This window comes from Ranitomeya imitator, chromosome 1, assembly GCF_032444005.1.
Source record: "Ranitomeya imitator isolate aRanImi1 chromosome 1, aRanImi1.pri, whole genome shotgun sequence".
Taxonomy (NCBI): domain Eukaryota; kingdom Metazoa; phylum Chordata; class Amphibia; order Anura; family Dendrobatidae; genus Ranitomeya; species Ranitomeya imitator.
The window spans coordinates 102,478,718-102,550,806 of NC_091282.1; positions in this window are offsets into that span (position 1 = coordinate 102,478,718).

The following is a 72,089-nucleotide window of genomic DNA, read 5'->3' on the forward strand; positions in this document are numbered from 1 at the left end:
AAGGCAAACGGGATCATGGGGTGCATTAAAAGAGGTCTGGATACACATGATGAGAGCATTATACTGCCTCTGTACAAATCCCTAGTTAGAGGGCACATGGAGTACTGTGTACGGTTTTGGGCACCTGTGCTCAGGAAGGATATAATGGAACTAGAGTGAGTACAAAGAAGGGCATCAAAATTAATAAAGGGGATGAGAGAAGTACAACACCCAGAGAGATTAGAAAAAATTACGATTATTTAGTCTAGAAAAAAGACGACTGAGGGGCGATCTATTAAACATGCATAAGTATATAAGGGGACAATGCAAATATCTCTTCGAGGATCTGCTTATACCAAGTAAGGTAACGGTCACAAGGGGGCATTCTCTGCATCTGAAAGAGAGAAGGATTTTCCACCAACATAGAAGAGAATTCTTTACTGTTAGGGCAGTGAGAATCTGGAATTCCTTGCATGAGGAGTTGGTGATGGCAAACTCAGTCGAGGGGTTCAAGAGAGGACTGGATGTCTTCCTGGAACGTAACAATATTGCATCTTACAGTTATTAGGCTCTTTAGAAGAACGTAGATCTGGGGATCTATTCTGACAGCATATAGGCTTAACTGGACGGACAAATGTCTTTTTTCTGCCTTGCTAACTATGTTACTATGTTACTGTGAGTGGCTGGAATTCAAATGGATGGTATGCTATATAACAACAATAGAGGAAACAGGAACACATGGGCTACTTGCACAGTGAACAAGTCTGTATGATCATGTTCACACACCACCAAGAAACCTGAAGACACAAAAGAGAATAGTAAAACCAAAAACACTCAGTTTGAAAAAATGTTGCAGTAATCCGCAAGTGCTAGTAAAAGATGTAAAAAACAGGGTATTTGGTTGATACGTTTTTTGCAAAAAATGTATACTAAGCTGCTCTACCAATCTTCACAGTATACCCTTATCAGAGCAGTCCTAACTAATGTATGCAATCCCTATCTGATGTATTTAAAAACCTGATCATCTGTATATAACCTGTGTGAACAGGGTTCAGAGAGGAAAAATCCATGTGTGCATACAGGGTAGAACAGCTTTTGTGCAGATAGCCCAAGAGGAGTGGTGGAACTCCCCAGTCTTGTAGACACAAGAGAACAATTATGGAAACAGGAACACATGGGCTACTTGCACAGTGAACAAGTCTGTATGATCATGTTCACACACCACCAAGAAACCTGAAGACACAAAAGAGAATAGTAAAACCAAAAACACTCAGTTTGAAAAAATGTTGCAGTAATCCGCAACAACATCTAACAACAATAGAGGCAGCTCGTCACACGACTCCAGGAACATACAAAGCCTCAATCCTCCTATTAGAAGAGGAATGTCTATTAAGTTGTTTATACGTGTTATTAGTTTTTTATATGTAGTTGGTGACAGACTACATGGCTTGCCCTCTTACTGTACTCCCAGACGGCTCTTCCCCGTTCAAGTTCCGGGTCTCTAAGCTGGATACATGGCCAGAGCTAAGCCAGTATGCATTGGAGGTGCTGGCTTGCCCTGTGGCTAGTGTCTTATCGGAACGTGTCTTTAGTGCCGCAGGTGGTGTACTAACAGACCGTCGCATGCGACTATCCTCCGATAACGTTGACCGGCTTACTTTCCTGAAAATGAACCAGGCCTGGATCTCGCAGGAATTTGCCACTCCTCTGCCTGATTAAGTAATTGGGTGTCATACAGGTCTCCTGATGTGTTCATCTTTCTACCACCTGAACTGCTATTCCTGGGCTCCAACACCGCCAGTTGCGGCTCAGAAGTGCAGGCTGCACAGTCAAAACATACGCCCCAGTGTTATTGGGTTTCAGTAATGTCAGCTGATCTCCAGCTGTGTAGCCGGCAATGTGTCCTGCGACCGCCATGCTGGCACAACAACCTAAATGTAAGGGAACCTGTCCCCCCCCCCACGGCGTTTGTTGATGAAAGAGCCATCTTGTGCAGCAGTAATGTTGTACAAGGAAAAGGTAGCACTTTTAGTTTAGCTCCTTGCACACGCAGAACTTAACACTTATAAAATGTATTCACTGATACCGTTATACCGTCCCGGAGCTGGGACTTTCCTTCATAATGTGACGCAGCACAGCCGTCATTCCTAACCCCTTGGTGCCATGCGCTGCCTCCTCAGCGTTGCTTTAAGCTGTCACAGAGCCAGCGCTGTTCTGTTATCCCTTGGCCATGCCCAATTTGCGCTGCCTGTCTTCTGACATAATTTGGTGTCAGGCTGGCTGCGCCTGTGCGCCCGCGCTGCCCGAGAACCCGCCTCGCAGTGTCTTCTGATTGAATCATACTGCGAGCCTGGGATCCATGGGCATGCGCAGTGCATATCTTCACCTCGGGCTCTCGCTCATCTCCCTCCGCCATCTTTAGACCGTCAGCTGATCCCTAATAGCATGCCACGGCCATGGCGCCGCACAGTCTGAAGAAGAGGGAAGGAGGGGAGTGAGAGGCGAGGATATGCACTGTGCATGCCCATGGATCCAAGGCCCGCAGTGGGATTACATTAGACGACACTCCGAGGTGAGATCTGGAGCAGCGTGGACGCACAGGCACTGACAGCCTGACACCAAATTATGTCAGAAGACAGGTAGCGCAAATTGGGCATGGCCAAGGGATAACAGACCAGCGCAGGCTCCGTGACAGCTTAAAACAACGCTGAGGAGGCAGCGCACGGCACCAAGGGGACAGGAATGACAGCTGTGCTGCGTCCCATTACGAAGGAAATTCCCACCTCCGGGACGGTTTTACGGTATAAGGGGACACATTTTTAGTGTTTACTTCTGTGTTTGCAAGGAGCATAATTAAAAGAGCAACCTTTTCCTTTTGCATCCTTAGTGCTGCACAAGATGGCTCTTTCAGCTACAAACGTCTTGGGGGGGGGGTTAAAGGTTCCCTTTCAACTTGCGCCAATCAGGCTTCGGCCTACACTCTGTTCCTCTGCTCCTCCTGCTGTCCCTGGGCTCTAACACCGCCAGTTGGTGCCTGGAAGTGCTGTCTGCACAGTCAACAGTCGCTCCTCTGTTATTGGGGTTCAGTAACGTCAGCTGATCCCCAGCTGTGTGTGCAGCAATACCTCCAATCTGCTCCTCCTGCTGTCCCTGGGCTCTAACACCGCCAGTTGGTGCCTGGAAGTGCTGTCTGCACAGTCAACAGTCGCTCCTCTGTTATTGGGGTTCAGTAACGTCAGCTGATCCCCAGCTGTGTGTGCAGCAATACCTCCAATCTGCTCCTCCTGCTGTCCCTGGGCTCTAACACCACTAGTTGGTGCCTGGAAGTGCTGTCTGCACAGTCAACAGTCGCTCCTATGTTATTGGGGTTCAGTAACGTCAGCGGATTCCCAGCTGTGTATCTGGCAACGTGTCATGCGACCGCCACGCTGGCACAACAAAAATGTAAGGGAACCTGTCCCCCCCCCCCCCAGGCATTTGTTACTGAAAGAGCCACCTTGTGCAGCACTAATACTGCACAAGGAAAAGGTCGCTCTTGAAATTATGCTCCTTGGAAACGCTGAACTACACACTCATGTAATGTGTCCCCTCACACCGTCCAACCGTCCCGGAGGTGGGACTTTCCTTTGTAATGTGATGCAGCACAGCCGTCATTGCTACCCCCTTGGCTCAGTGAGCTGCCTCCTTCGCGTTGTTTGATTCAGTCATGGACCCTGCGCTGTTATGTTATCCCATGGCCATGCACAGTTTGCGCTGCCCGTCCTCTGACATCATTTGTTGTCATCCTGGCTGTGCCTGTGCATCCACGCTGCCCGAAATGCCACCTTGCAGTGTCGTCTAATGTGATCCCACAGTGGGCCTGGTATCCATGGCCATGCGCAGTGCATATACTAGCCTCTCACTCCCCTTCTTCACGCTTCTTCAGACTAGGCGGCGTCAGCTGATCCCTAATAGCATGCCACGGCCATGACGCCGCACAGTCTGAAGAAGCAGGAAGGAGGTGAGTGAGAGGCGATGATATGCACTGCGCATGCCCATGGATCCCTGGCCAGCAGTGGGATTACATTAGATGACACTGCGAGGTTGGATCTCGGGCAGCTTTGACGCACAGGCACTGCCAGCCTGACACCTAAATGATGTCAGAAGACGGGCACCGCTAACTGTGTATGGCCAAGGGATAACATTACAGCGCGGGCTCCGTGACAGAACCAAACAACGTTGAGGAGGTGGCGCACGGCACCAAGGGGGTTGGAATGGTGGCTGTGCTGTGTCACATTACAAAGGAAAGTCCCACTTCCGGGACGGTTTGACGGTGTGAGGGGACACATTATATGAGTGTGTACTTCAGCGTTTGCAAGGAGCATAATTTTAGGAGCCACCATTTTCCATGTGCAGTATTACTGCTGTACAAGATGGCTCTTTCAGCAACAAATTCCTGGGGTGGGGGGTTAAAGGTTCCCTTTCAACTTGCTCCACTGCAGGCTTCGGCCTACACTCTGCTCCTCTTTGATTCCCTGGGTTTCAACACTGTCAGTTGCCACCTGGAAGTGTTGTCTACACAGAAAAAACACTAGCTGATGTGTCAGTGGGGTTCGGCACCGCCAGCTGTTCCCCTGCTGTATAGTCGGCAACGTGTCCAGCACAAGCCACGCTGGCACAACAGACCAAAAGCTGCCACCAGTGCAGGCTTCGGCCTACACTATGCTCCTCTCCTCCTCCTGCTGACCCTGGGCTCTAACACCGCCAGTTGGGGCCCGGAAGTGCTAGCTGCACAGAGAAAAACACCAGCCAATGTGTTAGTGGGGTTCAGCACCGCCAGCTGTTCCCCTGCTGTGTAGCCGGCAACGTGACCTGCAAACGCCACGCAGGCACCTGAACTGAAATTAAAGGGACCCTGCCCCCCCCAGGTGGTTCTATGTATAACAGCCACCTTGTACAGCAGTACTGCTGCATTTGTACAAGGTGGCTGACTTTTTCTCCTTGCCCACGTGGAACTCAACACATACAAAATGTGTCTCATTACAGACCATTACAGTGTCCCTGAGGTGTGACTTTCCTTTTTAATGATACGCAGCACCCCCCTTGGTAGCGCTGCCCGTCTTCTGACATCATTAGTTGGCTGCCTGTGCCTGTGCGTCCGCCCTGCCCGACACAACGCCCCTCGTTGTCTCACATATTTTGACTGCGAGGGAGTGATTGATGGGCATGTGCAGTGCATATGTTCGCCTGTCTTAACTCATCTCCTTCCGCCTTCTTCAGACTGTGCGGCCTCATGGCTGTGGCAGGCGATAAGGCATCAGCTGAGGCCGCCCAGTCTGAAGCAGGTGTAAGGACATGTGTGAGCGGCAAACATATTTACTGCACAAGGCCACAAATCCCAGCTCTGCAGTGTGACTTTTTGTTAAAGACACTGCGGGTCTGGGATTCATGGCCATTGGTAACCGCAGCGGCCAACATGAAATGAGGTGAGAAGACAGGCAGCGCTCAGAGCGCATGGCCAAGGGATCACAATAGCGCAGACTCCTGTACAGCAAATAACAATGCTCAGGAGGCTGCGCCCAGCACCAAGGCGTTATTTATGTGCACCTGTGCTGCGTCTCCTTAAAAACACAAGTCACGCCTCCAATACAGTTCTACTGTACAATGGGCAAAATTGTGTACGTCTTTCATTCTGCGTGTGCAATGAGCAAAATTTAAAGAGCAACCTTTCACTTGTGGAGCATTACTGCTGCACAAGGTGTGGCTCTTCAACATTGTAACACCTAAGGGTGGGTAAAAGGTTACCTTTGAAATTGGTTCAATTAAGCTTCGGCCTACACTCTGCTTCTCCTGCAGACCCTGGGCTCTAACTACGCCAGTTGGGGCCCGGAAGTGCTGGCTGCACAGAGAAAAACAACCGCCATTGTGTCAGTGGGGTTCAGCACCGCCAGCTGTTCTCCTGCTGTGTAGCTGGCATCGTGTCCAGCACAAGCCACGCTGGCACAACAGACCAAAAGCTGCCACCAGTGCAGGCTGCGGCCTACACTCTGCTCCTCTCCTCCTCCTGCTGACCCTGGGCTCTAACATCGCCGATTTTTGCCCGGACGTGCTAGCTGCACAGAGAAAAACACCAGCCAATATGTTAGTGGGGTTCAGCACCGCCAGCTGTTCCCCCACTGTGTAGCCGGCATCGTGTCCTGCAAACGCAACGCAGACACAAAGCTGCCTCCAGTGCAGGCTTCGGCCTACACTCTGCTCCCCCTGCTTACCCTTTGCTCCAACACCGCTAGTTGGGGCTCTAGGAAGACAATCTTGAATAGGCAACGCATTCGGGTTCCAGCACCGCCAGCTGGTTCTCGGGCAGTGTTTTTGTCACGGGTACTCCCTCGTGCCCAGCCTGGTCCCAGCACCGTCAGCTGTTTCCGGATAGTGTCAAGCTCACTGAGATGCCTATGCTTGCCCCGTCGTGTTGCGGTCGGGTTAGCCAACTCCAGGGTGCCTCCAGTTTAGGAGCTTCCTATGTGGGCTGCGTGAATTGGCAGTCAAGGCTGGTTCTGTAGTGCCAGTAGGCCAAGCTCCCCCTGTAGGACTGTTGGGGTTCGGTAACTGCGGCTGCCTCGCGGCCTAGCTGTTCTCTCCTCTCCTGTGGACCTTCTGGTCCACCACCTGGTTCCAGCACCGTCAGCTGGTCCCGGGCAGAGCCTTTGGCTTAGGTGCCTCCTCCTGGGTATCCGAGTTCCGCCAATGCCAGGCGGTCCTTGGTAGTGCTTTTAAGCGCGGGCACCTACAGCTTAGTAACCGGGTTCCAGCACCGTCAGCTGGTCCTCGGTGCCATTGGCTCTTGCACACTGGGGCAACGCATCTGGGTTCCAGCACCGCCAGCTGGTTCCCGGCAGTATTTTTGTCACGGGTACTCCCTCGTGCCCAGCCTGGTTCCTGCACCGTCAGCTGTTTCCGGGTAGTGTCAAGCTCACTGAGACGCCTATGCTTGCCCCGTCGTGTTGCGGTCGGGTTAGCCAACTCCAGGGTGCCTCCAGTTTAGGAGCTTCCTATGTGGGCTGCGTGAATTGGCAGTCAAGGCTGGTTCTGTAGTGCCAGTAGGCCAAGCTCCCCCTGTAGGACTGTTGGGGTTCGGTAACTGCGGCTGCCTCGCGGCCTAGCTGTTCTCTCCTCTCCTGTGGACCTTCTGGTCCACCACCTGGTTCCAGCACCGTCAGCTGGTTCTGGGCAGAGCCTTTGGCTTAGGTGCCTCCTCCTGGGTATCCGAGTTCCGCCAACGCCAGGCGGTCCTTGGTAGTGCTTTTAAGCGCGGGCACCTACAGCTTAGTAACCGGGTTCCAGCACCGTCAGCTGGTCCTCGGTGCCATTGGCTCTTGCACACTGGGGCAACGCATCTGGGTTCCAGCACCGCCAGCTGGTTCCCGGCAGTGTTTTTGTCATGGGTAATCACTCGTGCCCAGCCTGGTTCCAGCACCGTCAGCTGTTTCCGGGTAGTGTCAAGCTCACTGAGACGCCTATGCTTGCCCCGTCGTGTTGCGGTCGGGTTAGCCAACTCCAGGGTGCCTCCAGTTTAGGAGCTTCCTATGTGGGCTGCGTGAATTGGCAGTCAAGGCTGGTTCTGTAGTGCCAGTAGGCCAAGCTCCCCCTGTAGGACTGTTGGGGTTCGGTAACTGCGGCTGCCTCGCGGCCTAGCTGTTCTCTCCTCTCCTGTGGACCTTCTGGTCCACCACCTGGTTCCAGCACCGTCAGCTGGTTCTGGGCAGAGCCTTTGGCTTAGGTGCCTCCTCCTGGGTATCCGAGTTCCGCCAACGCCAGGCGGTCCTTGGTAGTGCTTTTAAGCGCGGGCACCTACAGCTTAGTAACCGGGTTCCAGCACCGTCAGCTGGTCCTCGGTGCCATTGGCTCTTGCACACTGGGGCAACGCATCTGGGTTCCAGCACCGCTAGCTGGTTCCCGGCAGTGTTTTTGTCACGGGTAATCACTCGTGCCCAGCCTGGTTCCAGCACCGTCAGCTGTTTCCGGGTAGTGTCAAGCTCACTGAGACGCCTATGCTTGCCCCGTCGTGTTGCGGTCGGGTTAGCCAACTCCAGGGTGCCTCCAGTTTAGGAGCTACCTATGTGGGCTGCGTGAATTGGCAGTCAAGGCTGGTTCTGTAGTGCCAGTAGGCCAAGCTCCCCCTGTAGGACTGTTGGGGTTCGGTAACTGCGGCTGCCTCGCGGCCTAGCTGTTCTCTCCTCTCCTGTGGACCTTCTGGTCCACATACTGATTCCAGCACTGTCAGCTGGTTCTCGGCAGTGTCTTTTGCTCTTGTACCTTCTGCTCCCCATCCTGGTTCCAGTACCGTCAGCTGGTTCCGGGCAGAGCCTTTGGCTTAGGTGCCTCCTTCTGGGTATCCAAGTTCCACCAACGTCAGGTGGTCCTTTGTAGTGCTTTCAGGCACGGGTACCTCCTGCTTAGTAACCGGGTTCCAGTAACGTCAGCTGGTCCTCGGTAGTTCCATTGGCTCTTGGACCTTCAGCTACCCATCCGGGTTCCAGTACCGTCAGCTGGTTCTCGGCAGTGTCTTTTGCTCTTGTACCTTCTGCTCCCCATCCTGGTTCCAGTAACGTCAGCTGGTTCCGGGCAGAGCCTTTGGCTTAGGTGCCTCCTTCTGGGTATCCGAGTTCCGCCAACGTCAGGCGGTCCTTGGTAGTGCTTTTTAGCACGGGTACCTCCTGCTTAGTAACCGGGTTCCAGTAACGTCAGCTGGTCCTCAGTAGTTCCATAGGCTCTTGAACCTTCGGGTAGCCATCCGAGTTCCAGTTCCATCAGCTGGTTCTTGGCATTTTCTCAGCCTTCTTTTACCTTCTGCTACATTTCCAAGTTGAAGACCCTAAAGTCGACGACCCGGAAGACCACCCCTAAGATGACGACGACACCAGAGACGACAACCAGTGAGATGACGACGACCCTGGAGATGACGACCCTGAAGACCACCCCGATGACAATGACGACGGCGGAGACGAAGACGGCGGCGGAGAAGACGACGATACTGGAGACGACGACCCTGGAGACGACGACATGGAAGACCGAGAAGCAGAAGAACAAGAGGCTGCAGAACAAAGAGCAGAAGAACATTAAGCATAACACTTAATATCAGAGCAGAAGATATTATCTAAATTATATGCAGAAGAAGACTAAGCAGTGTATGGGGGTGAGTCCGTTCCTCCTCGTGGTGCCCCTGGATAAAGCCTGATGCTGCAGGCCAAACTGAACGCGGACAAATGTAACTTTTGTGACAGGCAAAACGGAAGGTGTAATCTTCAAACTTTTATAGATAACAACTACGGGAATGCCTGTCACAAATGAGAATATGATGAAGAAGTAGAATAGGAAGAATAATAACAGTTGAATAAAATGAATATGTAGAATAGGAAGAATAATAATAGTTGAATAAAATGAATATGAAGAATGCAATAAAAAAAAAATAGGTAGAAGATGAAGAAGAAGATGAATAAGGTGAAGAAGAAGTTGATGTCAAAGATGCTGATGATGACGAAGATGAAAGTGTGGGAAAAGTAAAAAAAAAGAAGGGGAAGGGCGTGGAATAGTGAAACATCAATATCTGACAAAATAAAAAAAAATTTACATAGTCAATATCTTTGTCACTCCGAACGTCTTTAAAAAAAAAAAAAAATAAGGCTATTCTATTTGACTGGGCTAAACCTCTATGACTTTAATGTCTCCGCCACCTCCCCAAATACATCCTGCATTATTCTTAGTTGTTTTCCTTCATGTAGAATGAACCTACAAGGAAAGATAGGGTTTATTTTAATTCCGATATTTTGGTCCCATTGACTTGCATTGGGATCGGGTATCGGTATCGGCGATATCCGATATTTTTTGAATATCGGCCGATCCAATCCGATACCGATACTTTCCGATATCGGAAGGTATCGCTCAACACTAGTCACAAGTTCAGAAGAACTAGAGAACTTTTTAGCAACCATTCCATTACCACAATTATCAAATTTAGAGAGAGAGATACTAGACAAAGTAACTGAACATGAGGAATTGGAGGCCATTCAAGGGTCCCAAAATGAGAAGGCCCCAGGCTCAGATGGGTTACAAGGGGAATTCTTCAAAACATATCAAGAAATATTGCTTCCAAATTTACTGGAAGTTTTCAAGAACATATTAGAGTTGATACCCTCCTGGAATCTATGAAAGAGGCGGTGGTGGTTTTGATATTGAAACCTGGAAAGGATCCATCCCTGCCTGATTCTTCTAGACCCATCTCCCTCCTCCAAACAGATGTCAAACTGCTGGCTAAGATTCTTGCAAACAGATTATCCAAGGTGATTACAAGTGTAATACATGATGATCAAACTGGATTTATATCAAACAAGTCCACTTCAAATAATGTAAAGCGGTTATATATGGGGATGCAGCTTAGTTCAAAATCGACGGGAACAAGGGCGATCCTTTCCTTAGACGCCGCCAAGGCATTTGACAGCGTCGAATGGAACTTTTTGTGGGCTGTGTTTAAGGGCATGGGATTCAATTATAAATTTATTTAAATGATCCAGTTATTATTCAGTTCTCCCAGGGCAAAACTCCGGGTTAACAGTCATATATCGGGATCGTTTCATCTGGGATAGGGAACACGGCAGGGTTGTCCCCTGTCACCCCTTCTTTTTGCAATAGCCATAGAACCACTTGCCTGTTTGATACAAAGTAATCCTGCAATCTCTGGCTTTCGGTGTGGGTCAATAGAGATGAAAATCTCTCTATACGCTGATGATATGCTACTTTTTTGGGGGGACCTAGGCACTTCTATAGGACCAGTAATGGACATAATTAAAACAGAAGGAAAATGGGCGGGCCTTTTAATTACAGTAACTGGAGCAAATCCGTACTTATGCCTGTTGATCCTCTTCCGGAGGAAAACTCATTGGAGAAGGAACACATTCAAATAGTAAACTCTTTTAAATATTTGGGGGTAATAGTCTCTGCTAACTCTCAGGACTTTCATTCACATAATTTAGCCCCCCTGCTGTTAAAATTTAGGTCTAAGGTAGATACATGGTGTCACCTCCCGATGTCTCCAGTGGGAAAAAGTAATCTTTTGAAAATGATCCCAATGCCACAACTCCTTTATTTTGTTCATAATACTTCTTTCATAAAATACGTAGGCTGTTTCGGGAGCTCATCTGGAAAAAACAGAAACCCAGAATTAAACTTAAAACCCTGCAAAGGGGAAAGCTAATGGGGGCCTAGCAGTTCTAAACGCTTGGTTACACTTCATAGCCTCCCAGCTACAGCAGTTTCAGAGCTGGTGTACTACTGACCACTGTGGAACTTCGGGTCAGCTAATAAAGGAGGGCAATAAATGGGAGATCCCACTTTTAGCTCTTGATGATGGTTTTCTCAGGGAAAATGAGTCAACGGTTCACACTCTAAATTTGATCTATAAAATCTGTTATAGGGGCAAGGACATTCTTCGTATCAAGGGATTCACAATCTATTCCCCTCTGTGGCACAATTCTAAACTAAGTGAAATAGCTAAACTAGAGAGCTTTGGTGAGTGGGAAAGCAGAGGGATTTTGCTATTGACCCAAATAATATGTGATGAAGCAATCCAAAGTTGTGATCAGATTCGCTCTGGGTTTGCCATTCCACATAGGGCCTTCTATCAGTATTTGCAGCTTCGTCATGCCTTTCAGACACAAATTAAGGCTACTAAGGTAGATATCACTAAACATTATACCTTAGATTTAATCGGTACAGCATCTAATACGAAGAGCCTTATTTCCTCCATTTACAGGATATTACTACCCTTGTATCTAGATAATCATCCCATGTTGATCAGATCAAAGTGGGAAGAGGATGTCAGCTGACCCCATATCTAAAGAACAATGAATTGAAATACTAGAAACAACACCTATACTATCTCTGAGTCCCAAAGTATGTCGCAAATTTTCCTTATCCACAGAGTATATAAGACACCTAATATATTGTTTGAAATTGGGGCCGACTGATGACTCATGTCCGAGATTATTATTATTATTATTTATTTATATAGCACCATTAATTCCATGGTGCTGTACATGAGAAAAAGGGTTATGTACAGGGTTATAGATAACATTTACAGTAAACAAATTTACAATGACAGACTGGTGCAGAGGGGAGAGGACCCTGTCCTTGCGGACTTACATTCTACAGGATGTGGAACGAATGGGGCCCATCTGATGCATATGCTATGGGAATGTGTTGATATAGGCTACTACTGGGTGGGAGTAACCTCTCGGATTAAACTAGCTCATTTCAACTTCCACATAGATCCAGACGGGGGCAGGAGTAGGGCGCAGCTATATGGAGGCCACCCATGACTGCATTTGGCCGGGAGGTTTTGAATAATGCTATGGGGTTGTGATAGGAGGATTGTAGCGGGGGAGGAGCTATAAGGAGGGGAGATTCGGGAGGAAAAGTGCGGAAAAACCGCCATTCCATTCCATATACTAGAGTGAAGCAGACATACCTGATGGAGTCAGCAGAAACATTGATGGCCTGGCTGCAGGAGGTGGCTCGGTCCATGAGGGGAGGTTGGCTTTTAGCCCAGCTGTCCTCGATATTCGGAGTGGCAGAGCGATCAGGAGTGAGCGTAAGGGGCATGTGGACCAGGCCCCCGGAAAGACTTTCCCCCGAAGTTGCGGCGTGTGGCAGGCGCAGGCTCCGGAGCCCCACCAGGGACCTTGCGGGTGGTGAGTCCAGCGGCGCTGCCCCCACCCACCGCTCACGCTCCGGCAGGAATCCACCCACCCAACCTGCATGCGCCTGTCGACAAGCCTAGGACACCGCTGCTGCTGCAGTGAGCGTCGGACCGGAAGTGCGGCCTGAGCAAGCCAGGCAGCGCTCAGCCAGCGCTCCCTTGGAATCCAGCCGGTCCCCGGCACTCAGGGGGCGGTCAGCAGCAGCACGAGGAGGAACTCAGATGGTACTGGCAGCGGCGGCAGTGAGGAGTCCGGATCCACCACCTGTGGAAGGTACCCCCAGCGCGGCTCCCTCCAGGGTGCCTGCTGGGCTCAGCACCAGGCGCCGATAAGCAGAAGGCAGGCAGCAGCTGAGAGCCCCCCTGCTGCCTGTATCCAGTGTGCAGCGAAGTGAGGAGAGAGAGGCAGGCAGCAGTGTCGAGCTGCCTGCCAGTCGGTGAGGGAGGGTCTACAACCGGGCTGGCCCGTCCGGGTCTGCACATCAAGACCGGTCAAGGTCACCTGCGAGGTCTCCAGCGTGAAGAGCTGCACATACCTGGAACCCATCTGGTGATGAGGTGGCCGGGGCTACTGGCCGTGGACGGAGTAGTGTGTCGGTTGTTGTGAATTCTGTGGCTGAATTCACTCCTGTGGTCACAAGTGGTACTGCAGCTTCTGAGCTCCTCCCTCAGGTGTTCTGGTGAGCTCGTTAACTGCTTCATTACTTAACTCCGCCTGATGCTGCTATCCTTGCTCCTTGTCAATGTTTCAGTGTTGGATCTGAGCTTCTCCTGATTGTTCCTGTGACCTGCTGCTCTGTATAGCTAAGTGCTTTTTGTTTTTTTTGTTGCTTTTTTTCTGTCCAGCTTGTCTTTTGTTTTGCTGGAAGCTCTGAGACGCAAAGGGTGTACCGCCGTGCCGTTAGTTCGGCACGGTGGTTTTTTTTGCCCCCTTTGCGTGGTTTTGCTTTAGGGTTTTTTGTAGACTGCAAAGTTGGCTTTACTGTCCTCGCTCTGTCCTAGAATATCGGGCCCCACTTTGCTGAATCTATTTCATCCCTACGTTTTGTCTTTTCATCTTACTCACAGTCATTATATGTGGGGGGCTGCCTTTTCCTTTGGGGAATTTCTCTGGGGCAAGTCAGGCCTATTTTTCTATCTTCAGGCTAGCTAGTTTCTTAGGCTGTGCCGAGTTGCCTAGGTAGTTGTTAGGCGCAATCCACAGCCGCTTTTAGTTGTGTTTAGGATAGGATCAGGTGTGCAGTCTACAGAGTTTCCACGTCTCAGAGCTCGTTCTTGTATTTTTGGGTATTTGTCAGATCACTGTGTGCGCTCTGATCGCTAAGCACACTGTGTTTCTGGATTGCCTTCATAACACCTGTCATTAGCAAACATAACAGTACAAGGAGCCTAACTAATGATTCTCAATAGAGGGAAAGAAAAAGTTCTGACATCATTTTTTTTTTTTTTTCTCAGCTCTGTGTTCATTTTTTTTTTTTCCCCTAGACATTTGGGTGATTCTGGACACAGGTGTGGACATGGATATTCAGGGTCTGTGCTCTTCAATGGATAATCTCGTTATAAATGTACAAAAAATTCAAGATACTATTGATCAGAAATCTATGTTAGAACCAAGAATTCCTATTCCTGATTTGTTTTTTGGAGATAGAACTAAGTTTCTAAGTTTCAAAAATAATTGTAAGCTATTTCTGGCCTTGAAACCTCATTCTTCTGGTAATCCTATTCAACAGGTTTTGATTATTATTTCTTTTTTGCGCGGCGACCCTCAAGACTGGGCATTTTCTCTTGCGCCAGGAGACCCTGCATTGAGTAGTGTCGATGCGTTTTTCCTGGCGCTCGGATTGCTGTACGATGAGCCTAATTCAGTGGATCAGGCTGAGAAAAATTTGCTGGCTTTGTGCCAGGGTCAGGATGATATAGAAGTATATTGTCAGAAATTTAGGAAATGGTCAGTACTCACTCAGTGGAATGAATCTGCGCTGGCAGCTTTGTTCAGAAAGGGTCTCTCTGAGGCTCTTAAGGATGTCATGGTGGGATTTCCTATGCCTGCTGGTTTGAATGAGTCTTTGTCTTTGGCCATTCAGATCGGTCGACGCTTGCGCGAGCGTAAATCTGTGCACCATTTGGCGGTACTGCCTGAGGTTAAACCTGAGCCTATGCAGTGCGATAGGACTATGACTAGAGTTGAACGGCAGGAATACAGACGTCTGAATGGTCTGTGTTTCTACTGTGGTGATTCCACTCATGCTATTTCTGATTGTCCTAAGCGCACTAAGCGGTCCGCTAGGTCTGCCGTCATTGGTACTGTACAGTCCAAATTCCTTCTGTCCATTACCTTGATATGCTCTTTGTCGTCGTTTTCTGTCATGGCGTTTGTGGATTCGGGCGCTGCCCTGAATCTGATGGATTTGGATTATGCTAAACGTTGTGGGTTTTTCTTGGAGCCTTTGCGGTGTCTTATTCCATTGAGAGGAATTGATGCTACACCTTTGGCCAAGAATAAACCTCAATACTGGGCCCAGCTGACCATGTGCATGGCTCCTGCACATCAGGAAGTTATTCGCTTTCTGGTGTTGCATAATCTGCATGATGTGGTCGTGTTGGGGTTGCCATGGCTACAAACCCATAATCCAGTATTGGATTGGAATTCCATGTCGGTATCCAGCTGGGGTTGTCAGGGGGAACATGGTGATGTTCCATTTTTGTCGATTTCGTCATCCACCCCTTCTGAGGTCCCAGAGTTCTTGTCTGATTATCAGGATGTATTTGAAGAGCCCAAGTCCGATGCTCTACCTCCGCATAGGGATTGTGATTGTGCTATCAATTTGATTCCTGGTGGTAAATTCCCTAAAGGTCGATTATTTAATTTATCCGTGCCCGAACACGCCGCTATGCGCAGTTATGTGAAGGAATCCCTGGGGAAGGGGACATATTCGCCCATCGTCATCACCACTGGGAGCAGGGTTCTTCTTTGTAGCCAAGAAGGATGGTTCACTGAGACCGTGTATTGATTACCGCCTTCTTAATAAGATCACTGTTAAATTTCAGTATCCCTTGCCATTGTTATCTGACTTGTTTGCTCGGATTAAGGGGGCTAGTTGGTTCACTAAGATAGATCTTCGTGGTGCGTATAATCTGGTGAGAATCAGGCAAGGAGATGAATGGAAAACTGCATTCAATACGCCCGAGGGTCATTTTGAGTATCTAGTGATGCCATTCGGACTTGCCAATGCTCCATCTGTGTTTCAGTCTTTTATGCATGACATCTTCCGTGAGTATCTGGATAAATTCCTGATTGTTTACTTGGATGACATTTTGATCTTCTCAGATGATTGGGAGTCTCATGTGAAGCAGGTCAGAATGGTTTTTCAGGTCCTGCGTGCTAACTCTTTGTTTGTGAAGGGATCAAAGTGTCTCTTCGGTGTGCAGAAAGTTTCATTTTTGGGGTTCATCTTTACCCCTTCTACTATCGAGATGGATCCAGTTAAGGTCCAAGCCATCCAGGATTGGATTCAGCCGACATCTCTGAAAAGTCTGCAAAAGTTCCTGGGCTTTGCTAATTTTTATCGTCGCTTCATCTGTAATTTTTCTAGCATTGCCAAACCATTGACCGATTTGACCAAGAAGGGTGCTGATTTGGTTAATTGGTCTTCTGCTGCTGTGGAAGCTTTTCAGGAGTTGAAGCGTCGTTTTTGTTCTGCCCCTGTGTTGTGTCAGCCAGATGTTTCTCTTCCGTTCCAGGTCGAGGTTGATGCTTCTGAGATTGGAGCAGGGGCGGTTTTGTCACAGAGAGGTTCTGATTGCTCAGTGATGAAACCATGTGCTTTCTTTTCCAGGAAGTTTTCGCCCGCTGAGCGTAATTATGATGTGGGCAATCGAGAGTTGCTGGCCATGAAGTGGGCATTCGAGGAGTGGCGTCATTGGCTTGAAGGAGCTAAGCATCGCGTGGTGGTATTGACTGATCATAAGAACTTGACTTATCTCGAGTCTGCCAAGCGCTTGAATCCTAGACAGGCCCGTTGGTCATTATTTTTTGCCCGCTTCGACTTTGTGATTTCGTACCTTCCGGGCTCTAAAAATGTGAAGGCGGATGCTCTGTCTAGGAGTTTTGTGCCCGACTCTCCGGGTTTATCTGAGCCAGCGGGTATCCTCAAGGAAGGAGTCATTGTGTCTGCCATCTCCCCTGATTTGCGGCGGGTGCTGCAAAAATTTCAGGCGAATAAACCTGATCGTTGTCCAGCAGAGAAACTGTTCGTCCCTGATAGGTGGACTAATAAACTTATCTCTGAACTTCATTGTTCGGTGTTGGCTGGTCATCCTGGAATCTTTGGTACCAGAGAGTTAGTGGCTAGATCCTTCTGGTGGCCATCTCTGTCACGGGATGTACGTACTTTTGTGCAGTCCTGTGGGATTTGTGCTAGGGCTAAGCCCTGCTGTTCTCGTGCCAGTGGGTTGCTTTTGCCCTTGCCGGTCCCAAAGAGGCCTTGGACACATATTTCGATGGATTTCATTTCTGACCTTCCCGTTTCTCAAAAGATGTCAGTCATTTGGGTGGTCTGTGATCGCTTTTCTAAAATGGTCCATCTGGTGCCCTTGGCTAAATTGCCTTCCTCCTCTGATTTGGTACCTTTGTTCTTTCAGCATGTGGTTCGGTTGCATGGCATTCCTGAGAATATTGTTTCTGACAGAGGTTCCCAGTTTGTTTCAAGGTTTTGGCGAGCCTTTTGTGGTAGGATGGGCATTGACCTATCCTTTTCCTCGGCTTTCCATCTTCAGACTAATGGCCAGACCGAACGAACCAATCAGACCTTGGAAACATATCTGAGATGTTTTGTTTCTGCAGACCAGGATGGTTGGGTGTCCTTTTTGCCGTTGGCTGAGTTCGCCCTTAATAATCGGGCCAGCTCGGCTACCTTGGTTTCTCCATTTTTTTGCAATTCTGGGTTCCATCCTCGTTTCTCTTCAGGACAGGTTGAGTCTTCGGACTGTCCTGGTGTGGATTCTGTGGTGGATAGGTTGCAGCAGATCTGGACTCAGGTAGTGGACAATTTGATCTTGTCCCAGGAGAAAGCTCAACTTTTCGCTAATCGCCGACGTCGTGTGGGTCCCCGACTTCGTGTTGGGGATCTGGTTTGGTTATCTTCTCGTCATATTCCTATGAAGGTTTCCTCTCCTAAATTTAAACCTCGTTTTATTGGTCCGTATAGGATTTCTGAGGTTCTCAATCCTGTGTCTTTTCGTTTGACCCTCCCAGACTCCTTTTCCATACATAATGTATTCCATAGGTCGTTGTTGCGGAGATACGTGGCACCTATGGTTCCATCTGTTGAGCCTCCTGCCCCGGTTTTGGTGGAGGGGGAATTGGAGTATATTGTGGAGAAGATTTTGGATTCTCGTGTTTCTAGACGGAAACTCCAGTATCTGGTTAAATGGAAGGGTTATGCTCAGGAAGATAATTCCTGGGTTTTTGCCTCTGATGTTCATGCTTCCGATCTTGTTCGTGCCTTTCATGCGGCTCATCCTGGTCGGCCTGGGGGCTCTGGTGAGGGTTCGGTGACCCCTCCTCAAAGGGGGGGTACTGTTGTGAATTCTGTGGCTGAATTCACTCCTGTGGTCACAAGTGGTACTGCAGCTTCTGAGCTCCTCCCTCAGGTGTTCTGGTGAGCTCGTTAACTGCTTCATTACTTAACTCCGCCTGATGCTGCTATCCTTGCTCCTTGTCAATGTTTCAGTGTTGGATCTGAGCTTCTCCTGATTGTTCCTGTGACCTGCTGCTCTGTATAGCTAAGTGCTTTTTGTTTTTTTTGTTGCTTTTTTTCTGTCCAGCTTGTCTTTTGTTTTGCTGGAAGCTCTGAGACGCAAAGGGTGTACCGCCGTGCCGTTAGTTCGGCACGGTGGGGTTTTTTTGCCCCCTTTGCGTGGTTTTGCTTTAGGGTTTTTTGTAGACTGCAAAGTTGGCTTTACTGTCCTCGCTCTGTCCTAGAATATCGGGCCCCACTTTGCTGAATCTATTTCATCCCTACGTTTTGTCTTTTCATCTTACTCACAGTCATTATATGTGGGGGGCTGCCTTTTCCTTTGGGGAATTTCTCTGGGGCAAGTCAGGCCTATTATTCTATCTTCAGGCTAGCTAGTTTCTTAGGCTGTGCCAAGTTGCCTAGGTAGTTGTTAGGCGCAATCCACAGCCGCTTTTAGTTGTGTTTAGGATAGGATCAGGTGTGCAGTCTACAGAGTTTCCACGTCTCAGAGCTCGTTCTTGTATTTTTGGGTATTTGTCAGATCACTGTGTGCGCTCTGATCGCTAAGCACACTGTGTTTCTGGATTGCCTTCATAACACCTGTCATTAGCAAACATAACAGTCGGTCCAGCAGTTTCAGCACGCTCGGGTCCCCCCTGGTGATGAGGACGCCAGGGGCGCAGGCCTGGGGCAGAGCGGGTTAGCGGCGCAGCGGTCCCAACACGCTCGGGTCCCCCCTGGTGACGAGGAGGCCAGGGGCGTGGGCCTGGGGCAGCAGCGTAATGAGGAGGTGTTGGCGTCTGGCAGCGATCGTCACGGAGGGACGGAGCAGCAGGGATCCGGAGGTTCGGCTGGCGGGGACACAGCACCCGCGCAGCGGTGTGAGGTGTGAGTATGATTCCATGTCTTGTTTGTTGCCTGCAGGGGCCAGGTTGCAGGAGGCTAGGGGGGGCCTGGTGTTAGGGAGTGAGGAGCGGCAGAGGGATGGGCCTATTGTGGCGGAGGTGCCAGGCCTGAAGGATATATTGCACAGTATGTCGCAAATTCTGTGGATATTATATGGCGGGGCGGCAACTGGGGTCGTTACGTCGCCAATTGGGGCGTGGATGTCAGGACAGGGCTTAGAGCCCCAGTCGGGAAGAGAGCATTATACTGAGAGCATTATACTGCATATAGCATTATACTGCATATAGCATTATGCTTTCATTATAATGAGAGCATTATACTGCCTCTGTACAAATCCCTAGTTAGACCGCACATGGAGTACTGTGTCCAGTTTTGGGCACCGGTGCTCAGGAAGGATATAATGGAACTAGAGAGAGTACAAAGGAGGGCAACAAAATTAATAAAGGGGATGGGAGAACTACAATACCCAGATAGATTAGCGAAATTAGGATTATTTAGTCTAGAAAAAAGACGACTGAGGGGCGATCTAATAACCATGTATAAGTATATAAGGGGACAATACAAATATCTCGCTGAGGATCTGTTTATACCAAGGAAGGTGACGGGCACAAGGGGGCATTCTTTGCGTCTGGAGGAGAGAAGGTTTTTCCACCAACATAGAAGAGGATTCTTTACTGTTAGGGCAGTGAGAATCTGGAATTGCTTGCCTGAGGAGGTGGTGATGGCGAACTCAGTTGAGGGGTTCAAGAGAGGCCTGGATGTCTTCCTGGAGCAGAACAATATTGTATCATACAATTAGGTTCTGTAGAAGGACGTAGATCTGGGGATTTATTATGATGGAATATAGGCTGAACTGGATGGACAAATGTCTTTTTTCGGCCTTACTAACTATGTTACTATGTTACTATGTATATTGTTGAGTCCTGGTCGGGTAGCAGAGGTAGCATCGTCAGGTGTATCGGTTTCTTTTCAGACAGAAAAGGAAAAAGGGGATACGGTTATATTAGATGACAGAGCGAAAGGGGAAGTTTACTTGTGCTTTGAAGGGCCTTTTGGAGCTCATTTGAAGAAGGAGGTAAAAGAGAAGATTTGGCGGGATGAGTACGTGGACATTTTTTCACTGCTTCCTTTGGAAAAGTTTAACTTAGATAAAGGAAAAAAAGATGATAGCAAAAAGGAGGAGGAAGAAAAGCGGAGGTGGAGATTAATTCCGCAGACATTTGTGAATTGGTTGCAGGCATTTGCAATATTGGCGAGTGTGGTGGAGAAGTCACCTGAGAATTGCTCTGGATTGTTTTGTTATTTATACTCTATTAGGGAAGCGCATCGTACATATGGCGGTCAGACATGGCTGCGGTATGATGAGCAGTTTAGGCAGAGAAAGGCGGTGAGGCCGGAAATTAGGTGGGACCTGTTATGATCTGGTGGTCTAGGAGCAGCATGAGACGGACTCTGGAGAAGGTGGTCCCTGTACTAACCGCAAACCCTGAACCTAGCAGCGCAACTAGAAGTAGCCGTGGGGGGTACCTAACACTCCCTAGACCCCACGGCACAGCCTAAGATCTAACGACCCCTAAAGACAGAAACAGAAAACCTATCTTGCCTCAGAGAAAATCCCCAAAGGATAGATAGCCCCCCACAAATATTGACGGTGAGAGGAGAGGGAAATAACATACGCAGACATGAAATCAGAATTTAGCATAGGAGGCCATACTAGCTAAAAAGAAAGAATAGAACAGAGTACTATGCGGTCAGTATTAAAACACTAGAAAATATCCACCACAGAAAATACAAATCACCACATCTGACTAAAGACATGGAGGGTATATCTGCATCTCCAGAGACACAGCTTGGCTGCAAAAAATCCTTCACAGACAAAGCTGGACAAGACAAACATGAAAATGCACAGAACTATAAGGTCCACAGCAGGTGGACAGCAAAAACAAAGCCAGGACTTATCTTTGTAGAAAAGCACAGCAAACAGGAGAGACCAGAAGGGAAGTGAATCCTCCAAAAACAATGGACAACTGGCACTGACTAAAGGATCAAGCAGAACTAAATAGCTGAGTCCAAATTGAACACACCCGATGAATGCTGCGATCCACAGACAGCAGCACTACCACTCATAACCACCGGAGGGAGCCCAAGAGCAGAATTCACAACAGTACCCTCCCTTGAGGAGGGGTCACCGAACCCTCACCAGAGCCCCCTGGCAGATCAGGACGAGCCAAATGAAAGGCACGAACCAAATCGTCAGCATGAACATTGGAGGCAACAACCCAAGAATTATCCTCCTGGCCATAACCCTTCCATTTGACCAGATACTGAAGCTTCCGCCTCGAAAAACGAGAATCCAAAATCTTCTCAACCACATACTCCAACTCCCCATTAATCAACACCAGAGCCGGAGCATCAACAGAGGGAACAACGGGCACCACATACTTCCGCAACAAAGATCTATGGAAAACATTATGGATGGAAAAAGAGGCCGGAAGGGCCAAACGAAAAGACACTGGATTGATAATCTCAGAAATCCTATAAGGACCAATAAACCGAGGCTTGAACTTAGGGGAAGAAACCTTCATAGGAACATGACGGGAAGACAACCAGACCAAATCCCCAACCCGAAGCCGGGAACCAACACACAGACGATGGTTAGCAAAACGCTGAGCCACCTCCTGAGACAACACCAAATTGTCCACCACATGAGCCCAAATCTGCTGCAGCCTGTCAACCACAATTTCCACACCAGGACAATCAGAAGGCTCAACCTGCCCTGAAGAAAAACGAGGATGAAAACCAAAATTACAAAACAAAGGCGAAACCAAGGTAGCAGAACTAGCCCGATTATTAAGGGCAAACTCGGCCAATGGCAAGAAAGCCACCCAATCATCCTGATCAGCAGACACAAAGCATCTCAAATAAGTTTCCAAAGTCTGATTAGTTCGCTCGGTTTGGCCATTTGTCTGAGGATGAAATGCGGAAGAAAAAGACAAATCAATGCCCAGCCTGACACAAGAGGCCCGCCAAAACCTAGAAACAAACTGGGAACCTCTATCGGACACAATATTCTCCGGAATGCCATGCAAACGAACCACATGCTGAAAAAACAACGGAACCAAATCAGAAGAGGAAGGCAATTTAGGCAAAGGTACCAAATGAACCATCTTAGAAAACCGGTCACAAACCACCAAGATAACAGACATCCTCTGGGAAACCGGAAGCTCTGAAATAAAATCCATAGAAATAGGCGTCCAAGGTCTCTCAGGGACCGGCAAAGGCAGAAGCAACCCACTAGGGTGGGAACAGCAAGGGTTAGCCCGCACACAAATCCCACAGGACTGCACAAAAGAACACACATCCCGCGACAAAGAATGCCACCAAAAGGACCTACCAACCAAATCTCTGGTACCAAAAATCCCAGGATGGCCAGCCAACACAGAACAATGAACCTCAGAAATCACTTTACTAGTCCATCTATCAGGAACAAACAGTTTCCCCACTGGACATCGGTCAGGTTTATTAGCCTGAAATTCCTGAAGAACCCGTCGTAACTCAGGGGAGATGGCAGAAAGAATCACCCCTTCCTTCAGAATGCCGACCGGCTCAAGAACCCCAGGGGAATCAGGAAAAAAATTCCTAGAGAGGGCATCCGCCTTAAGATTCTTAGTACCAGGAATGTACGAGACCACAAAATCAAAACGGGAGAAAAAAAGGGACCATCGAGCCTGTCTAGGATTCAGCCGTTTGGCAGAATCGAGATAAATCAGATTCTTATGATCGGTCAGGACCACAATACGGTGCTTGGCCCCCTCAAGCCAATGATGCCACTCCTCAAATGCCCACTTCACAGCCAACAACTCCCGATTGCCGACATCATAATTGCGTTGCGCAGGCGAAAACTTCCGAGAAAAGAAGGCACACGGTTTCATCAAGGAACCATCAGAATTCCTCTGAGACAAAACGGCCCCTGCACCAATCTCAGACGCGTCAACCTCAACCTGAAATGGAAGAGAAACATCCGGCTGACGCAACACTGGGGCAGAAGTAAATCGGCGTTTAAGCTCCTGAAAGGCAGAAACAGCCGCGGAGGACCAATTCGTCACATCAGCGCCTTTCTTCGTCAAATCGGTCAGAGGTTTAACCACACTGGAGAAGTTGGCAATAAAACGACTATAAAAATTAGCAAAGCCCAAGAATTTCTGAAGGCTCTTCACAGATGTGGGCTGAATCCAATCATGAATGGCCTGAACCTTAACCGGATCCATTTCTATAGATGAGGGAGAAAAAATGAAACCCAAAAAAGAAACCTTCTGCACTCCAAAGAGGCACTTTGACCCCTTCACAAATAAAGCATTATTACGGAGGATCTGAAATACCATCCTGACCTGTTTCACATGAGACTCCCAATCATTGGAAAAAATCAAAATATCATCCAAATATACAACCATGAATTTATCAAGATAACTCCGAAAGATATCATGCATGAAGGATCGGAACACGGATGGGGCATTAGAGAGTCCGAATGGCATCACAAGGTATTCAAAATGGCCTTCGGGCATATTAAATGCAGTTTTCCATTCGTCACCCTGCTTAATACGAATAAGATTATATGCCCCTCGAAGGTCAATCTTAGTAAAACAGCTAGCCCCCTTAATCCTAGCAAACAAATCAGTAAGCAAAGGCAAAGGGTATTGAAATTTGACCGTGATCTTATTCAAGAGGTGATAATCAATACAGGGTCTCAAGGAGCCAACCTTCTTGGCAACAAAAAAAAACCTGCTCCCAATGGTGAAGAAGATGGCCGAATATGCTCCTACTCCAAAGACTCCTTAATATATCTCCGCATGGCGGCATGTTCTGGCACAGACAGGTTGAAAAGTCGGCCCTTAGGGAACTTACAACCTGGAATCAAGTCAATAGCACAATCACAGTCCCTATGCGGTGGAAGGGAACTGGATTTGGGCTCAACGAATACATCCTGGAAATCTAACAAAAACTCAGGAATTTCAGAAGAGGGGGAAGAGGAAATTGACATCAAAGGAACGTGACCATGAACCCCCTGACAACCCCAACTAGTCACAGACATAGATCTCCAATCTAACACCGGATTATGTACCTGTAACCATGGAAAACCCAGCACAATATTATCATGCAAATTATGCATCACCAGAAAACGACAATCTTTCTGATGGGCTGGCGCCATGCGCATGGTCAGCTGTGTCCAAAACTGAGGTTTATTTTTAGCCAACGGTGTAGCATCAATGCCCCTTAAAGGAATAGGGTTCTGCAAAGGCTGCAAGGGGAAACCACAACGTCTGACAAATTCTAAGTCCATTAAGTTCAGAGCGGCGCCTGAATCCACAAATGCCATGACAGAAAATGATCATAATGAGCAGATCAAGGTCACAGATAACAGAAATTTAGGTTGTATAGTACTGATGGTAACAGAACTAGCGATTCTCTTTGTACACTTAGGGCAATCAGAAATAACATGAGCAGAATCGCCGCAGTAAAAACAGAACTATTCTGACGCCTGAATCTTTGACGTTCAGCTCTAGACAAAATCCTATCACACTGCATAGGCTCAGGGCTCCGCTCAGAGGACAATGCCACAGTGTGCACAACTCTGCGCTCGCGCAAGCGCCGATCAATATGAATGGCCAGAGACATAGAATCACTCACCACCCACCATAACATTTTTAACGGATTCAGAAAGAGCCTTTCTGAAAATTGCCGCCAAGGCATCCTCATTCCATTTAGTCAGTACAGACCATTTTCTAAATTTCTGGCAATACGATTCTGCCGCTTCTTGACCTTGACACATGGCCAACAAGATTTTCTCAGCCTGATCCACAGAATTAGGCTCATCATACAACAACCCCAATGCCTGAAAGAAAGAATCAACATTAAGCAGAGCAGGATTGCCAGTTTCCAGGGAAAATGCCCAATCCTGTGGGTCACCACGCAGCAGAGATATGATGATTTTAACCTGCTGAATTGGATCACCAGAAGACCAGGGTCTCAATGCAAAAAACAGTTTACAGTTATTTTTGAAACTCAAAAATTTGGATCTGTCACCAAAGAATAAATCAGGAGTGGGAATCTTAGGTTCTAAGGCAGGAGTCTGAACAATATAATCTGAAATACCCTGTACCCTAGCAGCAAGCTGATCCACCCGAGAAACTAACTTCTGAACATTCATGTTATTACTAGATTTCGTAGCCACCCAGAGATTAAGAGGGAGGAAAATACAAAACAGGCTAAGGAAAAAAAAATGGCTCAAAACCTTCCCTCCCTTCTTCTGAGATGCAATTAACTCATTGTTGGCCAGTTGTACTGTTATGATCTGGTGGCCTAGGAGCAGCATGAGACGGACTCTGAAGAAGGTGGTCCTTGTACTGACCGCAAACCCTGAACCTAGCAGTGCAACTAGAAGTAGCCGTGGGGGGTACCTAACACTCCCTAGACCCCTCGACACAGCCTAAGAACTAACTACTCCTAAAGACAGAAACAGGAAACCTATCTTGCCTCAGAGAAAATCCCCAAAGGATAGATTGCCCACCACAAATATTGACGGTGAGAGGAGAAGGAAATAACATACGCAGACATGAAATCAGAATTTAGCATAGGAGGCCATACTAGCTAAAAAGAAAGAATAGAACAGAGTACTATGCGGTCAGTATTAAAACACTAGAAAATATCCACCACAGAAAATACAAATCACCACATCTGACTAAGGACATGGAGGGTATATCTGCATCTCCAGAGACACAGCTTGGCTGCAAAAAATCCTTCACAGACAAAGCTGGACAAGACAAACATGAAAATGCACAGAACTATAAGGTCCACAGCAGGTGGACAGCAAAAACAAAGCCAGGACTTATCTTTGTAGAAAAGCACAGCAAACAGGAGAGACCAGAAGGGAAGTGAATCCTCCAAAAACAATGGACAACTGGCACTGACTAAAGGATCAAGCAGGACTAAATAGCTGAGTCCAAATTGAACACACCCGATGAATGCTGCGATCCACAGACAGCAGCACTACCACTCATAACCACCGGAGGGAGCCCAAGAGCAGAATTCACAACAGGGACCAGTAGGATATAGGCCTTTGGTTGAAGGTTATGACCCCCGCCAGGCATGGACAGTCCTTTCACGGGGGTGGAGGTGGTGGCAGCCAGCAGGCGGGACACGGAAGCGGTGGTCAGGGCGCACAGGGATGAAAGGAGAAATCCAGAACCTGCTGGCAGTTTAATGACGGCCAGTGTAAATACATGTGTGTTCCCATTGTAACGGAAGCTCCCACGGGGCCTCAAAATGCTTCAAGAAAGGGAAATGAAAGCCAGCATTGGGTGCCGGTCAAGGGGGAGAGCCCAGTGAGACTTCAAGAGATGGCCCCCTTTCTAAATAGGTACCCTGATCAAGTGAAGGCTGGTGTTATTTTTCATAGTTTTGCAGACGGTTTTAGGATTCCCCCTCTGGGTCACGAGGTTCCTTTCTTGATAAAGAATTTGCGGTCGGCAATGTTGCATGCCGAGGTTGTTGATGTTAAGCTTAAAAAATAAGTGGAGCTGGGTAGGATGGCAGGTCCGTTTTAGCATCCGCCGACGGAAGGGATGGTTGTTTCCCCTTTGGGGGTGGTGCCCAAAAAAGAGCCGAATAAATTTTGGTTGATTCAGCATTTGTCATATCCAAAAGGCCTGTCAGTGAATGATGGCATCGCCCAAGAGTTGTGCTCTGTCGAATATACATCATTTGATGCGGCGGTACAGTGGGTGAGGAGGCACGGCCCTGGAGCTTTGTTGGCAAAGACGGATATTGAGTCAGCCTTCCGTTTTCTTCCAGTGCACCCGGACAGTGTTCCGTTGTTAGGTTGTTTTTGGAATGGTGGTTACTATTTGGATAGATGTTTGCCAATGGGTTGCGCAATTTCTTGTTCCTTGTTCATGACATTCAGTACTTTCTTGGAGTGGGTGGTTAGGGATGTTGCGGGAGTTCAGTCAGTTATTCATTATTTGGATGATTTTTTGTTTATTGGTCCGCCTGATTCAGCAGTGTGCAGGAATGGGTTAACGGCTATGTTTTGGGTTGCTGAGCGTTTAGGGGTTCCATTAGCAAAGGAAAAGACGGAATGTCCCAGTACCATTTTGAGGTTTCTGGGCATTTTGATTGATTCCGAGAGAATGGAGTGTCGGTTGCCAGAAGACAAGCTGGCCCTCCTGCACCAAGAGGTGGATAGAGCTAGGAAGATGCGGAAGCTGACTGTGAAAGAATTGCAGTCTTTGTTGGGAAGGTTGAATTTCACGTGCAGGATCATGCCCATGAGCAGGATATTTTGTTGCAGGTTGTCGGTCGCAACGGCAGGGGTGAAGGCGCCTCACCATTTCATTCATTTGAACAAGGAGCACAGGGATGATTTGCTAGTGTGGCAACATTTTTTGAACAATTACAATGGGCGGTCATTGATTCAACACGAGGTTTTAACCAATTTTGACTGCGAGATATACACGGACGCAGCTGGTGCGGCTGGTTATGGGGCCTATTACACGGGAGGGTGGTGTACGGGAAGCTGGCCAGAGCCTTGGAGGGAGTTGGGCCTTACAAAAAACCTGGCTTTGTTAGAATTGTTTCCTATTGTCGTGGCGGTTTCCATTTGGGGGAGAATGTTCGCTAACAAGAGGGATATTGCGACAGTATGAGCATGGTGTCGGTGATTAACAGTTTATCGGCCTCATCCCCCCGTGTGATTAAGTTGGTGAGGGAGCTGGTTTTCAGGTGCTTGGAGCTGAATGCTTGTATTTCGGCGGTTCATGTGCCAGGTGTCCAGAATTCAATTGCGGATGCGTTGTCTCATTTTCAGTGGGAGTGTTTTTGGGAATTGGCGCTAGACGCGGAGGTCTAGGGAGAGGAATGCCCTTTGCATCTATGGAATGTGATTATGGACAAGCTGGACAGTTGATTCAGGATTTATCATATGAAGCCTCGTGGCAAGTGTGGCAAAGTTGGGTGTCTTGTTGGGACGATTTGGTGTCCGAAGAAGATACGATGTTGGCGGTGTTGTTTTTAATTGGCAAGGCGGCCGAGGTAGGTTGGTCGATTTCTAAAGTGAATAAATTCATGGCTGGACTTCGGGTATTCTTACGACATCCACTGACAGTGAGCTCTCTTGGCGACATCTAACAGGTTAACAGCAGCAACCGGACCTCACTCTGGTCGATGCTGTTAGAGGCAGATGTTGGTTGTGTAATGCAGTCAGCATTTGCCTTGTGTGGAGCAGCCTGAATTACTGAGCTCAACTCATACACCTGCATCCACTTTATTAAATCAATGTATATCGGGACTTCCGGGAGGCGGAGCCTGTGAATGGCCGCTTCTTAACAGAGCTCCTGGACCAAGGCCGCAAAATAACTATTTTGGCGTCATTTCATATAAAGCAGAGACCAGGATAAGGACTGGACAAAGGTTATCTAACATAGACCCAGCTCTCTAGACTCCCTGGGAGTCACAGGGCGCAGTCAGCACCGCAAGCAGCGCCGCTTCCATCCAACAGCCAGAGGCCTGAAGTGGAGAGGGAGCCGGTGGGGGAAGGGCGAGCAACGCGCCCCATCCCGAATCGACTCACCTGATACCGCTGGGAGGAGGGTGAGAGGCGTCGGTGGAGGCCCAAAGTGTCCCTGGTTGGTGCGCAGCGGCGGTGGTGTGCAGGGGGGACAGTGCGGGAATAGGAGGTGAATCGGCGCCATCTTGCCGGAAAGCGCGCCTGCCCCTCGCCGCTTGCTGCATAACGCTGGAGGCTGGAAAGGAGGAGAGTGCCGAGCCACAGCTGCTGCTGTTGTGATAAGGTGAGCGGCGAAAGGGACATCTACAGCACCCCCGGCCCCTGGGGAAGTAGGAGACGGCTGAAAGGAAGGGTGGGACCAAAAATCAGCCTGGTGCCCTCCTGCTGGAAAGCGTGCCAAGTCCCCATACCGCAGGCTACACCACACTGAGGACCCACAGCGGGAGATAGAGCGAGTCGGCACCTGCTGCAGGAGGAAGGTGAGCAGGGTCGGAGAGAGATAGTAGCGTCCCTGGCCCCAGGCGATAACAGCGATGATATCTTGCAGAGAAGCACACCTGGTACTAGTGACATTTTGCTGGGTAGTCTGTACAGCTATTCAATTCCGGATCTGCACCGGCTCTAACCACAGCCATATTCTGGCTTAAGTTTACGTGCAACATCCTTGAGAAGGACACTTTAAATCCCTCTGTCATAATAATTGTGAAAGACTAAGGTTAAAGCTTACCCAGCGCGGTAATTTAAAAGACTTCCAAATCTATCTCCGGATGTAACTAACGCACATAGCGATATCACTGACAACTTTACTTACTACTTCAGGCATCCATCTCATCATGGACAAATTCATGGGGAAAAATGCCAAGCCTGGCAGAAGTTCCACACGTAACCAGGCAGGCACATTTCCCGCATCACAAAATGCTGATGCTAACACAGAGAACCCACAGTGAATTGCAACTGCTATCATAGAACGGTTGATGCCTGAGATAGTGTTCTGTCTCCGCCATCTAATATTGTTACCCTGATTATCTGTTTGCGTAAATGCAGGTTTCTCAGTATAGATGTTCATATCTTTATTTGTTTGTGATGCTTTGGCTCCCTCTAGCGGTCAGAGTTATGTTGGCAGTTCAATCTTGTTTTTGTATTATCCATGTCGGATTCTCCTCCTCCTTTGCAATGCATTATGGTAGCTCAGCCTCCATTTCCCTCCATTTTTCCTTTCACTTTCTTCGGTTTGCCTTCAAGGAAAGACGCTTCACTTCATCCCCCTTGCGATTGCATTGCCGGTATGTCTTTATGCTTCCTATAGATATTTCTGCTCCATATTAGCCTAGCCTAGCCAGTTGTACTCCCAGTTCAGTTACTAGCCTTCTAAATGTTATGCATAATGTATATCATGTGTAGTATGTATCTGTTTTATACCATGCACTGATACTATGTATATCATTGTTCACAGTTTCACCGCATCAATATACCACTACGTTTAATAAAGCACAGACTCAACCACAGTCTCCTTATTGGACCCCGGTATAGCGGTTTAGCTGACTGTATAGCTACGTATGAGCCTGCCTCAGCTAGTGAGGACAGAACAGTGAAACGGCAGCCATACAACTAGTGGGATTCAAGTCACCGGCTTCTCAGAGACTAAATACAGCTACAGCAATCTCTGAACAGCCAAGCACTTTCCCAAGACACCATGTCTCACAAATCACATAGGACAAGATCTGTTACTTCCGTCTCCTCAAAGCCAACATCCATCAGCAGCACTGTCGCCATTGCCCGCGCAAATGCTGAAGCCGCCAAAATACGAGCGAGCTTTGCTGACCAAGAGATGCAACTTAAATTAGCAAAAGCACGCCTAGATGACGAAGAGAGAAGGTCCCGCTTAGAGAGAGCCAATCAAGAGAGAAGGTTGCAGTTAGAAAAAGCACGCATAGATGAAGAGAGAGCCGATCAAGAGAGAAGGTCGCAGTTAGAGAAGGCACGTGTGGATGCCGCCTTAGAAAGCCTAGCAGCAAAAAGGGAAGCTGCCGCAGCCCTCGCCGAAGCAGAATCGCTAGAAGCCGCGCAAAATCCCAAGCTGCATAGCCAAAGCAGTACGTCGAGTCTGGAGTTTCCACTGCAAGACTCACCACAACGCACATCTCAGTATGTTAATGACCTTCCTGATCCAAACTTTAACCCTGAACCAGTACCAAAACCAGAATACGACACCTCCAGCGAAGTGAGCGAGAGTCGTCACGAGGCTCAGGACAGAAACAAACTTGAAAATGTGAGGCAAAACAACTCTGCTAATGACTACCTTGCCCCTCATCAGGTAACCAACGTGGATCACCCTGCTGACACACCGTACATCAGGCCGAAGCAATACGACACCGGCTGGCGCCACCATGAGGACACTAACAGGTACGAACGCACCTCACATCACTATCTGGGCGACCCATCACCAGTATACTCTGCTGACAACCGGTTCACGACAGAATTTGCCAAGTTCTTCACACGACGTGAACTGGTTGCCAAGGGCCTCATGAAATTCACTGACCAAGCTGAAGGTTACAGAGCTTGGAAAGCTTCCTTCCAAAATGTCATTAGAGACTTGGGGCTACAACACAGGGAAGAGATAGACCTGTTAGTCAAATACCTGGGAGAAGAGTCAGTCAAACACGCAGTAAGGATCAGAGACATTAATATAAACCACCCTGAGACTGGCCTCAAAGAGATCTGGAAAAGGCTGGATGAGTGTTATGGCTCAACAGAAGTAATAGAAAGAGCCTTGTTCAAAAGAATCGATGACTTTCCTAAAATATCTAACAAAGGTCTCCAGAAACTTAGAGAGCTAAGCGACTTGCTAAAGGAAGTCCAAGTTGCCAAATACGAGGACGACCTACAGGGACTTGCATTTCTCGACACAGCCAAAGGTGTTAACCCTATAGTCCAGAAGTTGCCCTACAATCTACAGGAGAGGTGGCTCACACATGGTTCCACGTACAAATACAAACACAGCGTTCCATTCCCTCCCTTCTCCGTTTTTGTAGACTTCATACACCAACAAGCGAGAATTAGAAACGATCCCAGCTTTGACTTTGCAATACCATATGCCACACCGTCACCACCTGCAAATCCACGCAGAACATCTGTGGCAGTACACAAGACTTATGTTTCTTCTTCAGGTTCGAATTACAGGTCTGCTGGCTGCTCCCAATCAGAGACAAAGGTGCAGGACCCTGACAAGCAGTGCCCACTTCATCAGAAGCCTCATCCTCTCCTGAAATGCAGAGCCTTCAGAGGAAAATCTATGCCAGATCGCAGAAGCTTCCTGAAAGAAAACGGTATCTGCTACAAGTGCTGCTCGTCCACAACTCATCTCGCCAAGGATTGCAAGGTCAGTGTAAAATGCACAGAATGTGGCACAACAGTTCATAACACCGCTCTACACCCTGGCCCAGCTCCATGGAGTACACAAAACACGCCAGCTGACAGTGCGCATGGCGGGGAGGAAAGGAGCACTGATACAGCTACGCCAGAGATCACTTCACAATGTACCGAGGTCTGCAAAGGGACAATAGACAGTAGGTCCTGTTCAAAATTATGCCTCGTCAGAGTATACCCGAAGGGCCATAGAGACCAAGCTGTAAGACTGTATGCTATCTTGGATGATCAAAGTAATCGATCCTTGGCTAGATCAACGTTCTTTGACCTATTCAACATCAAAGGGCCAAGCACTCCCTACTCCTTAAAGACGTGTGCAGGTACTGTGACAACAGCAGGCAGGAAAGCTACTGACTACCAGATCGAGTCTTTAGATGGACAATTCTGCCTACCGCTACCTACGATCATCGAATGTAACCAGATCCCAGACAACAGATCTGAAATCCCTACGCCAGATGTAGCAATCCATCACGCTCACTTAAAACAAATAGCACACCTTATACCGGAACTCGACCATCAGGCCCAGATAATTCTGCTGTTGGGGAGAGATATCCTACAGGTTCATAAAGTGAGACTTCATATCAATGGACTTCACAATGCTCCCTATGCCCAAAGGCTAGACCTAGGATGGGTCATAATTGGCAACGTATGCTTGGGACGCATGCACGCCCCATCTTCTGTGACAAGCATGCTGACAAATACATTGGAGAAAGGACGTCCATCTCTGTTTCAACCTTGTAACAATGAGTTCCATGTCAGGGAACTGCCACACAGCATCCAACTGCCCAACCATCTAATAGACTTTACTCACGACAGCAGTATAGTGTCGGGAAGCTATGAGGATCAGTTAGGGTGCACAGTCTTCCAGAGAACTAAGCAGGACAACCAAGTGGCAATGTCGGTAGAGGACAAGTTGTTCTTAGAGGTAATGGACAAGGGACTCGTTAAAGATGAGACCAACAGCTGGGTCGCACCTCTTCCCTTCAAAACCCACAGACCACATCTACCGAACAACAGAAATCAGGCATTACAACTTTTCTCCTCTCTCAAACGTAATCTGCAAAAGAAACCAGAGATGAAAGATCACTTTTTCTCCTTCATGTCAAAGATTTTTGAAAACCGTCACGCAGAACTAGCTCCCACTCTCAAAGACTCTGAAGAATGCTGGTTCCTACCCATGTTCGGAGTATACCACCCTAAAAAACCAGGCCAGATCAGAGTCGTGTTTGATTCCAGTGCTAAGTTTAATGATGTCTCCCTGAATGACGTTCTACTGACAGGACCAGATCTCAATAACAAACTACTGGGTGTACTTATGCGCTTCCGTAAGGATTCCATTGCCTTCATCGCTGACATCCAGCAAATGTTCCATTGTTTCCTTGTGAGAGAGAGAGACAGGAACTTCCTAAGATTCTTCTGGTACAGAGACAATGATCCTACTAAAGAAGTCACGGAGTATCGCATGAGAGTGCACATCTTTGGCAACAGTCCTTCACCTGCAGTCGCCATTTACGGACTCAAAAGGTCAGCTCAGGAAGGAGAACCAGAATCCGGAGCAGTTGTCAGACAATTCATAGAAAAGGACCTTTATTTCGACGACTGTCTAAAAGCCATGCCTTCAAATGAGACTGCCATCAGTCCTCTCAGGAGAGCCCAGGACATGCTTGCCTGCTCAAACCTTAGGCTTCATAAAATAGCCTCAAACAGCCAAGAACTCATGGAAGCGTTCCCTTCTCAGTACCTATGTAATGGTCTCAGAGACCTGGACCTGGGGTCAGACCCCGCACCAATGCAACGTAGACTCGGGCTTCTCTGGAATCTACAATCAGACACTTTCACTTTTCAGGTCAGCCAGGAAGAAAGGCCTTTCACACATAGAGGTGTCCTGTCTACCATCAACAGTCTGTACGATCCCTTGGGTTTCGCAGCTCCTGTTACTATACAAGGCAAGGCCCTACTAAGAGACTTAACTAGGGAAACATCTGACTGGGATGCACATCTGCCACCTGATAAGAGGATCCAGTGTGAAGAGTGGAAGAACTCGTTAGCGGCACTCTCCAACCTGCATGTACCAAGACCATACACCCCTGTGCCATCTACTGAGATACAGAGCCAAAGACTGTACGTATTTGCAGATGCTTGTGTCAAAGCAATTGCCGCTGTTGCCTACCTCAAAACTGTAGACTCCAAGTGTCAGTGCCACATTGGTTTCGTCATGGGAAAGGCCAAACTCGCACCACAACCAGAGCACACTATACCCAGGTTAGAGCTTTGTGCCGCAGTCTTAGCCGTTGAGTTAGCGGAGTTCATCGCATCCGAAATGGATATCGACCTGACACAGGCCAAGTTCTACTCAGACAGCAAAGTAGTCCTGGGATATATCCACAACGAAACCAGGCGATTCTACGTATATGTCAATAACAGAGTGCTACGAATCAGGAGATCAGTTCACCCACAGCAGTGGCATTACATACCCACAGACCAGAATCCCGCAGATCATGCAACTAGAGCAGTTGACGCAAGTCGACTAGGAAGCACAACGTGGCTCTCTGGACCAAAACTATTGTACATTGAGGAATGTTTTCCAGACACCTTCGAACTTGTAGGAGAGGACTCAGATGCTGAAATCCACCCTCAGGTGTCTATACTACATACAATGACCTCTGTTATCCAGCTTGGATCTTGCAGGTTCAACAGATTCTCAAGTTGGAAGTCACTTACTCCAGCCATTACCTGCCTGACTCATATAGCTCGCTCATTCAGGACCACCAGAACTCGTGACATGGAAAAATGTAAAGGATAACAAAGCAAAATCTGTGTAATAAATACAATAAATAATCCTATAAATAATCCCAATTTAATACTCAAAAAGTAACCTTAAAAAAAAAACACAAATCACCCATGTGAAAAATAAACCATAACAGGGGCTATGTCTCTACCATATAACGTGATGGTCCATAGAGACTAGTGAGCCCTCTATAGGATAAAACAGAACTCGACTGCAATAACAACAGCCAGAATCCTGATTGCTGAGGCAGTGAATATGACAAAGCTGTGCCACCAATGTTTATATGTGGACACAGCAAATCTACTGCACTCAGTCACATAAGACCAGAAAAAACAGTCCTAGCTTATATTATAAAAAAATACTTGCTGGTGTTTAATAAATGCTTGACAGCATAGAGGGCGGCAGGACTTTATGTCCCTCTACTTTAATATTTAGGCACTCCTTCTCTACAAGCAAGCATGTCCCCTGAAGAGTTGTCTTGGACGAAACGTGTAGGGACGAATTTATAAGGGAGAGTGCAGGGCTTCTTATGTATAGGGGTAGTTGTGGACTGCCCTTGTAAGGGCAGGAGCTTTGGGTCATAGACTATTTATAGCCCCATAGGGATTGATATAGGGACTGTCATCCCTTCGTATCCTGGATGTCTACCTAACAGGGGATTATCTGGTGCTCCGTTGCCCTCGCTTTGGAATTGGTGAGACCGTTCCTTATTTATTTATATGTACATTTATTAAACACCAGCAAGTATTTTTTTATAATATAAGCTAGGACTGTTTTTTCTGGTCTTATGTGACTGAGTGCAGTAGATTTGCTGTGTCCACATATAAACATTGGTGGCACAGCTTTGTCATATTCACTGCCTCAGCAATCAGGATTCTGGCTGTTGTTATTGCAGTCGAGTTCTGTTTTATCCTATAGAGGGCTCACTAGTCTCTATGGACCATCACGTTATATGGTAGAGACATAGCCCCTGTTATGGTTTATTTTTCACATGGGTGATTTGTGTTTTTTTTTTAAGGTTACTTTTTGAGTATTAAAAGTTACGTTTTATTAGTCCTTTTTGCTGTATTGGGAAAAATGTAAAGGAGCAGCGAGGCTTACCCACGAAAGCCTAATCACCTTCATGGCTGAAGCTGCAGCTATAATCAATGCAAGACCCCTAGTTCCAGTTCCTAACGACCCGGAGGAGCCTTTGTTATTGTCTCCAGCTACTTTACTTACCCAGAAAACAGGACTGTCCAGTGCCCCTCCAGGAGGATTCGACGTGAAGGACCTCCACAAGCGCCAATGGAGACAGGTACAAAGTCTTGCAAATACTTTCTGGGACAGGTGGCGCAAACAATATTTGTCTACCCTGCAGCCACGGACGAAGTGGCAATCTACTAAACCTAATCTGAACATAGGTGACCTTGTTCTTGTGAAAGACTGTCAAATTCATCGGAACCAGTGGCCACTTGGCCTAGTTACCGCAACGTTCCCGAGCAAGGATGGCAATGTCCGCAAAGTTGAGCTAAGGATGACCAAAGGGAATGAACCTAAGACATTTTCCAGACCGGTATCTGAACTGGTCGTATTGTTGCCTTCGGAAGAAAGGAGTAGTGACATCCGTTGATGCCAGACGGGGAGTGTTCTGTCTCCGCCATCTAATATTGTTACCCTGATTATCTGTTTGCGTAATTGCAGGTTTCTCAGTATAGATGTTCATATCTTTATTTGTTTGTGATGCTTTGGCTCCCTCTAGCGGTCAGAGTTATGTTGGCAGTTCAATCTTGTTTTTGTATTATCCATGTCGGATTCTCCTCCTCCTTTGCAATGCATTATGGTAGCTCAGCCTCCATTTCCCTCCATTTTTCCTTTCACTTTCTTCGGTTTGCCTTCAAGGAAAAACGCTTCACTTCATCCCCTTTGCGATTGCATTGCCGGTATGTCTTTATGCTTCCTATAGATATTTCTGCTCCATATTAGCCTAGCCTAGCCAGTTGTACTCCCAGTTCAGTTACTAGCCTTCTAAATGTTATGCATAATGTATATCATGTGTAGTATGTATCTGTTTTATACCATGCACTGATACTATGTATATCATTGTTCACAGTTTCACCGCATCAATATACCACTACGTTTAATAAAGCACAGACTCAACCACAGTCTCCTTATTGGACCCCGGTATAGCGGTTTAGCTGACTGTATAGCTACGTATGAGCCTGCCTCAGCTAGTGAGGACAGAACAGATAGACAATCGTTTGGCAGCTTTTCAAACTTCTTTGGACACAATTGTCTCACAAGTTAATACTCAGGGAGCGCGCATAGCAGAAGCGGAACAAAGAATCTCAGACCTGGAGGACTCTACCAAGGCCCTCAAAGACAAACTAGATGGCAAAGAAAAGGTCATCTCAGACCTTCTGGACAAAGTAGATGAACTTGAAAATAGATCTTGTCGCAATAACTTGAGACTTATAGGCCTCCCAGAGTCTATCCCCCCCTCGGAGTTAGTCAAAATAACATCTGAATGGCTACCAAAATCTCTTGGGGTACTACCAATATCAGGTGTAATGGCTATTGAAAGAGCACACAGGTTGGGACCCCCGAGGGGAGGGGAGGGTGACAGACCACGACCAGTCATCTTTAAAGTCCTGGACTTTCAAGATAAAGTCCGGATTTTGTCAGCATACAGGAAACAGTGCTCCCTGTTGTATGAGAACCACAAACTACTCCTGTTCCAGGACTATTCGGCCGCGCTGGCTGCCAGACGTAAAGCCTTCAACCCTGCTTGCAGACTCTTGGTGGATAAAAACATTCGCTTTAGCCTGCAATAGCCTTCAGCTTTGCGTTTTGGCATGGCAGGGAAAAATTGGTCCTTCAGTGACCCAGGAAAGGCTTTGGAATTTCTTCGGGAGGAATCCCGGGCACATTTTAATTCTGACAACTCCTGAACGAGTAGAGCTGCTCTAACTTGTCATTATTCAGTGATGTCGTGTTTATGCTGATACTCTTTTGTCCCTAGGCGGCATGTTTACTTTCTATGTAATGCTCACTCTATGGTTGAGCACATCTGTTATAGTTCTAAAGTTTAATTGGGGAAGGGAGTTGGGTGGGGGGGAGGGTCTCTACATGCGCACACTTAACTCTTTGGTCCTGGGAGGTCTCACGCTCACTCGCTGGGATGGGTGGTGATCTCACTTACAACTTCTGCAGGTGGGTCTGGTGGTTATTCGAAAAGGAGTGGGTTAATGGCCGACCAGGCTAGCTCTAAAGATACCACTATCCGCTCCCTACAATGGTGCTCGTGGAATGTCAATGGATTGAATACCCCAATTAAGAGGAAAAAGGTTCTTAATTTTTTACAAAAACAAAATTTCCATATCATTTTCCTTCAGGAAACACACTGGATTAAGGACAATCATCCCTCTCTGCTTAGCAGGAAATACACATTTTGTGCCGAGGCTTCATACACAAAAAAACAGCGAGGAGTAGCCATACTAATATATAATGGCCTTAATTATGAGATACTTGACACCCTGGAAGATCCACAAGGTAGATTCCTCTTGGTTAAAATCGTGATTGAGGGAATGTGTTTTAGCCTGGTCAACATCTATGCCCCTAATACGCCTGAGGTTCAGTTTCAGGTTAAATTGATGGAGAGCTTAGCAGGGTGAGATACGTCCCGGGTGGTCATGGGAGGCGACTTTAACGAGGTAGCAGACATTTCCATGGAAAGATCTAGATCTAAGGATGCTCATCGACTGGCACAGGGAAGTGGTATTCAATCATTGATAGATCACCTTGACTTGATTGACATATGGAGATTGCAACACCCCTTGGAAAGGGACTATTCTCACTACTCCCGTGTACACGATTCACATGCCAGGATTGACTGCTGGTTATTGCATGAGTCATTAATACCCCTAATAACACAGACAAATATACAAAATATTCACATATCAGATCATGCCCCAGTAACGTTTCAATCTAAACTAACATCCCCAATCCACCAGGAAAGGAGATGGCGCTTCCCTTCATACCTCTACCAATCGGATGATTTTAAAAAACATTTACAGATGTCATGGGAGGTCTATAAAAATGACAATCGCGTTCATTGTGACGACGCACACTTGTTTTGGATGGCCTCTAAGGCCGTGCTGAGGGGTCAAATTATCTCCTATGTCAGCCACACAAAAAAAGACATAATGAAAAGAGTGGTGGAAACACACAAATTAGTAACCCAAGCCTACAAAGATTTTAAACTAAACAACACCCCACTGACAAAGGAAAAGTTTTTAAGGGCTAAGGAGGAGGCAGACACTCAGGCTCATGAGATGACCATGTTCAATTTGGACTACCAAAAACAAATATTTTAAATGGGGCAACAAACCGGGGAAGGTGCTGGCATCCCTTACAAGGCCATACAGGAAAGCAATGAGAATACATAAAATACAACAATGCAACAGTCACATTCTAACAAACAACGAAGAGACTTTAAATGAATTCAGATCATTTTTTGGCGAATTATATAGGTCGGAGTCGGGAGGAGGGGGAGTTCCTTAGAAACCACCTTGCACCTGCACTCACGGAGGAGGAGAGGGAGGCCATTAATTCCCCCACATCACCCTCAGAAATTTTACAGGTCATAAATAAACTTAAATTGTCCAAAGCACCAGGCCCAGACGGGTTCAGCAATGAGCACTATTAGATTCTAGGGACATGTCTGGCCTCTCACCTGAGTGAGTTAAAGAACAACATAGTTAAATTTGGCCACCTTCCTGATCGGTTCAATGAGGCGGTGGTTATTGTTCTCCCAAAACCAGGTAAAGACCATATGCAGGTTTAGGGATATAGACCCATCTCGCTACTAAATTCGGACTTTAAAATTTTTACAAAAATTTTGGCAGATAGATTACAGAAAATAATCCCAAATTTAATGTCGCCACAGCAAACTGGATTCATTTATGGGAAATCCATTACGTACAACATCAGGACAGCTCTGGGTGCCATATCTTATAGTAGAGCGCATAAACATATGAAAACTATCGTGGTTAGCCTTGACGCTGATAAGATAAGGCGTTCGATAGGGTAGTGTGGGATTACCTATACGAGCTGCTTTCATTCAGAGAATTTGGCCTGTGGTTTTGTGAAGCCGTCAAATCAATTTATAGACAGCCATTGTCTAGGATGTCTGTAAATAATTTATTATCTAGGCCCTTTGAGATCCAGCGGGGGACACGTCAGGGTTGCCCTTTGTCTCCACTCTTGTTTAACATAGCATTAGATCCTTTCCTGAGGACACTGCAAAACGAGGCGACATTTGAGGGGGTGAGGGTGGGAGCTACATCCATAAAGATCTCAGCTTTTGCTGACGATGTTCTTCTATTCATTGCCAACCCAGCGCAGGCAATCCCGGCCATTATAAATATTTTAGAGAAATTTGGCAAATGCTCTGGATTCAAGGTTAACTATAGTAAATCTGAGGCCTTGGCGGTTTTCAGGTCTGGAAGGCTGGGTGATCCCTCGTTCCCATTTCACCAGTGCCAGGAATCTATCAAATATCTGGGGATATGGTTGCCTACGGACCCATCCATTCTATATAGAGCCAACTATAAACCACTAATCTCCTCCATAATTAACCTCCATTCGTGGAAACATTTCACACTGTCATTCTCTGGGAGATGCCATTTAATTAAAATGATAGTATTTCCTAAACTGCTATATGCCTTTCAAACGTTGCCCCTTCTCTTGTCTCAAACAGATCTTGGCTTGTTGAACTCAAACTTTTGTAATTTATTTGGGGGGTTGGAGGTGGAACACGCATAAGTCTTGCAAGGTTGCAGGTGACAAGATTGGAGGGCGGAGTTAATTTCCCTGACTTGGGAAGATATAACTTAGCGGCTAATTTTAGATACGCCATTGACTGGATTAGGGGTATCTCTCACTTTGCAAATGTTGACCTGGAACAACAATTCTACCCACATATCTCATTGCCGGCCTTATTACACTTGAACGGGGAGGACCTTCCAATGGGAATACAGGAACACCCGTCGCTATGGCAAACGCTATTGACCTGGCGACGCTGTAGAAAGATTCATAAACTAAAGACCGATCTATCCCCTTATCACCTTTTCCGGGAAATCCTGGGTTCTTGAGGGGCTCTGCACCATCTTCTTATAAACTTTTGGCTTCCCAGGGCAGTGGGCAGGTAATTGATCTCCTGGATCTTAATTTCTCGGTGTTATCCTTCGAAACGGCGTCACAGCGCTTCCCACTATTTAGTAATAGACCCTTCCTATTTCTCCAGGCATGCAGCTTAACACAGAAGTGTCAGTCGATGGGGAAGGGGGGGGGTGGAAAGGAAAACTAACTTGGATGGGTTTATTAGAAATGCAAGATCCCAACCGGCTTCTATAAGCAACATTTACTCGATGATACGCAGAAAATGGGCGTGGGAGGGGAAAACCACGGGAGTGGTGAGGTGGTTGAGGGATCTGCCATGCCTTGGGGTGGAAGACCTCCTCGAGGCTACCACAGCACAAAGGAAAATTCTGCCATACAGCAGCTACACCGACATGGCACTCTTAATACTACACAGAGCCTACATTACACCTTACCTGCAATCTAGGATGTCCCCCTCCACCGTTTATCTGTGTTCTAAATGCAAATCTCGCAACACCGACATATACCAACACTTATGGAGCTGCCCGAAAATTCAGGGGCTATTGGGTGATGTTCATGACAAATTGCAGAGAGTATGCGGAGTCAACTTCACACTTACTCCACAATGGGCTATTTTTAATATTCTAGACGAGTCATCTCACAAAATGCCCAGACACATTAAAGCAACACTCATGATATGGGCTTCAGCGACCAGGAAAAGTATCTTGCACCAGTGGTTGAATCCAATAGTCCCATCGCTCTCTTTCATCCGCACCAAAATCCAGTTCATATTCAGAATGGAGTGGTTGGACGCACTGACTAACAGGGAGAAGCTATCGGGTAAATTTTTATCCACGTGGGCCACTTTTATTCCGTCTCTTCCTCTAGAGACTAGGGAGAAGCTGAGAACACAATTTGAAAATACCCAATGGTATTTACTACAGCAGATAGGTGGCAACACACCAATTCCATAATACACCTCGTTGGTTACGCGTATGCGGAGAAAGGGTTTTTTTTTGGGGGGGTGGGATTTGGGGATACAAAGTCACTCTATTATTGTTACTTCCATTGTGTTGTTTCTAATGGAAATGATTGGTTTGTATTGTAATTGCCAAAATTTAATAAACAGATTTATAAAAAAAAAAAAAAAAATCAATGTATATCATTGGATGGGAAGAAGTTAAACAGGCAGTTTTTATCACATTAAAAAAAGCACATAAACATCATAGACATCATATAACATCACATAGAATGTACAAAGTGCTACATCTGAGCCATCTTGTTTCATTAGAGCCTGAAGCTTGAGAGAACAAGTCCAAATTGGGAACTCTTCACTTACGATCTCATTCACACATTGAGTACAGTTGTGTGAAAAAGTGTTTGCCTTCTTCCTGATTTCCTATGCTTTTGCATGTTTGTCACTTTTAAATGTTTCCGATCAAGAAACAAATTTAAATGTTAGACAAAGATAACACAAGTGATCATAAAATGCAGTTTTTAAATGAAGATTTTTATTATTAAGGGAAAAAGAAATCCAAACCTATAGGGCCCTGTGTGAAAAGGTGATTGCCCCCACCCCCTTTAAAACATAAATTAACTGTGGTTTATCACATTTTTGTGAAGCGGAGTTCAAATTCCCTAGCCACACCAAGGCTTGACTACTGCCACAGCTTTTTTCCCTTAATAATAAAACCCTCATTTAAATACTACATATTGTGTTTACTTGTGCTATCGTTGTCTAATATTTCCATTTATTTGTTGATCTGAAAGATTTAATGTATTCAAACATGTAAAAGAATTGGAAATCAGGAAGTGGTCAACATTTTTTCATACAACTGTAAATGGTGCATTAGTAGTAGGATACAGCGTTGCATCATTCACCTTAAAATCTCAGCAGAAAGCACTATATCATGAGCCCCTTGTTGTGATTGTTCTAAAAATGCTATGATTTAAAAAAGTTATTGATCAGAGTCTGTAGCTCTATTATATTATATTTATACCGTATTCTTCAGATTATAAGACATTTTTCCCCAAAATTTTGGAGAAAAATGGGGTTGCATCTTATAATCTAAATGTAGTTTACCGGGGGTGGGGTACAGCTGTGATGGAGTGGGGTCCCAGGAGGAAGAGTAGCTGCTGCAGGAAGCTAGCAGCAAAAGTGGAGCGATGCTGCGGGTCCTGGGCTGGAAAGAGGGGGTGTTCGGTGGTGCGAGGCTGCGACAAGCCCCGAGCTTTCCTAAAATGTCAGCAGAGTCCCCGCACTTCCCATAGTTTTCACTGCAGATGACTTTGAGAAAACCGCCGGATCCCAAGATCACAATCTGCACATGTGTCACCTCCAGTTGCTGACATTTTGTGTAAGCCTCACACTGCAGAACACCCCCTCCTCTCAGCCCAGGGCCCTCAGCATTGCCCCAACCCTGCCACTACCGCCAGTTTCCTGCAGCAGCGCCTTTACCCCCACAGGGACCCCACTGCACTGCAGCCGCTATTCCTCCCCAGTGAGCTACAGTAAAGGCAAACAATAAGATGTACCACCATTTTATATAAAAAAAAAATAATTACTATTTTCCTTCCCAAAACTTGGGGTGAGTCTTATGGTCCGGTGCTTCTTATAGTTCTCAAAATATGGTATATAAGTTTGCAGTGGCAGGGAGCCACTTTGTAGATGGACAAGTGTCATGTTTGCGCCATTAACTCTGGCCTTGCATAGATGTTTTGAAGCCTTGTGGTGCAGTTAATTACCTTATGTGCAGCTTATTCCCACTGGTACACTTGGCTTCAGATGTTCAATGAACAATCTGTAACATATAATTCAGTGTACATACCCTGCCAATATTCTTGGCAGCACATTTCCTGTTTACACAGGATGATGTTCCATCAAGAACAATGATTTTTTTTGTGCGGCACAAAAGATCATTTCACCTGACCAACAAGTATTTTGCTCATTCAATGGAAGAACAGCAGCCTGTTTGACAGCACAATTATGCTGAATGAGCATTCCTAGGAAACTTTTGTTCCCAATAATAGTGCAGTGTAATTGCATCTTTTGCAGCAAAATAACTATTGCTTATTAGATTATTAGATTACCGAAGTAATCACGGTATTAGATTGTCAGATTGTCAGTAAGCTAACATAGAAATGACAACCTTTTTTTTGTATATTGTATTTGGAGGTAGCTGCTCCTGGTATGCACCTATTCACACTAGTTTGGATGTGCCAGTCGTTTTTCTGTCATTTCTATGTTAGCTTACTGACTGAGCACTCCTCCCTTCACCATGTGTTTTTCAATTACATCTAATCACACTTGGTTCCAGCCAACCCATATGTAGGCTTTACTGACAGAGGTGTCGACATTCATCCAAACATACAGACATTAGCCTTCGGTAAGTGTTCACATTTGGACAGGGAGGTCAGGGACCCATCAGATTAATGAGACCACCTTGACGATGGTTGATGGGCTCACACTATTTGGCCAAATTCTGTGCAAAGCGTCTCTCAAATATTGTTCCTAATGTTCAAAAGCCATTTTGCTATTCATATTTCATGTATTTCATATTAGACAATGCTTTGGCACGATAGAGTGCAACCTTTTTTTGTATATAGATTTTTAAGTGGAAATATAGCCTTCTGATTTGCTACTTAGCACAAACGATAAGGAGTAGGTAATTGCGCCAAGTGACTTCACCACTATATTAGGTCTAACAATTTTTAAGTGGAAATCTGGCTTTCTGATCTGCCACTGAACACAGCTTTAGCACAAACGATTTGGAGTAGCTAATTGGGCCTCGTGGCTGCACCACTATATTAGGCCTAATAATGTTTAAGTGGAAATCTGGCTTTCTAATTTGCCATTGAAACACAGTTTTATCACAAACGATTTGGAGTAGCTAATTGGGCCTCATGGCTGTACCACTATATTAGGCCTAATAATTTTTAAGTGGAAATATGGCCTTCTGATTTGCCACTGAAACACAGTGTTTGCGCAAATGATTTGGAGCAGCTAATAGGGCTTCCAGAGACTGCCAGACAGTTTTTGCACAATCTACTTCGATGCTGGTTGATTAATTTCACACAGGATAAGTTCACTTTCCGCAGCAGCACTAGCGCAGGAGCGACCTCTCTGCACTGTGACACTGGCCCCAGCAAAATAAGATGTCCACTTTTTATATGGCCAGGGACATGTGACTTAGGTTACCAATCATAGAAGACCCTGTGTCCTGAGATTGGATAGTTTTTGTGCCCGGAATTGGTTGCCGAAATCAACGCACTGTGACAGGGTCACTGGCACGGTATATGAGGGGAGATATGTGTCACTGCACATAATAGCATCAGTGATGTGAAACCAGAATATCTCCTCAAGCACACTACATGTTGTGAGGGTTAAATTATAGTTGCAAACATGGGTTGGTTTTAGTGGACATTTATAGAGTGGATGGGAAGGTGTCCAACCTATCTCCAGCTGCAGAGTTGGCACAGTCGTGTGCTAACAGGACCTGTGTGACATCACAGTCATGTGATCAGTCACATGGTCTGGATTTAAATGGCTGGCCTTGAGAGACAGTCTGTGTATTGTTTTTGGAGAGGAAAGACTCCAAAGCTGTTTCTCCAGATGGAGCTGAAGACACATGGGGGTCTGAGAGGGTGAATCCCTCAGACAACTGGACTTTGGTATACGTTATCTTTTTGTTTTCCCATTATGCCAGAAAGGCTCTGTTTACTTTGCTAAACCCTGCGGTGATTTAGTGCCACATTAAACCAGCAGGTCTTTTATCATGAGAAGCATTTCTGTGTCTACCTTCGAAAGCATCTGAGTGAGTCCACCCATCATAGCACATAAAGTTTAGAGGAAAAAAAAGCATGCGCCGTTGCTGTAATCTTTCCACATGCTCCTGTGACCTAGACATACCCCCTCCCCTCATCAAACTCATCCCCCTGCTTTCCCCCTCATCATACAGCAGCACTATCATAGCCAAAATAATAACAAAAGCATTAGCGGAAACGCCATGATTTACCGACCTGTGACCTACTTTTGCCGACTTTGAGTAAATATGCTCGTGAATCTGAATGTGCTACGTTTGTGCTGAATTTGAGATTGGCGAACTTTTTCGGAACACGTTCAATCATCTCTAATTCTAACCTCCTAAGAGCAGGGTGTATATTAGTCTGAAAGCCGTATTTTTTTCATTTTTCCACCACTAACTACACTAACTCATAACTGGGTCAGAAGTACTCCTGAACTTGTCTTTTGCTGTCTTCAGCCATATTTTTTTGCTTGATGTATTACACACATTTCAAGTTCGTTAATGGAAATGTAGATTTAGGAAAGTCTAAGCAACCTCAAAATTGGGTTGCTGTACCTGCCCCCTTCGCCCTGTATGTATTACTAATTAATCATATTACACAGCCTTGTGGATATAAAAATTAGCTCTAAGCTTTTTAATAATACTGCTATATAAGATGTATTATTATTATTAATATTTATTTATATAGCACCATTAATTCCATGGTGCTGTACATGAGAAAGGGGTTACGTACAGAGTTATAGATATCGTTTACAGTAAACAAATTTACAATGACAGATTGGTACAGAGGGGAGAGGGGAGACCCTGTCCTTGCGGACTTACATTCTATGGGATAATGGGGAAGAGACAGAAGGTCGGAGCTGCATCAGCTCTGGTGGTGGTGAGGCGGCAGCTCTGGTGGTGGTGAGACAGCAGCTCGGGTGGTGGTGAGGCGGCAGAATGGTTATTGCAGGCTGTAGGCTTTCCTGAAGAGATGGGTTTTCAGGTTCCGTCTGAAGGATCCGAGGGAGGTGGATAATCGGACCTTTTGAGGCGTGGAATTACAGAGGATGGGGGATATTCGCGAGAAATCTTGGAGGCAGTTGTGTGAGGAAAAAATAAGTATGGAGGAGAGTAGGAGGTCTTGGGAGGATGGAAGATTACATGAGGGAAGATATTGGAAGATTAGTACAGAGATTTAGAGAGGGGACAGGTTGTGGATGGCTTTGTAGACCAGTGTTTGTAGCTTAAACTGGATTCGTTGGGGAATTGGGAGCCTGTGGAGAGATTTGCAGAGGGGAGAAGCAGGGGAGTAGCGAGGAAAGAGGTGGATTAGCTGGGCAGCAGAGTTGAGGACAGAATGGAACAGTGCAAGAGAGTTAGCAAGGAGGCCAAAGAGAAAGGGTGTTGCAGTAAACGAGGTGGGAGATGATGAGGGCATGCACAAGTGTTTTAGTAGATTGTGGGCTGAGGAAGGGATGGATTCTGGCAATATTTTTGAGTTGAAGGTGACAGGAGGTGGCAAGAGTTTGGACGTGCGGTTTGAAGGACAGGGCAGAGTCGAGAGTTACCCAGAGGCAGCGGATTTCAGGTGTGGGAGAGAGAGTGATGCTGTTTACCATAATAGATAGATCAGGTAGGGGGGAAACACAAGATGGGGGAAAGATGATGAGTTCGGTTTTGTCTACATTGAGTTTTAGGAAGGGAGAGGTGAAGAAGGAGGATATGGCTGATAGACACTCCGGGATTCTGGACAGCAGAAAGGTGGCATCTGGGCCAGAGAGGTAGATCTGAGTAGTGTCGTCCGCATACAGGTGGTACTGTAAGTCATGGGACTTTATGAGTTGTCCTAGGCCAAGTGTATAGATGGAAAAAACTAGGGGCCCTAGGAGAGAGCCTTGAGGCACTCCAACAGAGTGAGGGGGGATGAGTAGGTAGTGTGGGAGTGGGAAACACTAAATGTGCAGTCAGAAAGGTATGAGGCAATCCAGGACAGGGCAAGGTCTTTGATGCCAAGGGAAAAAAGAATCTGTAGCAGTAGGCAGTGGTCGACTGTGCCAAAGGCAGAGGACAGGTCGAGAAGGAGGAGGATGGAGATCTGTCTGTTAGCTTTGGCTGTGAGAAAGTCATTAATAATCTTTGTCAGGGCAGTTTCGGTGGAGTGGTGGGGGCGGAAGCCAGATTGGAGGTTGTCAAGGAGAGAATTAGATGGGAGGTGAGAGAACAGTTGAGCATGGACATGCTGCTCAAAGAGTTTTGAAGCAAACAGGAGCAGTGATATGGGGCAATAGCTGGGCATAACAGTTGGGTCAAGGTTAGTTCTTTGGAGGATGGGTGTGATGGTGGCATGTTTGAAGGCAGAGGGGAAGGTACCAAAAGATAGCGATAGGTTGAAGAGATGGGATACAGCTGGAAAGAGCGTGATAGTGAGGTTGGGGGAGCAAGTGGGAAGGGATAGGGTCAAGTGCACAGGTGGTGAGGTGTGATTTGGAAAGGAGGTGAGTAAGCTCTCCTTCAGTAATGTTGGAGAGGGAGGTTATTAGGGAAGGGCAGAGGCCTGTTATATGGAGTGGTTGGGTGGTGGAACATTAAAGGTTTGCCTTGTTTGGCCGATCTTGTTGGTGGCAAAGTGTTCGGAAGAGATGAGGGTAGTTGGAGGTGGCAGTGGTGGGCGGAGGAGAGAGTTAAATGTGCTGAACAGTTGTTTTTATTATTAATAATAATAATAATAATAATAATAATACCACAATAATAATAGTAATACTGCAATATATCAGACAAATACCACCAGACCATAACCAAATATTACCAGCATATACAATAGTGAAAATACCACAATAATGGTTATTAGCCCAAACCTCTATACTAGGAGTGATATTAACACTGTACAGTGACCATATAATGATAATGTCAGTCTTACACCAGTGCTCTCCAGACCACATGTGTGTGTAAAGTGCAGGTTCGCACCAGTGCTGTGTTGATTGTAGTCATTCACTATTCTTTTTTTTTTGTTACCATATGGCCAAAACTACCATGACCACTGATTCCATTTGTTACACACAGGTGCTTGGATGCAGTGACACAGACGTGCAGAGCAGGGGTTAACTATTATTTCATTGTTCAACAGCAATGAACTCCTTGCAGGGAGATAACAGGTGGAAAGGGATGCAAAATAAACGGTATAACGGCTGTTTAACTAGACAGTCTTTTGTTATCAGATTCAACCTATCATGGCTCTGCTGTTCGTCACTCCTTGGAAGTCGAAAAATGATGGGGTGCCAGCGGCGGCCGATGCAGCGTCTACTGCATCCTCGCCCAATACACGGCCCCACTGTTCTGCCACAAAGAAATGCGGTTCCCTCTGTACTTCTACATAGTCCACTGTTGCCTTATAGTTATTCAGCCCCTTGTAGACATTATGTCCCCCTGTACCTCCTTATAATAATAATCGCCCCATTATGTCTTCTTAGGGAACGTTCACATGCTCAGTATTTGCAGCAGATAAATATGCTGAAAATACTGGAATGTTGGCAAGAAAAATGAAGCATAAAATATGCATGTTTTGCATGTATCTTTTATGTATTCCCCCCCCCCCATTATATTAAATAGATGATGAAGAATGCTACAAAGACACAGGAAGGAATTGACATGCTGCAGATTGGAAACTGCTTCACATCAAGAAAAAATAAGCAACATGTGCATGAGCCTTCCGACATAGTATGATGGACCCCATAGACCACACATAGTATGACAGCCACAATAGCCCCCATATGGTATCATGTTCACAACAACCCTCCCTACGTTATGATAGTAACCACATCCCCCAACACAGTATGATGGTCACCACAGCATACAATACAGTAAGATGTCAACTACAGCTTCCCATACAGTATTGTCACCAAATCTCCCAAAACAGTGTGATGTCTATCACAGCCCCCTCACACAGTCTGATGGTCACTACTGCCTACACGCAGAGTATAATGGCTGTCATAGACCCCCTTATAGTATGATGGCCCATACAGACTCCATACAGTATAATGGTGACCATAGTGCCCTTTAAAGTTTGATGTCCACCACAGTACTCCAAAATGAATTGTAAATTGCTCAAACCTGCCAGGTTTAGAGAATTCTTAAAAAGTCTACACAAATTTGATTTGCATTGAATCTATTCATTCATCTCTAATACTGAGCCATGTGTTAGGAGTCGAGTTTCCTCTGCTGCACAGGGGGAATCTCGATCCATGTCTGCTGCGGTCTCTCATTCTGCTTCGGCCGCAGTGGGCTCTGCTCAGCGGAGGCGTCGCTCCCAGCGTCTCGCTGGGACTGATTCTGTGCAAAGGGTTACTGCTGCCTTTTCCGGCACTCCTGTTGTACCCTGCACTGATCTGCGGCGAGCGGGCTTCCCTGGGACTAAGTCCTTATTTGCACACACTGAGCATGCCCAGGACAGGATCTCCCGTTGGAGATCGAGGGTCACATGCTCAGGTGCTGCAGCACATCCCATTGGTCCTCTTGGCAGGTCCTGAAAGGGCAAAACTTCTGTAGCAGCTTCCTGTGCTGCAACTATATAAACTGCGCATGACCGCACGGCCATGCGCTAGTATTGTCTTGATATAATGTGTGTGTGTAGATGGATGTATGTCGATGGATGAAAGCTCCTAAGCATCCCTCCCTAGTGTTGTTGACTGCTCGCGGATGATGGTAGCTATCTAGCGCCCGACTAGCCATCTTCACGTAACACACATCACAGCGTCCAGTTGCTGTGTCCGCCTGTACGGTGCCGTGCGCTTCCTCTGCGCTTTCCTTACCCAAGCCTGGGTGGTTAGTGGCATCCGTCAGGGCGGCACCGCACGCACTCTCGTGCCTTTATATACTATTTTAATAGTTTCCTTACACACCCAGTTGCGGTGTTGTGCCAGCAAGTGGTCTAATCGGACTTCAATCCTGAGTAGGGGTTGTGTTCGCTGACTTCTTGCTCGCGCTTTATGTGCGGTACCACGGTCCTGTGACGCAACAGGATCGCTTCCTTCACGCTGGGTGAAGTTAACCCATGTGTGTATACTTATAGTACCGCCATATAGTCCGTCTTACTAGCAGCAGGGTTTTTACCTGCACGGTGGACCTCGGACTGCGAACGCAACTAGTTTCATATCATCTATACTTGGTGCGTTCCGCCAGTCCTTAACATAATACTAGCGCCAAGGTCTGGCTAGTAATGACGGACGATCAGCGTTTACAGCGGTACATCCAGCAGCTGGAGGGAAGGTTGGCGGCTCTAGAGCATTCAACCTCAGCTGTGGATGTTACTGCTGTCGCTGTTCAGGCTGCAAGTGTGGCTGCAGCTACCTTGTCCACTGCCGCCCCTGTACCGACGCTATCTCGCCTCCCGCTACCAGAGAAATTTTCTGGTGACAGTAAGTCCTGTAGGAGTTTCGTGAGTCAGTGCTCAATACATCTCGAGCTTCTGGCCTCTCGTTTCCCTACAGAGCGGGCTAAGGTGGGCTTTATCATATCCTTATTGTCGGACAGGGCGTTGCAGTGGGCTACGCCGCTGTGGGAGCGTGGCGATCATGTGGTGCAGAGTGCTCCGTTATTCCTGAGCACTCTGAAACAGGTCTTTTTAGGACCTCGTGTCACCCATGATATGGCGCTCCAACTGTTGGCATTGACTCAGGGCTCGTCCATGGTCAGCCTTTTTGCCGTCCACTTCCGCACTCTAGCATCTGAGCTGGAGTGGTCGGATAAAGCCCTTATCCCTATATTTTGGAGGGGGCTGGCTGACCACGTTAAGGACGCCCTGGCCACTAGGGAGATTCCCGCCACACTGGAAGAATTAATAACAGTATCTACTCGTATTGACCTCCGTTTTCACGAGCGGAGGTTAGAGCGAGCCCAGTGTAAGCAGAGGTTTCGGCTGGCTCCCACCTTCGCCAAACCTTTGGAATCTCCAGTCCAGGCTCCTGAGCCCCATGAACCTAAGGTAGTGTCACGAGCGGGATCTAAGTCCCGGACCGCTCGTGCACCCCAGGTTTGCCATGTATGCCAACAGTCAGGACATCTTGCCACCAGATGTCATCAGCGGTCGAGGAAACGTCAGCGTCTAGTGGTAGTAGGTGGAGGTGCACTAGACACTGCGACGTTTGCCTCCAAATTGTCCTTTAAGGGGTGTCATGATCCCAATGGCAGGGGATCACAAAAGGACAAGCACAAAAAACAAAACAAGCTCTAGGGTGATGGAAACTGAGCCGACCGCGATCCTGAACCTAAACACACAACTAGCTGTAGCCGGGGAATGTGCCTACGATGATCCTAGACGTCTCGCTCCAGCCGAAGGACTAACTTCCCCTATTAGAAGAAACACAGACCTCTCTTGCCTCCAGAGAACACCCCACAGAAATAGCAGCCCCCCACATGTAATGACGGTGAAATGAGAGGAAAGCACATACGTAGTTATGAAAACAGATTCAGCAAAATGAGGCCCGCTAAGGCTAGATAGCAGAGGATACAAAAGTGAACTGCGCGGTCAGCGAAAAACCCTACAAAAAACCATCCTGAAATTACTTGAACTCATGTGCCAACTCATGGAACTTGAGGAGTAATATCAGCCCACTAGAGCAACCAGCAAAAAGGAATCACATATCTGCAAGCTGGACTAAGACAAAAATTAAGCAAAACGTGGAACAGGAAAATCAAAAACTTAGCTTGTCCTGAAGATTTACAGAAGCGGAAAGCAGAGGTAACAAAACACACTGATTACATTGATAGCCGGCGAGGAAATGACAAGAAAGCCAGGTTAAATAGGAAACTCCCATATCCTGATAGAACAGGTGGACACCAGAGACCGCAGAAAACACAAGTCACCCAGTACCATCAGTAACCACCAGAAGGAGCCCAAAAACAGAATCCACAACAAAGGGGACAATTACTTTTGGCTCATCCTCCCACTCGGTAGATCTCTGCATGGATTCTGGGGCGGAGGGCAATTTTATGTCTTCTGCTTTCGCCCAACGTCACGCAATACCCCTGGTTATGCTACCTCAACCAGTAACGGTACGAGTGGTGAATGGGTCGACACTCCCCACACAGATAACACATCAGACCATCCCTTTTACTCTGTCCATGTCACCATCCCATCAGGAGATTATATCTCTGCTCATCATTCCTGAGGGGATTGATGAGGTCCTGTTGGGGATACCTTGGTTACGGTACCACTCTCCTCACATCGAGTGGTCCTCAGGCAGAATTCTGGGATGGGGTGAATCATGTGGGGGTAGGTGTCACCGAGAGTGCGTTCAGGTTGCTACTACTGAGGTACCCGCAGATCTATCCTCTCTCCCCAAGCAATATTGGTCTTACGCAGACGTGTTCTCCAAAAAGGCGGCGGAGACCCTTCCGCCCCATCGCCCCTATGACTGTCCTATCGATCTCTTGCCTGGTGCGGAGCCTCCCCAGGGTCGAGTTTATCCATTATCTCTCCCGGAGACGGAGGCCATGTCTCAGTACATTCAAGAGAATCTGGCAAGAGGGTTTATCAGGAAGTCAGTGTCACCTGCTGGGGCAGGGTTCTTCTTCGTGCAGAAGAAGAATGGGGAACTACGTCCATGCATAGACTACAGGGGTCTTAACGCTATCACCGTTAAGAACAAGTATCCTTTGCCCTTGATATCCGAGCTTTTCGATAGGCTTCGGGGAGCTAGAGTGTTTACTAAATTAGATCTGCGGGGTGCTTATAACCTGATTCGCATCCGTGAGGGGGACGAATGGAAAACGGCATTTAACACCAGAGATGGGCACTATGAGTATCTGGTGATGCCCTTCGGGCTCTGTAATGCCCCAGCCAAGACTTTGTCAACGACATCTTCCGGGATATGCTTTCCACCTCAGTTGTAGTCTATCTGGATGATATTCTCATCTTTTCTCCAGATATAGACTCCCACCGGAGAGATGTTGGCAGAGTCTTTGACCTCCTACGGGCAAACTCTCTTTATGCTAAGTTAGAGAAGTGTATGTTTGAGCAGGAGTCTTTACCGTTCCTGGGCTATATCATCTCCGCCCAGGGATTGGCTATGGATCCTGCCAAACTACAGGCTGTGATTGACTGGCAAGAGCCCCATTCTCTTAAAGCGGTGCAGTGCTTTATGGGGTTCATTAACTATTACCGCCAGTTCATTCCCCACTTCTCAACTCTGGTAGCTCCCTTGGTAGCCCTCACCAAGAAGGGAGCGAATCCCAAATTGTGGTCGGAAGAGGTCTCCAAGGCCTTCACTTCTATTAAGTCCCACTTTGCTAGCGCTCCCATCTTACATCGTCCCGATGTGGATAAGCCATTCCTAATGGAGGTGGATGCCTCATCCGTTGGTGCTGGAGCAGTCCTCTATCAAAAGGATGCTCAAGGTCGGAAGCATCCATGCTTCTTCTTCTCTAAGACCTTCACGCCAGCGGAGAGAAACTACTCCATCGGGGATAGGGAGTTGCTAGCAATGAAATTGGCCTTTTCAGAGTGGAGACACCTTCTGGTAGGTGTGCGGTTTCACTTCCAAGTTTACACGGACCACAAAAATTTGGTCTACTTGCAAACAGCCCAGCGGCTAAATTCTCGCCAAGCCAGATGGTCCTTGTTCTTTTCCCGGTTCCACTTTTCCCTTCATTTTCTCGCCGGGGAGAAGAATATTCGTGCTGACGCTCTCTCTCGCTCCCTTATGTCAACTGAAGAGGAGGAAGAGGAGCCTCGGCTTATTGTCCCTTCTGAGAGCCTGAGAACTGTAGCGCCGGTTTCGCTGGAGTCTGTGCCTCCGGGCAAGACTTTTGTGCCCATTAATTTGCGACTGGAGGTTCTCTCTTGGGCTCATTCGTCCAGGGTGGGTGGACACTTTGGGACAAAGAGGACATCTGAGCTACTGGCGAGGACGTACTGGTGGCCGCATATGGTCCGGGATGTCAGGGATTATATTCTGGCGTGTGTCTCCTGCGCCAAAAATAAATCTCCGCGGCAAAGGCCAGCTGGGTTGCTCTATCCCTTGCCGGTGGCAGATAGGCCCTGGGAGATGGTCGGGATGGACTTTGTCGTGGGTTTACCCAAATCTCGCGGCTGTACCATCATTTGGGTCATCACCGATCATTTCTCAAAAATGGTGCATTTGGTGCCGCTACCACGGTTACCTTCTGCACGGGCCTTGGCAGCGTTGTTCATTAAACACATCTTCCGCCTACATGGTATGCCTGACAAAATTGTCAGTGACCAGGGTCCCCAGTTTGCGTCTCGGTTCTGGAGAGAGCTTTGTCGTCTTCTCAGTATTGAGTTGAATCTCTCTTCCGCTTATCATCCCGAGACGAATGGGTTGGTAGAGAGGGCCAACCAGACCTTGGTCACATACCTGCGACATTTTGTTTCAGCCAGGCAGGATGACTGGGCATCCTTGCTATCGTGGGCAGAGTTTGCGCTGAACAACGCCGTAGCCGACTCCACTGGACAAACCCCATTCCTCCTCAACTATGGTCAGCATCCACGGGTACCTGTGCCTATGCCCGATCCCGTGTCCAGGGTGGCAGACTGGGCTGTGGAGGCACGGGATATTTGGGACCGCACTCAGGATGCCATTTGGGCCTCTAAGGAGAGAATGAGGTCCTCCGCTGATGCTCATCGGCGCCCCGCTCCGACCTTTGCTCCTGGCGACTTGGTGTGGCTCTCCGCCCGTAACATCAGGCTGCGAGTTGAGTCCAGTAAGTTTGCTCCTCGCTACTTGGGTCCCTTCAAGGTCCTCGAACAGGTTAATCCTGTGGTCTACCGTCTGGCCCTTCCTCCACGCCTTGGTATCACCGACACCTTTCATGTGTCCCTCCTTAAGCCCGTATACATGTCCCGGTTTTCTGAGTCATCTGCCGAGACATCGGGTTCTTCTACGGACGATTTCGAGGTGAACGCTATCTTGGGGTGCAAGGTGGTACGTGGCAAAAAAATTTTTTTGGTGGACTGGAAGGGTTATGGCCCTGAGGATAGGTCCTGGGAGCCTGCTGAGCACATTCGGGCTCCGCAGCTTATTGCTGCCTTCGAACGTAGCGAGGTCCAAGGAGGGGGCGGGGCCCTAGGAGGGGGGGTAATGTTAGGAGTCGAGTTTCCTCTGCTGCACAGGGGGAATCTCGATCCGTGTCTGCTGCGGTCTCCCATTCTGCTTCGGCCGCAGTGGGCTCTGCTCAGCGGAGGCGTCGCTCCCAACGTCTCGCTGGGACTGATTCTGTGCAAAGGGTTACTGCTGCCTTTTCCGGCTCTCCTGTTGTACCCTGCACTGATCTGCGGCGAGCGGGCTTCCCTGGGACTAAGTCCTTATTTGCACACACTGAGCATGCCCAGGACAGGGTCTCCCGTTGGAGATCGAGGGTCACATGCTCAGGTGCTGCAGCACATCCCATTGGTCCTCTTGGCAGGTCCTGAAAGGGCAAAACTTCTGTAGCAGCTTCCTGTGCTGCAACTATATAAACTGCGCATGACCGCACGGCCATGCGCTAGTATTGTCTTGATATAATGTGTGTGTGTAGATGGATGTATGTCGATGGATGAAAGCTCCTAAGTATCCCTCCCTAGTGTTGTTGACTGCTCGCGGATGATGGTAGCTATCTAGCGCCCGACTAGCCATCTGCACTTAACACACATCACAGCGTCCAGTTGCTGTGTCCGCCTGTACGGTGCCGTGCGCTTCCTCTGCGCTTTCCTTACCCAAGCCTGGGTGGTTAGTGGCATCCGTCAGGGCGGCACCGCACGCACTCTCGTGCCTTTATATACTATTTTAATAGTTTCCTTACACACCCAGTTGCGGTGTTGTGCCAGCAAGTGGTCTAATCGGACTTCAATCCTGAGTAGGGGTTGTGTTCGCTGACTTCTTGCTCGCGCTCTATGTGCGGTACCGCGGTCCTGTGACGCAACAGGATCGCTTCCTTCACGCTGGGTGAAGTTAACCCATGTGTGTATACTTATAGTACCGCCATATAGTCCGTCTTACTAGCAGCAGGGTTTTTACCTGCACGGTGGACCTCGGACTGCGAACGCACCTAGTTTCATATCATCTATACTTGGTGCGTTCCGCCAGTCCTTAACACCATGTTTTCATTGAGAGTCCCTGAAAGAGGATCTTTCACTTGCTCAAAATAAATTGAATTAAATACCCTGTAAAAAAACAAAACAGTCAACTCCTCTGATTCTGCTGCTCTTTTCCAGACACTTTGTTGCAGAGATATTCGCATTTGTTTTTTTTGGAGTGCAGTATGTGAAATCTCCGCTTTCCTGACCAACTGAGCATTTCTTTACAGTCATTCACCCCTCCCATACACTATCAATCACAGACTGGCAGCTGATATTGTAGTCTATCGATGTCACATGCTGATGAGTCATGATTGGCAGCGTCTGGGAGAGAGGGGTGAAACTTCCCCAAGGAAGACTCTGAAGAAACACACAGTTGGTCTGCGCACAGAGATTTCACACAGTGAGCTCCAGAATAAATAAATGGAAAAGAGTAGAAGAATCAGGGGAGCTCAGGGATGTTTACAAGGCATCTAACCTTTTGTTTTTACAAGTATTTAATTGTTTTAAGGAAGTAATAGGTCCTCTTTAAGCTGTTAATTGTGATTTTTTTTTCCTTATATAATTTGTTGTGGTCTTGCTGTGTTCGCCTACAGCTTCTGATGAAGTATGGACTAGAATACATTTTTATGTCTTTCTGTGGGATAATATTTTCCGAGATTAAACTTTTGATCCCTCTAATAGTATACTTTTCTATAGAATGAGGTTCAATGGCAGAGGTATTCACAATAAAGGTATATTGGAATACAGTTGCATATATGTGGGGTTACATTTAGTCATTGTAATGCTGTTGTTGGTGACATACTAGGCGATTGACTGCTTTCATTAACTAGTTGAAATGCAGAAAGGGGAAGCTTCATTGATTCTTTTCAGCCTCTCTGGTGGCTTCTTGTGCTTTGTACATACATTTGGATGTTGAATGGCATGAATCTGTGGTGTCACCGGTACAAAACATATAGCATATTCTTGTGTTTCTAAAGGAAGCTGATAGCAATAAATTCTCTCCTGAAATCTAATTAGACACTGCATGAGTGTGATAAAGAGACATTCATTTCATTGTCACTGCTCGTGTCTGTAGACATCTTATTGATATTGCTTTGAGTACTGTTCTCCCAGCTTTCCGTTGCTATCTTTTATTGTTTTCATATGTCAAACCACATATATATAAGGAGATTAAAGGAGTAAGCATAATCTCAATGCATTACTCTTCCAGGCAGTGCTATAGTTATGGCCTATGGCTCACAGTATCAAAGGCAGCTGGTAAATGTGAAAGAATCAGCAGACAGGGATGACCCTGGACCTTCCGTCACAGTACACCATGCATGGGCGCAAAACAAGTGTGGATATTTCAGGGAAGTGATTGACAGAAGCATGACAAGATCATTCTTAGATGTAGGAATCCGTATCTTGGCACAATAGAGACGTGCAAATATAAAGGCAGAAGAATTTGTTACTACTCATACAATCAGTGATTCTTTAGTATATGAAATAGAAATGTTTGCTGATTTTACTTTTCACAAAATGCACTTTTTTGCTCTTTGTTTGGTGTAGAAAGACACTATAAGGGTATGTGCACACGTTGCGGATTCTCTGCGGATCCACAGCATTTTTTGCGGTGCAGAAACGCTGCAGATCCGCAATTGATTTACAGTACAATGTAAATCAATGAGAAAAAAAAAAGCTGTGCACACGTTGCGGAAAATCCGGTGCGGAAACGCTGCGGATTAAAGATGTAGCATGTCACTTCTTTTTTGCGGATCTGCAGCGTTTTTGTACCCATTCCATTATGGAAATCCGCAGGGGTAATAAAAGCAGTAAAGCCGGAAAAAAAAACAGCAAAAACGCACAAAAAACGCTGCGGATCTGCACAAAAAACGCGACAAATCCGCAGCTGCGTTTTCTGCAAGGAGAGGCAGAATCCGCACCAGAAATTTCTAAGGCTAATCCGCAATGTGTGCACATAGCCCTAATGTAAAAGTAACATACTCACTCCACACTACTGCTGCAATGTCCACGTCAGGGCTGGTGGAGTAGTCAGGGGTACGGACTGCACAGCCAATTGTCCAGTCATGGTATAAGAGCATTATGGTTTAACCGAGTGCTTAGCCACCCGTCCACTTAGAATGCCCAGCCAAATATTCAGTCAATGAGAGATCTGAGCACGTCAAATAAAAATCTTGTGTTATGGACTTAGGGGCGATGCATCAAAGCTTTTTTGACATATTTTGGGTGAAAAACACTTTGCAAAGTTGCATTTTTTGTGTGACTTTTCATGTGTTCAGGCCATTAACGCCTCAACTCTGACAAAGAGGGAGGAACAGGGGTGCCGAGTGGTGACTTCTGCTAGTCAAATTAATCAAGAGTGGTGGCGTTTGCTATGCCACAAATCTTAGTTCAGCAGTAAGATTTGTGGTGAGGTGCACATAGTGGCACACAGCACTATGCAAGAGACTCTTAATTAATCAGGAACATCTGCTTCAAAACGTCCGTTCAAGACCGGCGAGAGAATAGCTGTCCCTTGATGAATCATCCCCCAGTGTCTGTTATTAGTCATATATTTTATAACCTGTTTTTCTTATCAATAGTATTAAAGTTCCTGACCCATACCAGCCTTTGACTATGTGTCTCGGATTAGGCCTTCTGTACTGCATCTTGTTCATTGGGTCGCGTATGCTATGCAACTGTACTGACTCTATAATTACAGTGGCATGTAAAAGTTTGGATACCCCTGGTCAAAATTAATGTTTTTGTGAACAGTTGAAGATGAAATGATCTCTAACAGGCCTAAAGATAAAAATTAGGGATGAGCAAGCACTAAAAATGCTCGGATGCTCGTTACTCGAGCCAAGCAATTCCTAATGCTCGGATGCTCTTTTTGAATAGCGAGTACAATGGGAGTCAATGAGAAATCTGAACATTTTTTAGGCAGACCCTACAAGGAGGTCTGGGGGGGCCAGAGAAATGTTGAAATTGATTGCATGGGCAGCACGGTGGCGCAGTGGTTAGCACTGCAGCCTTGCAGCGCTGGAGTCATGGGTTCTAATCCCACCCAGGACAACATCTGCAAAGAGTTTGTATGTTCTCTCCGTGTTTGCGTGGGTTTCCTCTGGGTACTCCTGTTTCCTCCCACATTCCAAAGACATACTGATAGGGAATTTAGATTGTGAGCCCCATTAGGGACAGCGATGATAATGTGTTCAAACTGTAAAGCGCTGCGGAATATGTTAGCGCTATATAAAAATAAAGATTTATTTTATTGTTTTTATTTTATTGCAAAAGTGCTAAATGTAAAGAGCATAGGGAAGACCCCTGGAAGCATCTCTGACTCCCAAATTGCTGCTGAGAACAATGTAGTCACACGTTTGCTCCACTTAATAATAAAAATAGTGCTAATGATAATAAAACATTCAAAATCGAAGATAAATTTAAGTTTACAGGAAAAAATGTTGTGAAACATTCTTTCCTGTATTATGACTAATATATAAGGCAAAATTTAAAAGGGATTGAAATAATAATAATAATAATTTAAGTAACAAAAATTTAAATATTTGTAAAAAAAATGGAAATTTTAGTGTATTTTATGAAGAAATCAGGAGCTGCCAAAAAGTTGATGGAAGACGGACTCAGATAAACCATGTAGTAGACATAGGTAAGGGTCTCATACACATTCTGTTCAAATTGTCATGTAGTGATAATTCTAGAATCATAAAGGCTATGCACACAATGCAAAGCCAGAAAAAAATTATAAGGATTGTCATCCATACACCCTGAAAAGGCTGCCAAATATTAGTAGCAGGGTCATCAGTACATCCTTGAAGGCACCAACTGCAGTGCCTCCTTAAAATATTGTGAAAAAAGTGTTGTAGCACTCTTACACTCATAAAAGCTCTGCACACAATGCAAAGCCTGCCAAGTGGGGTCATCCATAAACCTTTGAAGGCGCTAACCGTAGTATCTCATTCAAATATTAAGAAAATGTAGTTGTGGTACTTGTATACTCATAAAGGCTCTGCACACAGTGCAAAGCCAGAAAAAAATATAAGGAGAGTCATCCATACACCCTTTAAGTCACCAACTGGAGTGCCTCATAAAACAATTAAGAAAGTGTAGTTGTGGTACTTCTACTCTCATAAAGGCTGTGCACACAATGCAAAACCAGAAAAAAATATAAGGATTGTCATCCATACTCCCTTTCAGGCAACAGTTGGAGTAACTTATTCAAATATTCAAGATTAAAAGCACTTTATGTGCTGCTGTCATCTGGTGGTATGGAAAAGTCTGGGCTAATCCAGGCTTTGTTTATTTTTATCAAAGTGAGCCTGTCTGCATTTTATGTTGACAGGCAAAGGGACCTATCTGTTAGAACCACCCTGGCAGCACTAAAACCTGCTCAGACAAGACGCTAGAGGCCTTTGACAGTGTACCCCTGCTTCTGCTGTACCTGGTGTTTGTCTCCCTCGCCTCTCCTCCTTGGTTTGGCAAGGAAACTTGGCCTCTGCCGCTAACATTGCCTGATAGGAATTTTTTTCACAGCATATTTTCTACTATGGCCATCTGGGCGTGGGTGATGGTCCTGTACACGTGTTGGTACAAATTAGGGGCACCACACCAGGAAAAATACTAGCAGCTGCAGACTGAGTACAGAAGGACATCTGCTGCCATGAGTTGGTGGAAAACCTCCATCCCTACAAACCTTAACAGCAACATTTCCACAGAAAGCAGCCTGGGTGGGTACCTGGGAACTTTATTTTTCATTCTAAAGCCTGGGGTAAGGATAGCTGAATGCTGTTCTGGGACAAGAATTTGGAAGTGCCTGATGATGGTGCCTTAGAATGTGCACGAACAGGGGCATGGCCGGAGGCATGTCTATCATCATCTTGTGACTACGGCTGCCATAAGTTTTGTGCATCACTAAACATCATGTCCTACTGTCCCTCTTGGAACATGCAGGGTGAGAAGTGATGATGTGAATAGCTCCTCAGAGTGTCCTAGTGCTGGATCAATGGTCTCCTGGGATTTGACTTGGTGGGAGTAAGAAAGATCAGAGTGAGGATTAAAACACTAGAAAATATCAACCACAGAAAATACAAATCACCACATTTGACTAAAGACATGGAGGGTATATCTGCATCTCCAGAGACACAGATTGGCTGCAAAAAAATCCTTCACAGACAAAGCTGGACAAGACAAAATATGAAAATGCACAGAACTATAAGGTCCACAGCAGGTGGACAGCAAAAACAAAGCCAGAACTTATCTTTGTTGAAATGAACAGCAAAACAGGAGAGACCAGGTATGGATGTGAATCCTCCAAAAACAATGGACAACTGGCACTGACTAAAGGATAAAGCAGGACTAAATAGCCCAGCCCAAATTGCAAAAAATGGATACACCTGATAAATGCTGCGATCCAAAAACAGCAGCACTACCACTCATAACCACCGGAGGGAGCCCAAGAGCAGAATTCACAACAAAAACCCAAGAATTATCCTCCTGGCCATAACCCTTCCATTTGACAAGATACTGAAGCCTCCGCCTCAAGAAACGAGAATCCAAAATCTTCTCAACCACATACTCCAACTCTCCATCAACCAACACAGGGGCCGGAGGATCAACAGAGGGAACAACGGGCACCACATATTTCCGCAATAAAGATCTATGGAAGACATTATGGATAGCAAAAGAGGCCGGAAGCGCCAATTGAAAAGACACCGGATTAATAATCTCAGAAATCTTATAAGGACCAATAAACCGAGGCTTAAACTTAGGGGAAGAAACCTTCATAGGAACATGACGGAAAGACAACCAGACCAGATCCCCAACCCGAAGCCGGGAACCAACACACCGACGACGGTTAGCAAAACGTTGAGCCTCCTCCTGAGACAACACCAAATTGTCCACCACATGAGCCCAAATCGGCTGCAACCTGTCAACCACAGAATCCACACCAGGACAGTCAGAAGGCTCCACCTGCCCAGAAGAAAAACGAGGATGAAAACCAAAATTACAAAAGAAAGGCGAAACCAAAGTAGCCGAACTAGCCCGATTATTAAGGGCAAACTCGGCCAAGGGCAAGAAGGCCACCCAATCATCCTGATCAGCAGACACAAAGCATCTCAAATAAGTCTCCAAAGTCTGATTAGTTCGCTCGGTCTGGCCATTTGTCTGAGGATGAAATGCAGAAGAAAAAGACAAATCAATGCCCAGCCTAGCACAAAAGGCCCGCCAAAACCTAGAAACAAACTGGGAACCTCTGTCGGACACAATATTGTCCAGAATACCATGCAAACGAACCACATGCTGAAAAAACAACGGAACCAAATCTGAAGAGGAAGGCAATTTAGGCAAAGGCACCAAATGAACCATCTTAGAGAACCGGTCACAAACAACCCAGATAACAGACATCTTCTGGGAAACCGGAAGATCAGAAATAAAATCCATAGAAATATGCGTCCAGGGCCTCTCAGGGACTGGCAATGGCAAAAGCAACCCACTAGCACGGGAACAACAAGGCTTGGCCCGCGCACAAGTCCCACAGGACTGCACAAAAGAACGCACATCATGTGACAAAGAAGGCCACCAAAAGGACCTACCAACCAAATCTCTGGTACCAAAAATACCAGGATGACCAGACAACACAGAACAGTGAACCTCAGAAATCACTCTACTAGTCCATCTGTCAGGAACAAACAGTTTCCCCACTGGACAGCGGTCAGGTCTGTCAGCCTAAAATTCCTGAAGAACCCGTCGTAAATCAGGGGAAATGGCAGAAAGGACCACCCCTTCTTTCAGAATGCCGACCGGTTCAAGGACCTCAGGAGAATCAGGCAAAAAACTCCTAGAGAGGGCATCAGCCTTAATATTCTTAGAACCTGGAAGATACGAAACTACGAAATCAAAATGGGAAAAAAACAAGGAACATCGAGCATGTCTGGGATTCAGCCGTTTGGCAGACTCGAGGTAAATCAGATTCTTATGATCAGTCAAGACCACAATACGGTGCTTAGCTCCCTCAAGCCAATGTCGCCACTCCTCAAATGCCCACTTCATAGTCAACAACTCCCGATTGCCGACATCATAATTGCGTTCAGCAGGCGAAAACTTGCGAGAAAAGAAGGCACACGGTTTCATCAAGGAACCAACAGGATCCCTCTGAGACAAAACGGCCCCTGCCCCAATCTCAGAAGCATCCATCTCAACCTGAAACGGAAGAGAAACATCCAGTTGGCGCAACACCGGAGCAGAAGTAAATCGGCGTTTAAGCTCCTGAAAGGCAGAGACAGCCGCAGAGGACCAATTCGCCACATCAGCGCCTTTCTTCGTCAAATCGGTCAAGGGTTTAACCACGCTAGAGAAGTTAGCAATAAAACGGCGATAAAAATTAGCAAAACCCAAAAATTTCTGAAGGCTCTTCACAGATGTGGGTTGAATCCAATCATGAATGGCCTGAACCTTAGCCGGATCCATCTCCATAGATGAGGGAGAAAAAATGAAGCCCAAAAAAGAAACCTTCTGCACCCCAAAGAGACACTTAGACCCCTTCACAAACAAAGCATTGTCACGAAGGATCTGAAAAACCATCCTGACCTGTTGCACATGAGACTCCCAATCATCGGAAAAAATCTAAATATCGTCCAAATATACAATCAAGAATTTATCAAGATAAGTCCGGAAGATATCATGCATGAAGGACTGAAAAACAGATGGAGCATTAGTGAGCCCGAATGGCATCACAATATATTCAAAATGACCTTCGGGCGTATTAAACGCAGTTTTCCATTCATCACCCTGCTTAATACGAACAAGATTATATGCCCCCCGAAGGTCAATCTTAGTAAACCAACTAGCCCCCTTAATCCTAGCAAACAAATCAGAAAGCAAAGGTAAAGGGTATTGAAACATGACCGTGATCTTATTCAAGAGGCGATAATCAATACAGGGTCTCAAGGAGCCATCCTTCTTAGCAACAAAAAAAAATCCCGCTCCCAACGGTGAAGAAGATGGCCGAATATGCTCTTTCGCCAAAGACTCCTTAATATAATTCCACATGGCGGTATGTTCAGGCACAGACAGGTTGAAAAGTCAGCCTTTAGGAAACGTACAGCCTGCAATCAAGTCAATAGCACAATCACAGTCCCTGTGCGGTGGAAGGGAATTTCAGAAGAGGAAGAAGAGGAGATTGACATCAAAGGAGCTTCATTATGAATCCCCTGACAACCCCAACTAGTCACAGACATAGACTTCCAGTCCAACACAGGATTATGTACCTGCAACCACGGAAAACCCAGCACGATAGCATCATGCAAATTATGCAACACCAGAAATCGACAATCTTCCTGATGGGCTGGCGCCATGCGCATGGTCACTTGTGTCCAAAACTGGGGCTTATTTTTAGCCAAAGGTGTAGCATCAATGCCCCTTAAAGGAATAGGGTTCTGCAAAGGCTGCAAGGAAAAACCACAACGCCTGGAAAATTCAAAGTCCATTAAGTTCAAGGCGGCGCCTGAATCCACAAATGCCATGACAGAAAATGATGACAATGAGCAGATCAAGGACACAGATAACAGAAATTTAGGTTGTACAGTACTGATGGTAAATGAACTGGCGATCCTCTTTGTCCGCTTAGGGCAGACAGAAATGACATGAGAAGCATCGCCACAATAATAACACAACCTATTTTGACATCTGAAACCTTGTTGTTCCGTTCTAGACAGAATCCTATCACACTGCATTGGCTCAGGAATTTGCTCTGAGGACAACGCCACAGCACGCAAAGTTCTGCGCTCCCGCAAGCGCCGGTCAATCTGAATGGCCAGAGACATAGAATCACTCAGGCTGGTTTCACACTTGCGTTTTTGTCTGCTGCGTTTTTTTTTTCAAAAAAACGCATGCGGTTTTTTTTCCTATATTTAACATTGAAAACGCATGCGTTTTTTTGTGTATGCGTTTGGTCGCGTTTTGCAACGCATGCGTTTTTTTACTGCATGCGTTTTTTTTCTAAAATGCTACTTGTAGTATTTTTAGAAGCGTTTTTTGGACCAAAAAAAAACGCATGCGTTTTCATGCGTTTTTTTGTGTCAAAAAATGCATTGGAGTCAATGGGGACGCATGCGTTTTTTGGTGCATGCGTTTTTTGCTTAAAAACACTGAAAACACACTAATATGCCACCACCCAACGTAAAGGTGATAAAGGGATCCTAACCCTACCCCTAACCCTAACCCTAACCCTAAGCCTACCCCTAACCCTAAGGGATCCTAACCCTACCCCTAACCCTAACCCTACCCCTAACCCTAACCCTACCCCTAACCCTAACCCTAAGGGATACTAACCCTACCCCTAACCCTACCCCTAACCCTAACCCCTTTATGGTTAGGGGTAGGGTTAGGGGTAGGGTTAGGATCCCTTAGGGTTAGGGGTAGGGTTAGGGGTAGGGTTAGGGTTAGGGGTAGGGTTAGGGGTAGGGTTAGGATCCCTTAAGGTTAGGGTTATGGGTAGGGTTAGGGTTAGGGTTAGGGGTAGGGTTAGGGTTAGGATCTCTTTAGGGTTAGGGTTATGATCCCTACCCCTAACCCTACCCCTACCCCTAACCCTAACTATTTCTGTTTATAGTGGGTTTTTTTACTTTTTTTTAATGATTGGCAGCTGTCACACATTTCTCAGCATGGTTTGAAAAACGCAAACGCATGAAAAAACGCATGTAAACGCGGTAAAACGCCGCGTTTTTTACACCACATGCAAAAACGCATGCGTCAAAAAACCGCAGCGTTTGCATGCGTTTACATGCGTTTTTTCACCATGCGTTTTTTTGCGTTTTTTACCTCAAAAACGCACCCAAAAAAACGCAAATGTGAAACCAGCCTCAGACCGAAAGGTGTGGGAAACCCCACCATAACATCTTTAATGAATTCAGAAAGACCCTTTCTGAAAATTGCCGCCAAAGCATCATCATTCCATTTGGTCAACACAGACCATTTTCTATATTTCTGACAATACAATTCTGCCGCCTCTTGACCCTGAGACAGGGCCAACAAGGTCTTCTCCGCTTGATCCAGAGAATTAGGTTCATCATATAATAATCCAAAAGCCTGAAAAAGGAGTCTACATTAAGCAAAGCCGGATTCCCAGATTTCAGGGAAAATGCCCAATCCTGTGGATCGCCACGCAGCAGGGAGATGATGATTTTAACCTGCTGAATGGAATCACCAGAGGATCGAGGTCTCAGAGCAAAAAACAGTTTACAGTTGTTTTTAAAACTCAAAAATTTGGACCTGTCACCAAAAAACAAATCAGGAGTAGGAATCTTCGGCTCTAAAACAGGAGTCTGAACAATATAATCAGAAATACCCTGTACCCTAGCAGCAAGCTGGTCCACATGAGAAGCTAATTCCTGAATATCCATGCTAGCACAAGACTCCTCAGCCACCCAGAGATAAAGAGGGAAGAGAAAACAGAGTGCAGAGAAAAAAAAATGGCTCAACACCTTTCTTCCCTTCCTCTGAGATGCATTTAACTCATTATAGGCCAGTTGTACTGTTATGATCCGGTGACCTTGGAGCCGCATGGAACTTTCTCTGAGTTGGTGGAACCTGTACTGACCACAAATCCTGAACTTAACACCGCAACTAGAAGTAGCCGTGGGATGTGCCTAACAAATCCTAGACACCTCGACACAGCCGGAGGACTAAATGCCCCTATAGATGGAAATAGGAAATCTACCTTGCCTCAGAGCAGAACCCCAAAGGATAGGCAGCCCCCCACAAATATTGACTATGAGTAGTAGAGGAAAAGACGCATGTAGGCAGGAAACAGGATTTAGCAAAAGAGGCCACTCTAGCTAAAATAGGAAAGGATAGGACAGAATACTAAGCGGTCAGTATTAAAATCCTTCCAAAAATATCCACAGCAGAAAATACAAAAAACTCCACCATCTAACTAAAGATGTGGAGCGTATATCTGCAACTCCAGAGAATCCAACAAGACTGAGAAAACACTGACACAGTCTAAGCTGGACAAGAGAAAACAAATGAATAGCACAAAATTATTAAGCACACAGCATGTGTGCCACAGAAACAAAAACCGGACACTTATCTTTGCTGAATTGGCAGCAAGGCAGGAGGAACCAGACAAAGATCCAAAACCTCCCAGAACCATGGACAACTGGCAAGGACTAATGAATCCTGCACACCTAAATATCCCAGTCAGAACTGCAATCAGCAGATACACCTGGCCAGGACTGCTACTCAGGGACAACTGCATTCCCACCTACAACCACTGGAGGGAACCCAAAAGCAGAATTCACAACAGAGATGACATATAGGTACATACTATATACAGGAGGAGATGACATACAGGTACATACTATATACAGGGGAGATGACACACAGATATATACTATATACAGGAGGAGATGACACACAGGTATATACTATATACAGGAGGAGATGACACACAGGTATATACTATATACAGGGGAGATGACACACATATATACTATATACAGGAGGAGATGACACACACAGATATATACTATATACAGGAGCAGATGACACACAGGTATATACTATATACAGGAGGAGATGATACACAGGTATATATTATATACAGGAGAAGATGACATACAGGTACATACTATATACAGGAGGAGATGACACACAGGTATATACTATATACAGGAGCAGATGACACACAGGTATATACTATATACAGGAGGAGATGACTTACAGGTATATACTATATACAGGAGGAGATGATACAAGTATATACTATATACAGGAGGAGATGACATACAGGTATATACTATAAAAAGAGGAGATGACACATAGGTATATAGAGGAGGAGATGACATACAGCAGGTATATACCATATACAGGGAAGATGACATACAGGTATATATTATATACAGGAGATGACATACAGATATATACTATATATAGGAGGAATGACATACAGGTATATAGTATATACAGAAGAGATGACAGACAGGTATATACTATATACAGGAGGAGATGACACATAGGTATATACAATATACAGGAGGAGCTGACATACAGCAGGTATATACTATTTATAGGGGAGATGACATACAGGTATATACTATATACAGGAGATGACATACAGGTGTATACTATATATAAGGGAGATGACAAACATGTATACACTGAGGGGAAAATGAGAGGTGTGAGGTGAAAATGAGGGGTGTGAGGTGAAAATGAAAAGGTGTGAGTGCAAAATGAGAGGAGTAAGGGAAAATATTGGAGTGATCAGAAAATGAGAGATGTGAGGTCGAAATGACAATTGTTAGGGGGCAATGAGAGGAGTGAGGGGGAAAATAAGAGGAGTGAGAGGGAAAATGAGAGGCGTGATGGGAAAATGAGAGATGTGAGGGGAAAATGAGAGGCGTGATGGGAAAATAGAAGTGAGGTGCTATAACTAACCACAGATAATTACTATGTCCAGGCAATGCCGGGCTCTTCAGCTTATAACAAAATAAAAAGAACCGCTGCTAGTTGTCACCACCAATCATTTTTAGAGGCCGATTGGACACCCAATTACAAATAGTGTATGGCTTCTGGTAATGCAGAAAGGTAGGGAGCTTTTATAAAAAAAAATTCAAAGATGATACAAAATGGTAACAAAATATTATATATATATATATATATATATATAAAATTACATAAAATAAAAAGGAATAATTAAAGAGAATTATTAAACCTGATGTTTAAGGTATGGATCCTGTCTTTCTAAAGGTAAGTGCTCTGATTAGGAAAGTGGAACACTCTCACAGCAAACTATGTCTTCCAGAATGAACAAAGACAGACATTGAAACACTCTTTTTAATTAGTTTACGCCCTCATGCCTCCAATGGTGATCTCATATGGCTGGTTGTTGGTTGTGCTAGGTCTGTTTTTTATAAGATCCTTAATTTTGAGGATATCTTCATCCCTGAAGGTCCAAGGTGATAGATATTGCAGTTATGTTTCTTATCACAATTTTATTTGCCTATAGAGATGAAATATGACATGGATAGCACCATCCATCAGACCAATATTAAGTTGGAGAGGTTAGAAAGGCCTTACGGTAAGGTGAATGAAGGCATTATGTGCGTCTCCTCACTAAGCAATGCAAAACCCAATATTCATTGCTGACCAATGTCTCCAGGTGGTTCAATCAGTGCATTGATCAGATGAAGCTCTTTGACTTGGAAGCCTATTTCCTTGCCTCTGCATAAACGAATCTCAGCCTTGATGTGTTCTTTTCAACAAATCTCCCTGCTATTTTTAGCTGGTCACTACAGAAGGCCCCTACTTCAATTAAGATGGAAGTTTGAGCTCTCTCTCATGTCCCCTGTTTTAATTAGTTCCATATGTTCAATATGAGGGTGGTATGTCCCCTCTCTGAAGATGTCTTATGGATTTTTAATTTTATATATGACTGTGCTTGTCTACACTGTTGCCATTAACAGACAAACACAACCTAGAATAAAAATAATGAATAGTTAGGAAATAATTAGTAGTAGTACATATAAAAATATTGGGTACTTAGTTGACATTCTTTTGATCAAAAAAGTGTAATAGTAATTCAACTGCAACAAGTTGCTCACAATAAGGATGGTCTAGTATTTCATCATGCTATGTGCCAGCAGGCATCAAAATAGACAGGGGCAGAGCAGGATGTAGACCTGACTGTTTCACACCTGCCTGTGGAAAGCTAAATAGTAAAGATGCCCAACCCAAAGGTGAAGGGTGGGGAAGGCAAATCCTCATATGTACAGGGTACAAGAAACTAAAGTAAAACTGAAAACATAGGCCAGCACATCTATTGGTATAAGTGTACTGTGTAGATGCACGTTCACACTGTGAGAACTAACAGAAAATCATAGCGAGGTGAGATACTAGAGTGAAAGATCATTTTGTTTGGGAGTTTGTCTATTAGTAGCCACAGAGTATATATACACATTACACTTATACCAATAACAGTGCTGGCCCTCATATTTTTTTACTTTAGTTCTTTGTACTCTATATATGCGAGGGTGTGACCTCCTCCTTTGAGCTGTGCATCATATCCAGGGGCGCACCTATAATGAGGCCAATTGAGCACTTTGCCTCAGGCGGCAGTAAGTCCGTGAAGACGGGGCGGCAGCGTGGCACCGCCTCCTGCAGTCAGATAACTTGGTGCCCTGCTCCTGCATGCATTTCTATGTGTTGTCAGTGAGTCAGAAGAGCAAGCTGTGGTTGTGACTTGGGAGGGAAGAGGCTGCCTGGTATTCTTTCATTTTCAATACAGCAGCAATTGACTCTGCCTCCTCTGCATCTGCCCCTTCCAGCCAGGGAGTGTGAATGATTGGTCCATCTGTGAGTCTTTCTACACTGTGTACAGAATTATTAGGCAAGTTGTATTTTAGAGGATTATTTTTTATTATTGATCAACATCTATGTTCTCAATCAACCCAAAAGACTCATAAATATCAAAGCTTAATATTTTTGGAAGTTAGAGTGTTTTTTTTAGATTTGGCTATCTTAGGAGGATATCTGTTTGTGCAGGTAACTATTACTGTGCAGAATTATTAGGCAACTTAATAAGAAGCTAATATATTCCCATCTCACTTGTTTATTTCACCAGGTAAACCAATATAACTGCACAAAATATAGAAATAAACATTTCTGACATGCAAAAGCAAACCCCCCAAAATTAGTGACCAATATAGCCACCTTTCTTTATGATGACACTCAGCAGCCTTCCATCCATAAATTCTGTCAGTTGCTTGATCTCTTTATGATCAACATTGCGTGCAGCAGCCACCACAGCCTCCCAGACACTGTTCCGAGAGGTGTACTGTTTTCCCTCCCTGTAGATCTCACATTTTATGAGGGACCACAGGCTTTCTATGGGGTTGAGTTCAGGTGAACAAGGGGGCCATGTCAATAGGTTTTTCTTCTTTGAGACCTTTACTGGCCAGCCACACT